Source organism: Malania oleifera, chromosome 2 (assembly GCF_029873635.1).
Source record: "Malania oleifera isolate guangnan ecotype guangnan chromosome 2, ASM2987363v1, whole genome shotgun sequence".
Classification (NCBI taxonomy): Eukaryota; Viridiplantae; Streptophyta; class Magnoliopsida; order Santalales; family Ximeniaceae; genus Malania; species Malania oleifera.
Window position 1 is genome coordinate 126,835,988 of NC_080418.1, and position 72,089 is coordinate 126,908,076.

A 72,089-nucleotide genomic window follows, 5' to 3' on the forward strand; every position below is an offset into this window, starting at 1 on the left:
GCATTTGATTAGTGCATTTTTCTTTTCTTTTTTAGGTTTCGGAATTTCGCTTTCAAACAGAAACAAGAGTACTTAGACAAAAACTAATCAGCAGACGAATTGATCACTGCGTAGTGGTTTTGGGAGTACGAATGGCACCTTAATAGATGCTGGGTAAGGAGGCAAGGGGTCGACGGCACGGACGTCCTCCGCCAAGACCTTGCCGAGGGCTTCAGGGAGAGGGACCGCGATGGGCAGCAGCCGCTGGGCTACTCCCAGGACTGTTCTGAGCGCCTCCTCCGCAGAGATCATCGCCGCCGTCAGCGTCGGTCCCCTTCTTCGAACTCCGCGTGGTAACGAAGGGTGCGAGTTTTTTACAGGACTACAAAGAAAAATAAAAGAAAAAACACAAATATGTACTTCTCGGGAAAAATCTACGGAAATAAAACGAATCGACTTTTGGAAAGTAGATTCGATATTTTTATAATAAAAAAAAGCAAAGAAAAACACATAATCGACTTTTGGAAATTTGATTCTCAGCGCGTGGCAAGATAGGATACTGGCACTCTACCGGTCAGCACGAAAAAAGAAAGACGACAAAATGGAAAGTCGGGTCTCTAGTAGTGAGCCTGGGCACCCATCTGTCCCAGTGCCGGTTGCTCCTCAAGAGGAAGGGCTTCTCTTTCCAAGAGTTCGCTCGAAAGATTACCACATCTTCGGATGTGTTGGTCGATATGGTTACAAGGATGTGCGGAAGGAGGATCACCATACATTTGATTTGAGCAGCTTTTGGTTGAAAGCCTGGAGAAGGTTTTGAGAAGAGAGGCCCAAGATCTTGCTTTAGAGAGTACTCTAAACGAGTCGGAGCTTGATGACGGTGTTTCGGTGAGGTCAAGGGAACCTGCTGCCCCAGGTGAGGATGGGAATTTTGAACTCAGGACTCCGTTGATGTATGATGAGATCGAGATTGGAAGAAGCAGGAGCTTCCACATGATCAGATGTGGTCATAGTGTTGCCATCAAGTGTCATATATGTCGTCAGATGAAGATCCCAGCCTCGAATTAATACGAGCTTTCAGATCTCCGGGAAGCCATGGATTCAGGATTTACTTATTCGCCTGCTCATGGGGACGTGAGGGCGAGGAAAAATTCTTGGTTCTTCAAGAAACAGGTTATGAATTACTTCTATGCATTTCTGGGAAGGAATTCAAGGGCAGGTACTGCAAACATGAGTGTTCCTCCCATGAATATCATGCAAGTTGGTATGACCTACGTGGTTTGATTTATTTGCCATGTGTTAGAATCTTTGTTTTCTGTGTGGGCAGGCTCAGATGAGTCTAACCTGCGGAGAATCAACAAAAGTTGGTTCTCTCACTTTCTTTTCCTTTTTTTTTTTTTTTGGCGCTCATCTGAAGTGTCGGTGACCTATCCCATCACGCTTGGAACCGACTTTTCAATAGTAGATTCTATGTTTTTCTTTATTTTAAAAAAAAAATATCAAACTGACTTTTCAATTGGATTTATTTCCGTAAATTTTTCTCCATCCATATATTTTTGAATTTTTTTTCCTAATAATTTAATAAAAAACTCAAAAAAAATTCATAGTTTTTCCGCAAATAATATTAATTTAATCATTATATCAAAATGAGGACGCCCATGCACTCTGGTTTGACACATGCCTCTCTTTTATAATGATTTTATAATATTGTTTTTATATTTTTAATTATTTTTTTAGTAGCACACTGTAGCGTGCTGCATGAAAAAATTTGAAGTGTTAAAAGACAATTGCTTCAAGCATTATTCAAAATCAAATTGAAAATGTCAAAATTAATTTTTAATCTTTATTAACAAGAAGCGGAAGTGTAGGTCAATCTTCAAGATCAAACGTAATAGAAGACTTGGAAAGAAAAAGTATTTCAAGTGTTTATACTAAACCCAATAGATTTTATAAGCTTAAAGGAATAAATTTCGAACCAGAAGTTCCTCAAAGATATTACTCTGAAGAATCAAATTCACCAACAATGTCTTTGTTAAAAATAAAAATAAAAAATTATAATCTAAATGTTATTTATGGTTCTTAACAAAATTTGTATATTCGGACAGTATTAAACGTTTGAGTTTGTCTCCTTAATTCATTAGTTTCCTTTAAAGTTTTTTTTTTAATATAAAAGGTTTGATTCATATGTAAACTATTTTATATTTTATTTATACTTAATACTAGTACTATTTGTATTATGAATCAAATATGAACCAAACTGACTTTAATTAATAAAATTTATCTTTCATTTTATGTATCTCCCTTCTCGTTTGCAACATGGGCAAGCAACTAGTGTGTTTTGAAATCTTGTGTGATGATTCAATCCAAATGGAATCGAAATTTTGATTAACCAATTTGTTAAATTTGGTTTTAGTTCATGCTTTTCACATTTTTCGATTTTCAATTTGATTTTGGTTTTTATGTTTATATTATACATTATTATATAATAATTTATATAATATATCTTAAAGTTAAAAAATAATATGCACTAAATATCTTTTGGGTAATTAATTTATATAAATATAGTGTATATGCACACACTAAATCAAAATGCAAGAAACATATATAATTTTTCTTTTAAAAAATCGTTTTGAATATGATAATCGAATTGAACTGAACAGTTGGTTAATTAGACCATTGGTTAACCAAAAGGTTCAAATTAGTTTCAAGTTGACAAAAACACCGAAACTAAAACTTTCGATTCGGTTCAGTTTCTAAAGGTTCGATTCTATGAACACCCCTATACAATAAGTAAGCCCAATAAGTCATGCCCTCGTGGGAGCTAGAACCTTTATTTTTATCAACAATCTTACCTTTGAAAGATTTCTTGAATTTTCTTTTCAAAGCATGAAACTTTGTCTATATGACCATGGCAATCTATCCCTTAGGGAATTTTTTAGGACATTCTAAGTTTCTCCGTCAAATTTCTTTCGAAGTTGATAGGACCTTCCCATTTTAAATGTTGTAGCAAATGCTCTCTCTCTCTCTCTCTCTCTCTCTCTCTCTCTCTCTCTCACGCGCACACACACAAACAACAATGTCATCCATATTATCATAGCCAAGTTAACAAATAATTTTAACGTGTATCAAGTAATGCTTGATACATGATACATGTTTTAATATATAATTTATATTTCTTGTGAAGTTAAGGAGGAGTAAGATCATTTATATTAATTAAATTTGCATTACAACCTTGGATCTCGAAATAGGAGCGCATGGTGTCACTTTATGCATGTATTCTTTGTCTAGTGTCTTCTTAATTTTGTAATAAAAGTAAATGAGATGAAGAAATTGTGAGATATGAAATTGAAATGTTTTATTGAACTTCATAATGAATTTTATTATTTCGCTCCATTTAAGATTGTCTTTGGTGTCTGAATTCAACCATATTCGTTCATAGTTTCACAATAGTTTCCGAATGTAAATTGGTTTGCTTCCATAAGAGTCTATAAATTATAGCCCAATGCATCCATAGTTTGTAATTGTTGTGCATGGATTTCGAAATTCGGATTTGGATTTGAACAGATTTTAATATAATTTTATATTACATTAAATTCAAATCCAAGGTATAAGGTTATGACACTCTTTTCGAAGGCCATCGTATTGACTAAGAAAATATAACATTTATTTTATATCAATAGAAGTAAAAAAATTAAAGTAAGAATTTAAATTGCTTATATTTTTTGTGCTAAACGATCAAAAACACTTTCCATCCTAATGTTTATTGAGGCAAATCATCTTCGAAGATAAAGATGCCACAATAGATGCAATCAACTTATTGTCGCACATGTATCTCGATAAAAAAAATTAATTTTCACAATATCTTTACCAAAATATGAACTAAAGTTGAATGTTCAATCACCAAATATTAAAGAGAGAAATAATATGCTTACACGCATTGTATCAATTCACAAAATCACCTTGCCCTAATACCTACAGCACATGAAGTGGTTGAGCGTGATTAGATTTTTGTACCAATAATAAGTGAACCATAATAATTTTCGTCACAAAGCTCCTTCAAGTGATTTTCAAGTGACCCAAAGCACTCTCCATTGAGTGAATTTTGGATGAAAAAGAAGGAGAGAGAAGCAAGCGATTGGAGAAAAGGAGACAATAGGATTGGTATCAACGTGATTTAAGATTTGTTTAATTGACAATATTTGAGTTACATAGTGTGAAGATAATTTTAGGTAATAGCAAGTAAAAACATTAGAAATCAATTAATAAAAAAGTTAGTAATCAATTAAAAATTAAAAAGTTAGAAAAATTAGGACAAGCACTTATAGGTTTATGAGAATTGAGGAGTGGTTGATCTCTTTTAATATTATTGTATGTTAATTTTAATTCTTAATGTCAATATTGATATATTTAATTTTTAAAATATTTACTAGCCATGGGCATGTGAGATGCCTGTGATTCATGACTTTTGAATGATAATTATAACAAAATAAAATTTTAAAAAAGTAATAAATAAATATGTTTTAAAAAATATTATTTTAGGAAGGCTAGTGATGATTATGAATATATTTTTTTTAATATAGATCATAGAAATATGTCTAAATAACAAAAAAATTATTATGAATATATATAGAAAATGTTTTGAAGTGTTATAAAAGTTGCAAAAAAATAAATAGAAAATTAAATAAGATGAGATAGAAATTTACGTGTTTCGGATATACTAGCTCCACAGGTGGATGAAATCAAAACTTCATTATTTTGAGGAAGAATTACAAAGTAATATGGAACTGGCATTGTACAAAATATCTCTCTGTTGGGCTTTGTGAAGTCTAATTGTGTTCGATCTGGACGATGACCCGACTTTTCTTTAATGAGAGATTTCTATCTTAAGGCTTAGTCCATGAAGCAAAGGATTGGGTCGTAAGGCCAAAGCCGCAGCGCTCATGGACTAAGCGGTCCAAGCCGTATTTGTGGGGGTCCGAGGAAATTTTTTGGGCCCGTTTTGTAGCCCATTTGGAACCATGTGCGCAGCATATAAAACGATTGTTTTTTTGGTGATTAGGTTAAGCCATCACACTTCACAAGAGAGCAAGAGAGAGAGAGAGAGAGAGAGTATTGTACTGCTGCACTCTCTATATTTTCTTCATGATAATAGTGTGTTAACCTCATCGGTCATACCGGGTTTTAATAATGACAAATACTCAAATATTTGATGGTTATCGAGTTTATGTGCAGGTATATATTAGCAGATCAATTGATGACACATAAAGACTCAAAGTATAAAGACCCTAGAACTTTCTTTTGTTGTAATTTATATTATTGCTCAATTTAGGTCTGTAATAGTAAATATAGAAAAATGTCTGTACTAATCTCTACATATCATGCATGTTGGTAATTGTAAACTCATAGATCTTAGAAAGTCCTTAGGTCCCCACACAAACACATAAAATAAGTCCCTATAATCATTTGCATTATCAAGGGAATCAATTAAAATGAATAGGACTTAATAGGCAAAAATTGTGAGTCGGGCAACCGAACCCTTAGTGTTCAAAACACTTCGGTCGACCAAACCATTGACCGGTCAGAATGTTGAATTGGTTTCGGGCGGTTGAACTTAAATGACTACATCGTCCTCGGGCGACCGAACCATAACTCTAACCTTTCCTACCAACTCGGCTGCCCGAACTTCACATTCAAAATAGCCTCGGGCAACCGAACACATGAGTTCGGTTAACTGAACTCTTGACCAGGCAACCGAAAGGCGGACATAATGGAAATCGCCTTGGTTAAGCAAACCGAGCCTATACTTAAGCACCCGAATGTCCAAAAATAAATTTTTGAACTAAGTCTGTTCGACCGACCGAACCGTGGATCGGGCATTCGAAAACTCCCGAGTTGTTTTATTTTTATCGCTGTTAAGCACGGTTAAACAGGGTTAATTTTGTTAAATAATTTTAGAACAATTTTAATAATACCCTACATGTTCTTAACAGTTATAATTTGCCCTACTTCTATATATAGGGGCTTATTTGTGAAAATTAGCATAAAATTAGCAAGATCATTAGTGAAAAATCCTCTCAAATTCAAATAGCCTATTTTGCCTATACTGCATCAAATACTCTCCTACACTCCTTCCTTTGATCAATCCAAGTATTGTGAGATTGTGCTAGTCCTTTATTGTCAATTGCTTAATACTCTCATTTGTGCTATTGTTGATTGTTATTGATTTCGAAGAGTTAAGCAAGAATTTACCCACATATTTAACTTGATAAATCTTGTGTTGGGAAAAACTCATTAGCTTGAGGATCTTAGCATTGATATTACAAGATTCCTTTAAGTAATAGTTTTTGTGTGCAAAGTTTTTACGAGCTATATTTCAAACAACCCTTGTGATTATTTTATTGAGGAAAATATTTTTTTAGTATTGTTTGAATATTGTTACCAGCATCTTTAAAACTTTAATCTAATATTGAGATTTGTTATATCTTGTTTCAAAGAAATAGCTTGTTTGTACACTCTTGAGCATATTTGAGATTATATATTATTGAGTGTTGTTTGCACAAATCACATCACCGAGCTTACAATTCCTATACTATTGATGTGTGATTGATTGATTATCATTAGTACATATATGCTTGATTGAGAAGCATAATCATTGTACCCAGTTTGTATTGTGAAATAATGTTGTATTCCAAGTGTGGCCTGAGGGGGCGTTAATCTAGCCCGAAAGGATTGTGTAGATTGAGGTCAGCCCCGCTAATTGATCTGATTGTATTAGGTGTCACTCCACCCGTTAAGTGAGCTTATAGTGTAATCATTGTGCTTGTTAGCTAAGGCAGGGACGTAGGCAGTTTACTGAACCTCAATAACATTTTTGGTGTCATCTCCATTTACTGCTTTATTGTGCATGCCTAGTTAAAATACTTGTGCAATTAATTTCCACTGAATATTCATATTGATTTATTTAACATGCATTAGATTGACCTTAGGTTTGCGTAATACTGTTGTTAGTGGATTGACCTAGGGGATTAAATTTTTAAAATACCAATTCACCCTCCCTCTTAGGATTACAGTAAAGCTAACAATTGGTATTAGAGCCACGTTGCTTAGACTTAGTAGTTATTTTACAAAAGATCTAAGATGGCTCATAACACTGTAACCCCTTTCCCTAAAGGATCCTCGTCCACACGACCTACGGTTTTCAATGGTGTTAATTACACCTTCTGAAAATAGAGGATGCGCATCTACCTTCAAAATATTGACTAGAAGGTGTGGAGAGTTGTCTCTAGGGGAAATTGCGTTCTTATGAAAACTGAGGGTACAACTAAAGTTTCTAAAACTGAGGAAGAATATAATGATGATGATATGAAAGCTGTTAATTTGAATGCCACTGCTATGAATAATTTGTATTGTGGTCTTGATGTAAATGAGTTTAATAGAGTGCTGGCATGTACTACTGCGAAGGAAATCTGGGATAAGTTTAGAAGTCACATATGAAGGTACTAGAGATGTAAAAGATAGTAGGATAGATATGTTGACTAGTGAATACAAAGCATTTAGGATGAACACCGGTGAGTTTATCCAAAGTATGTACACTAGGTTTACACACATCATAAATTCACTGCATGCATTAGAAAATACCTATCCCACATATGAGATGATTAGGAAATTCCTTAGAAGTTTGCCTCGTGTTTAGGAAGCAAAGGCTATGACCATTTCTGAGGGTAGAGACCTTAAGGCCATGACATTAGATGAGTTGATAGGTTCACTGATTACCTATAAATTAGCTATAAATGAGAGACTTAATGAACATAATAGGTTGAGAAAAGTGACTGCATTGAAAACTTCCACTAATACATTTAGTGAGTGCAGCGAACCTGATTTTAAAGATGATATGGCAATGCTAACTAGGAATTTCAGTAGATTCTTCAGGAAGAATAGTAAACCATACAAAAGGTATAGGGAGTTTGCATCTGAGAAGGGAGAGTCGAGTAAAGGAAAGGAGAAATTAAACGCTCCTACATGCTATAATTGCAACAAGGTTGGGCATATCATGTTGGATTGCCCCTTACTGAAAAAGGAAGCTAAGAAAAAGATGAAAACCATGAAAGCAGGCACTTCACAGGTGCAAGTTTGAAACTGCAGGGTTAAGTAGACGCTGATTTTGCTGGTGATAATGATAGTAGAAAGAGTACTACTGGTTTGTATTTACTCTGGGTGGTACAACGATATCTTGGGCTTCAAGTATGCAAAAGATTGTTACTTTGTCTACCACAAAAGCTGAGTATGTTGCAACAACTCAAGCTAGAAAGGAGATGATTTGGTTACATGGTTTCTTAGATGAATTGGGTAAAAAATAGAAGATGGACATTCTACACAGTGACAGTCAGAGTGCAATTTTTCTTGCTAAAAATTCAGCTTTTCATTTAAATTCGAAGCATATATAGACAAATTACCACTTTATCCATTACCTTGTTGAAGATAAGCTGGTAATACTTAAGAAAATCTGTAGATCTAAGAACCCGGCAGACATGTTGACTAAGGGTGTCACTATTGAGAAGCTGAAGTTGTGTGCAACTTCAGCTGGTCTTTTAGCTTGAGGACATGAGGATAAGTTGCAGGGATGAGTGATTATTCATTTGGAGGATTATGGTTAATATTGGTGATTGAACTAGTCTCCAAGTGGGAGATTTGTTGGCTTTGTGGAGTCTAGTTGCGTTCAATCTGAATAATGACCCGACTTTTCTTTAATGAGAGAATTTTATCCTAAGGCTTATTCCATGGAGCGAAGGATTGGGCCGTCTTGTAGCCCATTCAAAACCCCGTGTGCAACATATAAAATGATTGTTTTTTGGGTGATTAGGTTAAGTCATCACACTTTGCGAGAGAGAGAGAGAGAGAGAGAGAGAGAGAGAGAGAGAGAGAGAGAGTATTGTACTGCTACACTCTCTATGTTTTCTTCTTGATAATAGTGAAATCTCTGCAACTCTGTGGACGTAGGCAAAATTGCCGAACCACATAAATACTATCTTGTGCATGTGATTGATTTTTCTTTGGCGTGTATTCTTTCTCTATTTTGTTTCTCACATGTTTCGGGAATTTATTGTTAATTCCCAACACTCTCCCACTTTCTTTTATATGTCTTATCTTTCTTTCCACTTCTTTCCTTCTTTTTCTTTTTTTCCCTACTCCACTAGTTATCTGGGAGAAGACTTTTATAGCCTTCATAAACTAGCTAATACTGACTTTATTAGTGCAAACATTTGGGGTAGGTTCACATGGGGACATAATTAGTGCAGAAATATGGGTCAGGTTCATGGGCACATTAATTAGTGCAGACATATGGGGCAAGTTCATGGGGACATGAAGAGGTGGACAACATATGGATGAATGATAGCCACCCTCAACCATTCATAAATCTCTCCCTTGACTATCACTCATATATTAACTTCTTTTGTTAAAATCTTTAAGATGTTTCATTCTGATGAAATGAACTAATTTCTTGAATGTTGTAGTAGGCAAAACTTTGGTGAACAAATATGCTAGATTATCACTTCATCGAATCTGCTGAACATCTATATCACCATTTCCTTGTGGAGTTTATATGTATAGAAGAATTTTGGAGAGATATGCTTTGTTCTATCACCCTTTATATATCATCCTATTAGTTGAATTATACATGCAGCGTTGTCTTCATATAAAATTGTTGGAATATCCTTGATTGATTGAAGATCACAATTTGTTTGGATATGAGAAATCATTTATATGAGCCATACACATTCTTTACTAGCTTCATGGATAGCTAGTATTTTAGAATGATTAAAGAATGTTGCTGTAATCGTCTACTTTATTGATTTCCAATATATAGCCGTTTTTCTGTAAAAAAATACATATCCAGTTTGAGATTTAGCATTGTGAGGATTAGATAGATATTCAGTATTTGTATATCATACTAGTTGAGATTTGGAATCAAATGAGTATAATAGACCCAAATCATATGTACCTCTCAAATAGCATAGAATGAGCTTAATTCCATTATAGGGTTGTCGAGTAGGAGTAAAACTATATCTTGCTAGTAGATTTACAGCAAATGCAATTTCAGGTCTTGTACAATTGGCCAGATACATTAGAGAACCGATAATACTTAAATATGGTACTTCAGGATCAAGTAATTCCTCCCCCTCGTCATGAGGTTAAAATTGATCATTTTTAACATCTAGTAATCACACTATCATTTGAGATCCAAATGATGAATTGTAACGACCCGACCCTTTACACAGACCCAGGTGGCTACCGAACATACGGAATACCTGTATCTGATAAACATGCACGAACAACCTACCCTAAACAAGGACAAATGGGTGTAACACATACATAACTGGGATATAAATGTTACAGAAAAACATAAACATCCATCAGGATTTCTTATTAGACATATACCAGAATTTACTAACTGTAACGTCAAATACAAACGTCCATACTTAGAACATCACTGGTTCTTACAATCTCCCAAAAAGGTACTCCGAATAAGTCTATTACACAAATAAAATACTTATGTAATCAAAACTCAAAACAAACTCCCCAGTCCCTCCAAGCAACTAGGACCGACGTCCAGAAAGACCTGAAAATTATGGTTGTATAATGGGGTGAGACACCTCTTAGTAAAGAAGAAAGTGTTACAACAGTGTGTGACTGTATATATGCACATTTTCATACAAACTCATATATTTGAAACATATGTTTATAATACTGTATCATATAACATTTATTTGCACATTAAGTATTTAAATCATGCATATGATTATTGAAACAACTATCAGCTTGTCATACATGTTTTGCCTATTTACCCCATGGCACGGGTTGTGCACTAATATCTCCAACAATGCCCTGTTCGTGCAGGCATATGTCAAGTATCTATATATAGTTCGACTGCCCCCATCTGGTTTATTATTTCACCAGTGGTTTTATTAGTCCTACTAGCCGACCATCTATGCACCCACACTGATTTTAAACATGAGTGGTTGCACTGTACCCTTCTAGCTAAGGAATATTCCCTGCCATTGGGGGTTATCTTTCAACCTCATAACTGAAGCTTTTTCAACTTCTAACTGGAGTATCTTTCAACTCCTATTATTGGAGTATCTTTCAACTCCTTTAGTAGCAAGTTGTGGTTCCATTTATCATATATACAATTTATAACAAAATATAATAACCTGTGCAATTCCAGTATTTTCACAAATTCAAATAATCACATCGGGTTCAAACTAGCGCCTATCCACTCGGTTTACCCCTTTTCACAAATACAGCTCGGTGTATCACCGGCCTCTGTCTTCCACATACTCAGTATAACAAATTGGAACTCCATTCCCATAATCTATATCAATAGTATAGAAAATTCATACATTTCCATTTCAACATATATCACACGAGTTTAGTCTAAAAATCCGCTAAATGATATAAATCCAGTAAACATCATTTGAAAGGAAAAGTAAAGGATTCAAGCATCCCCTATTACAATATAAATGCAAATAAGTGATTTTCGTAAGATTTGGAGATCATACGCCAAAATCCTCGTTTTTACCAAAAATCGTAAAATCGTTAAACCGACATTTCTACTTGGTAGAATTTAGCAAATAAGAAGTTAAATCATACATATAAATATAAACTAGCTTTTTAGCGGTTTAGTTTTCCAAAAATGCTGTTGTAATCAAATTCCCCTTACCGTAAACCTGGAAATGAAGACATGAATGGTTTGGTCCAAAACAACGATCTTGAATCCTTGAAACCTAAAAACCACAGAATATTACCTCACTGCAATCCCGACTACTATACAAATACCTAATCGAAATCGGAATCAGATCCTTACCTTGATTTTTTAGGGAAAACCTGAAAATCTCTGAAACGACGATATGATCTGCTATAGTTGTAGAGTTTCTCCTTTTGATCCACACAGGAACTTTCGATCATTGAAACTGACGATGAATGGCGAAGGATCTTAGAGAGAGAGAAAGAGTAAAAATGAGAGAGAGAGAGAGAGAGAGAGAGAGAGAGAGAGAGAGAGAGAGAGAGAGAGTAAGAGAATTTATAGAATAAAACTTAACTTAACCTTTAAGTAATCTAAATAAATATCTCCTCCAAAATATTTATATACAAATATCTCAAATTATCTCCTTTCAAAATATCTTCTCCAAAATATCTCCTCCAAAATATCTCTTTATTTATTTATTTATTTATTATTTATTATTATTGTTATTTTTTTTTCGGGGTGGGGTTACTACATGAACTTTGTCCATATAGAATTGCCTTATACCTTTTTCGGTATATTTAGATTGATGAACAAAAAATTCGCTATTTACATGTTTAATCTATAGGCCAAGACAATATTTTGTCTTTATTAAATCTTTCATCTCAAATTCCGCAATTAAATAATTAGTAGCTTTAGTGAGCTCTTCAGGAGTTCCAACTAAACTCAAATTATTAACATAAATAGAAATTATAGCAAATCTGAATTTTGATCTTTCAATTAAAATGTATGAACAAATTAGATCATTTATGAATCTATCTTTCACAAATGTACTTACTTAATCAATTGTACTACATGTGTCAAGATTACCTTAATCTATATAAAGAACATTGAAGTTTAATTGAATATAAATTTTTAGGTTTTGCTTCCGACAATTTAAATCCTTTAGAGATTTTCGTATAAATTTCATCATCCAACGATCCATATAGGTATGCTGTTACTACCCATAAGACATATGCTCAGTCATTTAGCGATTGCTAGCGTAATTAAGAATTTGAAAATGATTCCACCTATTACTGGAGAATATGTCTTCTCATAATCAATTCAAAGTTTTTGCGAGAAATCTTATGCCACAAGCCTTACTTTATATCAAATAATTTCATTATTTTCATTTTACTTGTGCACAAATACCCATTTGTATCTAACGGGTTAGACATCTTCTGGTGTCTGGACTACAGGTTCAAAAACTTATCTTTTTGCTGCCGCAGGAGCACATTAGTGGGATGGAAAGTAATAAAAGTTTTTTCTAACATGTCTTCATCAGTAATATTTTCACCACATAATTTTAGTTTCGAACTAATCTTATACAAAGCTGAGTTATATTCACCGATTGTTTTAAAGTTTTGCAACCTTAGGTGCAACAATTCATATTGAACTTTTGGTAAAATCACAATTTTTTGGTTGTCAAATCTATCATTTAAATTTTTCAATAGGATAAGTGGATCTTTAATAGTGAAGTATTCAGTCTTTATCTTTAATTCTTTATCTAAATGATGACAAAGAAAGATCATAATTTTTACGCGAACCTGTAGGGATGCAATATTTCTATCTAAAATAGTGTTTCTCAAGTTCATTGCATTTAGATGGATATCAACATCAAGATTCTATGATAAATAATTGTTGCCTTTGATATCAAGAGGACCAAATTTAACTTTTCTTATCTTTGACATCTGAATAAATTAATAACAATAAGATAATTTAGAAAACAAAATGTAAAAATTGAAATAAAACTGAGATTATAATATAATATTATTTCCACTATTATGGGGTACTTAAATATGTTTCTTTATGAACATTATTTTATTTTTCTCAATTTGCACTTTTTAGGAGTATAAATTCAATTTATAATATTAAATTGGGTAATAATTTACCACATCTTTCGGAGGTTAAATATACCACCTCTTTCGGAGGTCGATTTTAACATCTCTTTGGAAGGTTAAAAATATACCCTTTTTAAGAGATAAATATTTACCATTGCTTCTGGAGATTAGATATATAATCTCTTTAAGAGGTCTATCTCTTCGAGAGATTAAATATGTAGACGAGAGATTAAATATATTACCTCTTCAGAAGGTCTATCTCTTTAAAAGATTTAAATATATATAGCATTTTCAAGAAAACTATCTTACCATCTCTTATGAAGATTGATACTCTTTAAACTTAAAAAAAAAAAACATATTCTTTTATGGAGAATATTATATTATTGTGGAGTATAATATATAAGAAATGAATAAATTAAATAAGAATTAAAGAAATAACTCATTTGGTTAGAATCTCGTACTGATAACGTGTTATAAAAGATACAAAAAAATAAATAGAAAGTTAAATAAGTCAAGACATAAATTTTATGTTATTCGGATATATCTACTTTACAAATGGATGAGATCAGAACTTCATTATTTAAGAATTAGAAAGTAACATGCCTCCTATAAAATATATCTTTCACTTTCTTTTATATGTCTCATCTATTTTTCCACTTCTTTCTTTCTCTCTCTCTTTTTTTCCTACTCCACTAGCTATATGTTTACAAGTTAGGACTTTATTAGTGCAAATATTTGGACATGTTCATAATAGTAGAGGTTTGATATGACATGCCTATTATTTTTCTGCACGTACTTCCTCACTAGTACTTTAAAATTCCCGGAGGCGGCCGCATGTGGCCATTTCGCCGTTAGCCGTGACGCGGCCGGCTTTTTGAGTCCCACAGAGAAAACCCAAGACGGAGAGGCATAACAAATAAACCCTAAATCGTCCCACTAACTTCAAAATTCCCCTCCCAATTTCCAATTCTTCATTGCTTCCCCAATAATTCACCCCCATATATCGTTCAATTTGTGGAAATCACTCCATTTCTCCTCCTGATTCGCGCTTTTCCAAGCAATTCCTTGCGGAATTCCCATGCAATCCTTTGATTAGAGAGATGGCGGACTCCACGGCGGCCGAGAAGAGCATCTTGATCTCGCCGACGAGCTCGCGATCGGTGACGGAGACTGTCAATGGCTCGCACAAGTTCGTGATCCAGGGCTACTCGCTGGCGAAGGGTATGGGGATCGGAAAGCACATCGCCAGCGACAATTTCACCGTCGGAGGATACCAGTGGGCGATATACTTCTACCCGGACGGCAAGAACCCGGAGGACAATTCCACGTACGTGTCAGTGTTCATTGCGTTGGCCAGCGAGGGCACTGACGTGAGGGCGCTGTTCGAGTTGACGCTCGTGGACCAGAGCGGGAAGGGCAAGCATAAAGTCCACAGCCATTTTGATCGATCGCTGGAGAGTGGCCCGTATACACTTAAGTATCGGGGAAGCATGTGGTATGTTTTTGGTATTACGCATCTGTGTGTTGCCGATGGGCTTATATTTGTTTCATGGAAAATGTACATATAGTTCCATAAAGAAAAATAAAAGAGATCTATATGCAATTTTTTTTTACATTTATGCTTACCCGTCCAAATTCATTGCTGAGTACTTTATTCACGACATAAGGTATGAATTTGGAATGTTTAATTAATTAAAGCGGGTGATGTTTTGATCAATATGAGTCCTCGTTTCTATTGTGATAAGGATAAAAGTGATAAAGTGCTTTGAGTTTTTGAGGTTGGTTGGGAAGATATTTAGTAGCGAAGGGTAGTTCTACATTTGGTTTATTTCTCTGGAGTCTGAATATTTTGTTTTTTGGTGTACTTTAACTCTGCAAAGGGGTTATGAATTATGATCTTCTCGATTTTGGTTCATCTGTAAGATGGGGTAATGGGGTAATGGAGTATATACAAATGAATAGCAGGGAGGAAAATCTGCGGCAGATTGTGATGTGCATGCGTTTGCAAAGGCAATGAAAGCCATCCAAGCAGTAGATATTGCATTACAACCCATTTCAGATGGGATTTGATCTCTTATTTGACGCTAGTTGTAGAGGTTATTGACACATGTTGAAGTTGAGTTAGGGTCATGAATTTATCATGCAGCTACTTACTAAGATGAGAGTGGAGCACATGTTATGTTTTGATCAGGTGTTGTAGAGTTTGTCATTAACACATTCACTAAAATGCGTAAATGGAGTTTCTTTAAACCCCAATTTGATCTTAAGGATAATGACCTTTGCGAGCAAGGAATGGACGTCTTACCATAGAGGTTCTTAAAAGATGTGCCTTAAGGAGAGTGTTGAGGATCTTTAGCAACAATTTTTGGGTTCGAATGCATTGTTTGGATCCCTTCATAAAGCATGTACAGGTTTTGGAGTTGGAGCTATGTGAAGAATCTATGATCTTTTTGTATAGCATGATATCACCACATGTGAGTTTGCAATTGAAGAGTTTGGAGGCCAGATGGGCTGGTTCAATAGATGGTTGCCAACAGAACCTGATTAGTATCTTAGCAAATAGGCAGATAATTTACTCTATCAGTGTGGAAAAGCCTTTTATTTTTCTGCCTCTTGAAATTATGTTGTAGATGAAAGGAGAGAGGACAATGTTTCTTTTGGTAATGCAAATGATTGAAATAATGTTTTGGTTAACAATGAAGATTGTGAACATGCTACAAAAAGTAAATATAATTAAAGGTTGATAATGAAGATCAAAATAAGGATTTACAAACCTACAATAAGTTTGAACTTTGAAGATATAAATATTGATCTTGAGATTCTTCATGATATGCAAAGGTTTTTTACGGTATATGTGTAGGGTTAACAAGGAGGATTAGGAGAAGAAGTGGCTTTTTGGTCTTATAGTTGGTTGTCTCAAACTTTAAAAGATCTTCTCTCTTTTTTTAGGCTGAGATATGTTTGGGTTAAGTTATTTGAAGTCCATGGAGAGTGCCGCTGAACTTGAATTGCATTTGAACCCATTTTTCATTTTAACCTATGTTAGAAAAGTCGTATTTTGTTGAAAAGTAATATTGTCTTCTCAAGGGGTAACCTTGTGATGTAGATATTAGAATTTATATATAGAGATAGAATTGAGAGAATTAGAAGAAGAAGAAGAGAAGAAGAAGAGAAGCAGCAGCAGCAGGAGGAGGAGTACAGAACAGAGAGAAGAATAGAGAAGAGAGGGAACAGAATAGGGGTGAGAGGCAGAATGAGAAGAGAGATAAGAGAAGGAAGAAGGAGAAGAGAGGAGGAAGAAGAAGAACAGAACACACAGGAGAGAGATAGATGCAATCTGATTCAAACAATAACTGTACGGCCAGCATTTACCACTAATACAACTAACGCATGTTTACAAATAGGACCAATTAAACACATTATAACACAACTAAAATAAGTCTCTAAAAAAATTTCAAAAAGTGGTTCTCCATACCATCTTTCCTAAACTTTTCTAAACCTACGCCTAAAATAAGTGTGCTGAGTGGGCGGCCTAGGGGGTATAGGTGGTCCTCCATCACCTTGCTTTTATGGTTACCTTTTGGAACAAAAAACCACATGGGTTCTCCACTTTCAAGTAGTGGTAAAGTCATTTCTATGTAATTCTTTTTACGTTCCTTAGATTTTTTTTTTTTTTTTTTTCCTTTTGTCTCCAAAAGTAATTCCTTTTTATTTTTTGTTTTGCATTTTTTTGAATGTTCTTAGACCAACTTCTCCAACAACTGTTCTTGATTGGGGCAGGTTTTTATCTTTTGCCCGTTATTCGTTTCACCATTATTTTTTAAAACTAGATGTGGGAGAATATCCTGTAGCAATCATCTTCATGCTATTGGTTAAGGTGGACATATGTTTATTTTCTCTTTCTTCATTTCATTCTAAAATGATTTCAAGAAGAAACTATCTGCACCCTTGTCTGGATCCTGCAATTGAGCTAAAGAAGCTCCATTGAGCTAGAAATTATGACATCGGTGGGTTTAGTTGCCTTGGGTTCCTATGAATATTAGAAAATCAAAGCAAAATATTTTGTTTGGTTGCCTTTCTAGAATTGAACTCATTCCATGATTCGATTTTGAATATAAAACCTAAATTGAAGGGGAAGGAGGAGGTTTTGAAAGGGAAACATATTCCTAACATGCAGTACATACAAGGGAAGATCAGGGCAAAAAATTAAAGAACTAGAAAGTTTTTAATCTTTTATTGTAGATTCTTTTGTTGGAAAATTAAAAGCTGATCTGATGGCCCAACGGCAGTTCAAGGAAAATAAAAAAGGAAGTGGGGGAGGGTGGTTGAACTGGTTCCTTTTTCATCTAAAGAACAACTAACTCAGTTGTAAAACTGTAGATAAGTATCATGCATGCAAACTCAAACTTTTTGTAGTGGTTCAGTTCATCTCTATCGTTGTGCTCACTTCCCAATGTGTTTTCTTGAGAATTCTTCTGCCAATATTTAAAGGGTGAAGATTAAATCTTGTTACTTGCAATAGGGATTGCCATTATATCTTCAAATATTTTATATGCTTACACTGTGTAAGGAGTCAAAATCCTCAACAAGTTTCTCATCTGCAGAAAATGACAGATAATGATAAAAAATCTTTTAAAAACAAAATACGACTCAGCTCACCAAGCTCTCAAAGCTTTAGTAGACTCTAAATGTTACAATGCGATTTTATAGCTCAATTTCTTGCTCTCTCCAATTAGCTCAAGAGATTATGAGAGATGAAATGCACCTGCTGCAGTTCATTAAGTGTTCTCTATCTTCCAAGTTTTCAACATAATTGTAAAATAAAAACTTCTAGTAATGTTGCTTTTCTAGTTGGAAGCAAATTACTTGAAGTGGTTGAAAGAAAGGGATTTTAATACTACACTGTCTGGTGATAGGAAGTGCTAGTTTATTAAAAAATTGGTTAAGGATTTCATAGAGGTGATTAGAGATCCAAATGTGGTTGTGATAAAAAATGTCGTTACAATCTAAACCACTTACTACAATTTGTCAGCCATTTTGGAATCAAAACAAGAATAGGATTGAAGCAAGAATGGAATTGAAGTAGGAGCCGAATTGTGGTAGGAATGGAATGAGGCTGGAATGTGTTACTATGTTAGCATACTCATATGAAATAATTTTCAGATTAAAATGAAGAACATATCTTTTTTTGCCAAAATTACTCAAAAAAATAAGTTATCAAAATAATATAAATACTATTCTAATGTAAAGAATTATTTATTAACAAAGGGTTGCTCTAGTGGTGTTAGGCAAATTGTCTCCTCTATTCATTCTTCTTGTTGATGTCTTGTGCAAAATGACCTGTGGTTGTGTGGATAGGGGTTTTTGAATGGTCTTAAGCTGACTTTTGAGGATATTGCTTCTTATGTACAGGTTGCTAATGATACTATCCTCTTTTAGATGACCTGGTTTGTTCTTTTGATGTTCTTACTTTGCTGCATGTGTTTGAAAGGGCATCTAGGTGAACAATTAATTTGTCTAAAAGTGGGTTGGCTGGTATTAGCTTTACACATTGCTCATTGGCATTTTTGTCTAATTTGTCGATATGACAGGGTTTGTTGTCTACAGGTGGCCTTTTACCCCACTTCGAAGTTACTTTAGGGGGTAATTCTAGAGCCACTTTCTAGGGTCTGGTTGCATAGGTCTCTAATGGATTCACTGGTTAGAGGGTTGTATTGTTAACAGTAAGGGGTCGTTATGTGATGTGAGCTTGTATATCTTCTTTCCATTTGTATTCCTTCTTATCTTTATCTAAGATCCCTATGAGTATGGCTATAAAAAGTTGGAGAAGTTGATGAAAGTTTTTTTATGATCAAGGGTGGTTGATACCAAGAGAGATCATTTTATTAGTTATGACAAGGTTTGTGGGCCAAAGTGTGAGGGTGGGTTAGATTAAGGAAACTTGGTGTCGAAGAACACGTCTTAGTGTGTAAATGGTTATGGCATTTTCCTTTCAAGCTCGACTCCCTTTGGGATAAGGTGATAGGCAGTAAGTTGAAATCTGCCTTAATTAGATGCTAAAGTAGGTATTAACAACACTTATGCAATCCCTTGAAAATAATATATCAAGTTTATCATTTTTTTTCCCTTTTTTCCTTTTTTAAGTCTCATGTTGGCAATGGGGAAAAGTTCGGGGTGCCAATGGATGGGGGAGGCAGCTTTTGTTTTGCCCTTATTTGTGCCTTCATCACCTTCCCAACACCTTTAATAGGTCATGCTTGAGAAGGCTCCAGTTAGGCTGAAAGAAAGCCAAGGAGAAACCATTCAATCCAGGTGCTTTATCCCCGTTGCAATTTTTAATAGCCTAGAGGACTTCTCTTTCATCAAAGGGTCTCTCAGGCCACCTCGCCGTGATTGAACTAAGAGATCTGAAATTGATGCCATCCACCATAGGTCTTCAAGACTCAAGTTTTGTGTAAAGGTCTTTATAAAATTCACCCAAATACCTTTCGTAAAGTCCTCTTCCCTAGTTAAGGTGATTTCCCCAATTTCAATGCTGGATAAGGTGTTATTTCTACGATGGGCATGTGCTGTTTGATGAAAAAATTCTGTATTACGGTCCCCTTCCTTGAGCCATAAAGCTCTAGATTTTTGTCTCCAAGATGTTTCATCATGATTAGTAACCTCACCTAATTCCTTCTTAAGCATAGTTCTTTTGGCTCTCTGATCATCATCAAGACCCTGTATTATCTGATGCTTATCAAGTTCTTTTCTGCCATTAAGGATAACAGTCTTCTTCGCTTGGACATTCACAAAGGTGTTTCTGTTCCATGTCTTTAGCTTTTCCTTTTATACCTTTCAACTTTAAGGCATGCACAAAACTAGCTTCCTTGTGACCTGAATAGAGGACCAAGTTTTCAGTAACTCCTCGAAACCATCATGCTTTAACCACATATTCTCGAAGTGAAAGGGGGTTGGCCCCCATTTAACTCCCACAATGTCAAGGGTGACAGGGAAGTGATTTGAGATGCGCCTAGGAAGCAGACTCTAAAGCAGTGAGGAAAGTGAAGTTCCAACTCAAATGAAATTAGGAACCTATCAATCATTGAAAATGAAGTGGTTATGGAGGTTCATGAAGGAGAAAGACCACTTTTGGTGGGTTATTATTTTCTCTAAATATGGGTTTGAGCATAATGGTTGGAAAATGCACAATAGAGGGGACCCTATGGAGTGGGAGTTTGGAAATTCATTTGGAAAGGATGGGATGATTTTTTCCAATTTTTGACATTTTTTCAAGTGGGAAAAGGGGCCAATGTTTACTTCTGGCGTGATGTGTCATGTGAGAACAGGAATCTTAGAGCTGTCTTTCCTTCCATCTATAGCTTGGCTTGCGACAAAAATACTGTTTCAGTCATCATATCCAAATCACTGACCAGGGAATTTTCTGGAACATTCCTTTTATTAGGAATGTGGTAGATTGGGAACTTCATGCCCTCTATGACTTTTACAGAATTCTATATAAATTCCGTTACCAAAACATCCCCAACGAACCAAAATGGGCTTTGGACAAAAATCGGTTTTTCATTGTTAAATCTTTCTAAAGTAGCTGTCTTTGATGGGAACTAATTGCATCAACTCCCCTTGGATTCACATTTGGAGGACAGCAGCCCCTTCAAAGGTTGTCTTTTTTGTTTGGGAGTCTGCTCATGGAAATATTTATATCCTTGACAATCTGCAGAAAAGAGGGCTTATGGTCACAAATAGGTGTTTCTTTGTATGACTGATGTAGAATCAGTCAACTACATTCTTCTCCACTGCTCCTGGACAAGGAACTTGTGGAATCTGGTTATCTCCTTGACTGGACAGCAATGGGTTAAGGAATTCAGTTGGAGGGGAGATTTGGGCTTGGAAAGGCATTAGAGTCACCAAGGAGAAGTGAAAGGCTTTGAACCTCATCCCTCTCGCCATCTTTTGATGTGCTTGGAAAGAAAGAAATAAGAGAGCCTTCAAAGATTCAACTACTTTGCTTCAGATTTGCAAAGGCTAGTGGATTGCTGCTGTTTCCAGCTGGTTTAGTGGACAAATTGTTAATGATCATAATGTCATCCTTGATGTTTGCGACACTCTATAGAGTGGTTGATGCTTTGTTCCATGGGTTGGCTTCCCCCTGATGCCTTGCTAATATATTTTCTCTTTACTGATTAAAAAAAAAAAAATTGGGAGGAATTTGAATATAAAGAGAGATTAATGACCTTGCCTAGTTGTTAAGTGTTCCCGACTTTGTTCATTTTTTCTCCTAGGATGCTTCCATGGAATTCCTTGCAAAATTTTTTTTGATCATTTAATCATGGGCCCAATGATGATAATTTTTTTGTTGTGTTTTTCTTATTTGGAAAGCTAAGATGCCTTCTAATGTCAAGGCCTTTGGCTAGTTTGTGGTCCTTAATGTCTTAATGGGATTAAGGCTAATAACTTGACATATGTGACGTGGACAAATAAAACTGTCTCCAAATATGCTTGTGTTTTGCTTTCAAAATAGTAAGGTGAATGCTCTATTGTTTTGCATTATATTTTCTCTTGTTGCGCTTGGTACAATTTTTTTGGAGCTTTTGGTAGTAATTGGTGTGGCTTGCCTCCATAGGAGACTTCCTTTTTTTTTTTTTTTTTGGGAAGTTCTAAGGTTTTGGTTGTGCTAAGTCGATGAAGGTTCTTTGAAAATCTACTAATTTTGCAATTGTTTCGTATATTTGGTTGGAGTGTAATGTTAGGATCTCTATGGGAAGGTGTTTTGTTTTGAGATGGTTTGGAGTAGAGGTGCCCTTTTGTCCTTATTATGATGTGTTGCTTTTTTTCTTTGATTGACTTGCTAAGGGATTGGTGGGCTTTGTTTAATTAGTAGTTTATTTTTTTTTTAATTTTATATTTTAATAATCTACTTTTGATTGATGGAGGGAGCTTTGGCCCTATGGTATGGGTGTTGCCTCAAACCTGAAGGTTACAAGTTGAGTCTTAGAAGCATCCTTCCCGAATTTAGAGATGGGGCTTAGTGCATCATGCATTACTTATAGTGTGAGAGGACTATTTCTATGATGTGGGAGCCTTGTGCATTGGGTGTTGAATTTTAGATTGATGGAGGAGGATATCATCCTCCCTTTTGTACTCTTTTCTTTTTTTTTTTACCAAAATAAAGTTCTTTTTACCTCTAAATAAAGTAGATATATGCATCATGGTGTGGAGCACTCTCTATGACATATATCCAAACTATTCTTCAGATCCTAAAAAATAGAACAATTTGGACACAAAATACAAGAACTTCCAAAAAAGGTTTGAAAAAGTGGAATGTAGAAGTTTTGGAGATCATAGTGTTATGAAATCTAACTTCTTAGCAGAGATTGATTCATTGATTAAAAAAGAGGGCGATGGAATTCTAATAGAGATGGATAAGGCAAAGTGGGTTTCATTGAAAAATGAGTTGGAGCAAGTGATTTTAGGGAGATGAGGAGTTGGAGGGAAAACACTAAATTTAAATTGGTTGGAGAGGGTAGTTGTAATATTAAATTTTTCCATAAAAAATATAAGATGAGGGAAAATTTAGTGAGGTGATTTGAGTTGAGAGGAGTAGTCTCTTTTGATTCTTTATTGGTTGCAAGTGAGATCATTGATTTTTGTTTTCCAATTTATTTACCGAGTACAGTTAGAGTAGACCTATGATTGAGGGGTTGGAGTGGAGTGGAGCCCTATTTCTAATGATTGGATGAGATGGTCTGGAAGGCTTTTTTTGGAGAGGGAAGTTGGGGATGCAGTATTTGGGATGGATAGGGATAGGCTTCAGGTTTAGATGGTACTATGGCCTTGTTTCAGGATTAAGGGATGTGGTTAAGGTTGATCTCTTGAAGGTCTTTAATGAATTCTACTTTAATGGAGTCATGGGTGAACACATTAATTCTATTTTGATTACTTTAGTGTGCATTTGATTTGATGTCCAAGCTAGGCTAAGGATTCTTAGCCCATGTGAGATAGAAATGGTTGGCGTAACACATAAATAGGATATATCTTGGCATAGAAAGGGTGGGGGAGGGAGCTTAGCCCTTTTGTGCGAGATAGAAAGGGTTTGTCCCTCTCTCCCAGACTCCCAGTCTCAACTAAGCAAGAAAATGACGAGGATGCCTGCTTGTTTCTTTGGCACCCAGCACTCATATTCGCAATATATCAATCTTAATCCTTGCCCTAGTGTTTGATAATTGCAAGCTGGGCCATTGCAAAGATACCAAGATCTTTGAGGAGTGAGATTATACCCTATCCCATTCATTTGGAAATCTTAGTTCAAATTCTTCTCTACTGAGTGAAAGGTACCTCTTCTTTGCATTTTTACGATTTTTTCTCCACGAGTATCGTAATTGGAATAGTATTATTTCTCCCAAAAAATCCATTTCCATCCTTTCAAAAAGGAATCAAAGATTGTTCTTTCTCCTATATAATTCTCATGTATGTGAATATGAATCCATCTTCGTTTTGCCCCGTAACCAATTTTCTCATTTACGATCAACATCTTCTGAAACCCTTCTTGAGCAAATATATTTCTATGGAAAAATAAAGCATCTTGTTGTTGCAAAAGATCTAGAGGTCGATAGTGGTGCCACCATGACGACTTCCGAACTTAGGTTTGGCTCCAATGGCTACTATGCGTCGAGATAAAGGGTCTAGTAGAACTTCATGAAGGATTCATGCGCCATCAATTTCTTCGAGAGCTTCAGCACTACATTGACCATGGAAAATTGGGACTCAACACTTGTACATTAACAAGGATGTCCAAGTTTCTTGAATGAAATTGCTTAGTTTTGTATTGCATCAATTGAAGCTAGAGATTCGTTGATTTGGATTTGATTTGGGGGGCTTTGATCCGACTTGCACCCTTTATTTTCTTCCTTCACTCCCCTCCCTTTTTGAAAAGTACACTTCTTCAAATTTTTTGTTTTTTTGTTTTTTGTTTTAATTTACTGAACGGTGTAGTTGGATGCATGCGATTTTACGAGTAGTTTAGTTTAGGTATATGCTCTTTGATGGGGAAATCTAGATTCCATGTATGTGGTTTTTGTATCTCGATTTTTGTGTTTACTTGTTGTGTTGTTGATTTGCTGGAAAGAATATTGCTTTTTATGTTGAGGAATCTCATAATTGTTCTAAGTTTGATTATGATAAAGGAGGCAAATCAATTTCAGGAGGGAAAAAATGGGGCGATATCTCAGGCGAGGACAGTGAGTACGATAGTGATTTTGCTTGTGATAGTGGTCTTTTGTTGGATGAGATTTGTGGAAAAATGGGTTACGTTTTTGACTCCTCTGACGTACTTGTGGATCTTTCCTATGTGCCTCCTTCGTTAGAAGATTCAGAGGATACTGCCATCTCTGAGGAAGGGGTTTGGGTTTAGATTTGTTTGGGGCTAATCTACATTATTACCTACTCCTGTGAAGGAGGTTAGTGCGCAGGATGCAGGTGCTCAAAACTTCTGAATGAAATGGGCTTGTGGCTGAAGGATCCTGGAGGGAATGAGATTTGGTTCGATGGGGCTAAGAGAAATAGCAAATAAAAGTCGGTGCAAACTGGCAAGACTTGTAAATCCATTTTTCATTTTTTGACCTGTTCTAATTTTTCTTTTCCGCTCCATAAAAAAATTTGAAAGGACAAAGTTCCCCCCAAAATTAAGGCTTTTATCTGGCTGGTTGTGCTTAATAGAGTCAATACCGATAACTTGCTTCAGAGTAGGAAACTGTTGGTGGCACTTTCTCTGAAAAGTTTGTGTTCTTTGCTATAACAGTTCAGAAACAGTGTTCCATTTGTTTCTGCTGTGATTTTTCTTGGGAAAAATGTGGAATAAGCTATTTGTTTTATTTGGAGAGAGCTGGGTTTGCCTGGAAACAGTGCAGTTTTTTTTTGGGAAGAGAAAGGATTTGGCAGCACTTTGGGGATGTGCCTATTTTGCAGCGATGGGGGGTTTATGGTCGGAATGCAATGCGCATTTTTTTGGGGGAAGAAGCTGAACTCTTTGCTGGTTTGGGAGAAGATTCATTGCTTGGCTTCACTTTGGTGTGTTGGACATGGTTGCTTTAAAGGAGTGAGATTCTCAGATATTCAATGGGATTGGCTCCATTTTCTGGCTTGATTTGTGTATTCTGTTATTTCCCACCACCCCCCGCCCCCTTTCTATCTTTTTTTTTCCCTTTGTTTTTTTTGTTGTCATTTTTTTCTTTCTGGTTCTTTTCTAGGAGGATGTCTTATTCTCCTCTTTGTATGTTCCTGATCCTTTTATGAAATATTCCTCTTTTCATATATAAAAAAAATTGACAAGACTTCGGAGCTTTATTGTTTATGCAGGGGAAGGGTTTAAAGAAGGGTTTTCTTAATTTGAGTTGGCTCTTTTTTGTTTTTTTTATTAGTTTTTTTCCCCTACCTTTTTGCTTTGAGGATCTCTTGTCCTTGTCTAGCTTGTAATTCTTTCTTTTTTCTATCTTTATATATATCTTTTGCTATATGTATTTTTCGAATGATTAGCCTGTAGTTACCCTGCCCTTTATAGATGGCACCAAATACAGGACATGATGACTTTTATAGTCAGGCCAGTCGGGTTCAATAGAGTCCTGTCAACCCTAGCCACCAAACCAAACAGGGGCATCAAAAGTTATTGATTTTCATCCTATTAATCTAGTAATTTTTGTTCACAAAGTTGTTGCAAAAGTGCTTGCATATAGGTCAAGTAAAGTGATTGGAGATACTATTTCTAAGGCCCGAAATGCTTTTGACAGATTGTGGATGCTATTTTGGTGGCTTATATGATTATAATCTTTTTTTGAATGTTCTGACAATTCTATAGGTTTTTGAGATGGTTTCAAGCTCAAGAATAAATTTGGGTATGAGTGGGACTGCTACTATTAATCTTAGTAGTGTTAGGTCTTTGGAGTTAGCTTGTTTAGCTGGGTGTGGTATTCTTGAGTGGCTGTTGTCCTCTTGTGGAGTTCCTTTGTGGTGCTAATCCTTGGTCTGGTTTTGGGATCCTGTAGTGGAGAGGGTGTCTAAAGCATTTGGACAGGTGGAACGGTGCTTTATTTTTGCTAGGTGGTTGTATTACTCTTACAGTCTTACCTAGGCTTGTCTCTATAGTGCCTTTCTTTATTTTTTGTCCATTTTTAGAAATCTGGTTGGGGTAGCTAGGAAAATTGATAAAGTAATGAGAGATCAAGTGTAGGGAGAAGTGAGATCATTTGATTAGTTGGAAGGATGTGTGTAGATCTAAGTTGGAGGGTGGTTTGGGTCTTGGAAATTTGGTGTCTAAAAACACTGCCTGTGACAGTTTTCCTTTAGAGGAGAACTCTCTTTAGCATAAAGCTATAAAAAGTTAATTTGGCTACATGTATGATCTACTGTAGAGAAGAGGGCCTTATAGGGGTCTCAGTCCTGATATGTGCATAATGTGTTTTGAACAGTGTTTAAAAGGCAAGGCATAAGGCGAGGTGTTTTACCTCTGTCAAGGTGAGGCATAAGACTTTTGGGAATTTAACTTTTTATATTTAAAAATAATAAAAAAATATATATGCTAAAAATATGATGAGTTTTATTAGATATTTAAAGTAAAACATGTTCTTTAAACTTTACCATTAAAAAATAGCTCAAGGAGTCTGCCTGTGGAGCTATTTGCCCATGAATTACCGTGCCACTGCCACGTGCCCGTCATTGATCTTAAATATTTATTCCAAGTCCCACGAACTGCTTTACTGGTTAAAAAAAAAACATTCTATCTCTTGGTTCTCTCTCTCTCTAATAACTCCCAAATAGAATTGAAGAGAGATCATCTCATGATCGTTGTGGCTTGCAAAGTGATGGAAGTTGTATGCAAGGAGAGAGGGTTGCTGGAGAGGTCTGTTGAGAAGACAGAGTCGCAGATCTAGAGAATATCTGCAGTTTGATGATCTGAAGTGGTGTTGAAGATCTGAAGGAGTTTGCAAGCGAGGGGAGAGAGTCGACGGTTGGGCAATAGTGCAAATTTCAGTGGAAGAGCTCGTTGGGAGAGGTGAATGGCAAAAGGAGAGGGTTTGATGTCAAAATTTGTTGAATGGAGGGAAGGATCTTCATTCGTTGAAGGGATGCACACTATTCTGCCTTGATAATTTTTTTTTCCCTGTTTTATTTAAAATTATTTTATATTATTAAAATAAGATAAATGTTGGTCCCAAGGGCGTACGCTTTTCATTTTGAGGTGTAAAAATTGCGCCTTTTCATCTTAGGGGTATGCCCCAACCCCAAAGGAGTACGCCTTTCAGAATTTATGCATTTTAAAATACGCCTTAGTGCATTTTGGTCTCAAGAATGCCTTTAAAAACACTGTTTGTGCATTGCAAGATGGCGTAGCTGCTTTGGAGCACTCTTTTCTTGTGTTGGGGAAGAGTGGGTGGCACTGGGAAAGGGTGGAGTGCTGTTATTGGTTAACTTCAATTTCTATATTAAAAAGAGGTTAGGACCTAAATATGAGTTGACAGTCCCTAAACTTCTGCTTTTCCTCAGTGTAGTTCATCTTTTTGGATTGGGATTGAAAGTGGGATGTTGCAATCTTGTGGTGGTTGAGGTTGGGAAGAAAGCATTCTTGCCCTTGTCTTCCCCATTTGCCTCCTAAGTTTAGAATAAGGAAGGATCAAGCAGCCTGGAGTTAGGTGTCGTGTAGCTCCTTCTTAGATGTTGCTGCTGTTTCTCTGCCAGTAAGGAAGTAGGGATTGTTAGATTTCTAATAACTAGGCCATAGTTATATTGGAACTAAAAAAAATTGGTGAAGATAAGGAATTGTTGAGAAATCATTCATCCTTGGGGCATCCTTCTTACACTAATCCAAATGTGATATTTTCTTAGCGAAGAGGTTTCTTTTCCGTCTTCTATAGATACAATAAATATTTCTTTTTAGTCAAAGAAGGGCAACCATAGCACATCGATTGTGAAATTCTGCTGGTGATTTTTTACTGGCTGTTCCTTATGCTAGAATGAATCAATTTAGAGCTTGCACGCATGATCTTGTTTGGCATTCAGGTTAGCAGCTCCTAAAATCTCGAGCTTGTGCTGTTTTTTGGCTTGTATTTTATCTTTGATTTTTCCCAATCTGGCCACTGTAGTTGACAATTCATATTGATCTTGTCCCATTGTTAATGGTGTCTACTGAAATGTTTAAAAATAGCGGAACTTTGTCTATTTGACACTTAATTTTTTATGTGGCTGTGTAATGGTCTCAGACCAACATTGGTGAGGTGTCGTCTGCTTTTGCCCATTGTTTTTGCCCCGTGAAGGGTGCATCATTAGGTTAATACCAGCTCCATCCTTGTATGCCCATAATCTCTCTAGTACATGCTTGATGTGGGATCTTGATAGGCTCCCTTGCTTGACTGCTGAAGCTCTCATTAGTTTAACCCATGCCTCTATGCACATGGCAGTATGCCGCCGTGATACCAAATGTATTGATCTTGGCCCAACTCAGTGAGATATTGATTGCTTTAGCTCATTAGGCCTCACAGTTTTGCCCCATAAAAGATGCCTCACAAAGTTGAAATCTAAGGTCCTTATATGACCAAGATTTCCTTAATATGTGCATGTGGGATTGGGATAAACTCTCGCCTCTCATTTCTAAAGCACCTATCAAGTTATCATAGTGGCCCACACCTTTACATGAGATCCACCCACATGGCAGTGCCTCCAGGGTGGCTATACCAAATGTAATGGTTTCACACCAACTCTAATGCGGCATTGCTTGCTTTGGCTCGTTGATTTCTTAGTTTTGTCCCATAAAAGGTGGCTCCCAAGGTTGAGACATAGTCCATCCTAACATGGCCAGTATCTTTCTAGTACACAAATGATGTGGGATTGTTAAACTTAAATCAATATGTGACAACTTTTGTTGACTGACAAACTCATGTGACTTGCATATGAGGTCTTTGATTATTACTTCAAACTTACTCCATATCTTGATTTGAACTTTTCTTGGTTTCCTTTCTAGCATTTTTATTGTTTTGTTGGTTTGTCAAATGTGTAAATTTTACCTGGGTTGGATACATACTGTTCATATCTTTGTTCTTGTTTGTCATATAGGCTGCTTGAGATGTTCTCCATGCATGCAGTGGTGCATTTTATTATCAAGCATCTGATAGATTGGGTCTGTCATGTTGCTTGGAATATAATAATCATTTGATTTTGCTAAAAAATATCTCTAAAATGAGTAATTTTGGTTGATTCTTGTTTGATGTCAATTTGCTAACAATGTGGAAGACTCTTATTAATTTATGCAACGGCTTAATATTTAGACGCTGGATATTTTCTTCTCACTTTCTATGGAATCAACTGATACTGTGTTATTTATCAGGTTGTGGAATATCTTGATTTCATATGCTTGTCTTTTTGATTTTTCTTTCTTCCTTTTAGTTGTGAATGTGATTTATTTTGAGTGTTGAGTTTATTTTTGAGATATTTTTGATTACTTTTTTTCCATCTAGGAAATAAAACAAGAAATAAAACAAGCTTTTAGCTTTTTTTCATCATTGCCATTGTTTTTTCCCCTCTCACTATGTATAAAAATTCCTGTCATTTGATATGGAAGATGCTGATAAGAGGCTACTAAATGAAGACAAGAATATGTAATGTTTCTTGATTGTATGTTGTTCTGAAGCTTGATTGCATGGTAATTCATTGATAGGTAATTTTTGGCTTGGTATAATTTAAGAGTGATTTTGTAATTTGTGCTTTTATTCAGGGGATACAAGCGTTTTTTCAGACGAGCTCTGCTGGAAACGTCGGATTTTCTCAAGGATGATTGTTTGAAAATCAATTGTACAGTTGGAGTTGTGGTTTCAGCCATAGATTGCTCAAGATTGCATTCAATTCAGGTCCCTGATTCTGATATTGGAGCGCATTTTGGTACATTACTAGAAAATATGGAAGGGTCAGATGTTACTTTTGATGTGAGCGGGGAAAAAATTCATGCCCATAAGTTGGTATTGGCTGCTCGATCCCCTGTATTTAGATCTGAATTCTTTGATGGGTTAGAGGAAGATAAGAAAGAAATTATAGTTTCAGATTTGGAACCTAAGGTCTTTAAGGTAAAATACTTCCTCAATCCTTCTAACTATTTATTTACTTGTTTATTTAGTTTAGTTTAGTTTTGTTCTGGCTGCAGCTCATGATGTGTTCTTAAGATAGTGTTCTATTTTTCGTTACTGCCCGATTTTGTTTCACATCTTAAGGTTATTGTTTACTTTGCAGGCTATGCTGCATTTCATATACCGAGACACACTTATGGAAGATGTGGAGTTGGCAGCATCTAGTTCATTGTCTTCTGAATCTTCTGTATCTGACACACTGACGGCAAAATTGTTGGCAGCGGCAGACAAGTATGATTTGGTCAGACTTAGACGGATGTGCGAATCTTATCTTTGCAAAGATATATCCGTGAACTCTGTTGCTAAAATTCTGGCCTTGGCCGACCATTATCATGCCACGGAATTGAAAACTGTTTGCCTAAGATTTGCTGCTGAAAACCTTGCTGGTATGTAGTCTATTTTAAGTTTCCTATTTAATTTTTGTGATGAAAATTGAAGACGAGTTGTATAACTTAATAAAAGATACTGTGAGAAGTGGTACCATTGTGTAGCCATTGCACAACATGGATACAAAAATCTCACCTCAACAGACAGAAAAAGGAAACAAACCATATGAGGATCTACAATTCTATGCTGCAATAAACTCCAAAAGGCACCCAAGAAAAGAAGAGAGGGGGTGAATGAATATCCAATTGGAACAAAGTTTGAAGAACTAATTTATCCTTTCCCAAGAATTCTCCATTGGCATTAGGGAATGCACATCAAAAGAAGAACATCGACTCCCACATTTTTCTTGCCCCAAGGCAGTGAAGCAATTACTAGTCCATCATTTTTCTGCCATTCTTAAACAACAAAACCTCACTGGCTAGGAACATGCAACCCCCTTATTTTGGAGCGAATCATACCAGCCCCCATTGCAAGTTATCTGCTGTCAAGATGCAGTTGTGGGCAGCTGTACAGATGAATGCGGCAAATAGTCCTCCAAGGATACTTTCTCATTTCTACACTGTTTCCAATGACAACTAACACCATACATCCCCACGATTCCCATCCTTATTTAAGGACCCAACACATAAAATTGTTTCCTGCCCTACGCCTCCCAAAACTTGCTGTATTGAAGAGAAACATCTAGAAATGACGACTCCTAGTCTTTTATAGAAAATGACTAAATAGACATTTAATGTATAGATGGAAATAGACCTGCTCACCTCCATATAACGAGATATCATAGCTTGCTTTATTTTGTGCAAGTGAATACAAATCCCGAAAGCAAAGCTTTGAGTTACATATGTAGTTCTTTGCACCACAAATATTCCCGCAACAGGGCCTTCTTCCCATTACTCACTTTGGATCTCAGGCAATGACAAAAAGGTATCCCATGCTGTCCCCAATTGCATTGCAGAGACTTGATTTGTCATAAATTTCAAGAGTTTACTGGAGAAAGAAGTCCACAACCATCCTTATGAACCTTATGCTTAAAACCCACAACCCTCCTCCCTAAGCTCTCCCGTTCATTGCCAACCTTCATAATCAGTTCCTCAGATGTGCTGAATTAAGTACTTTCAAGCACTGAATGTCCAGACCCTTTTCTTAATTAGCTTGCAAATATCCTCCTATTTCACTCAATGGATATTAGTTTCACCTTTCTTGCCATTCAAAAGGAACTCATGAGTTATTTTAATAGGGAATTAGATACAAATAAATCGATAAGGGTGCTTTTGATGAGACTTTGTTTACCCCTTCTGAAAAAATAGACGCTTTCAGCCTAACGGCCTCCTTTCCGTTATTTCAATGTTAAATCCCCTACCTGAAATTGCTCTGATAAGACTATTCCAAACATAAGTCATAAGCCCAAATATATGGAGTGACATATTTTACATCCCAAAATAGCTGCAAACCCATAATATTACCCAGTCCCTGTACTGGTTCTAAATGAATGCTCTTCCTTACTGGTGTATCTGATGCTGTCTGCTGCATGTTTCCTGATGGAATAACAGTTCTTTTTTCATCTATTGGTTTTACAATGATACTCAACTCTCCTGTATGCAGTCATTTGAATGACAAGGCGACTTATCCATCTTAATATCCTCATTTTGGCTAGTTCACTCTTTGAACATGTTTTTGTTTACTGCTCAGGAGTCCTGAGTTCTGATAGCCGTAGTGAAGAGGAAAAAGGAGAATGTCCGAGAGGAGAGAATAAATTACTGGATGATTGCTCAGTGTTGTTATTTCTAGTTGTAATTCTGATACAAATAGTTCTTCATTTCCAGGTGGCTTAGTTGTACTGATCCTAATTTATCCTAATAAGGGCTCATAGGAGGTTGAATAAACATGGTTTTCTGCTTGTGGTTAAGGAGATGGATTCAGTGTTGCTTTCGGCAACCCATCCATGAAATTTTTTTTCTCTATTTCATGCATGCGTACATCTTGCAGTGATACTAATGTTTACATTATTTGTACTGCTGCAGTTCATGTAGCATTCATACTGGTCTATTTTCACACTTTTTTTTTATGCAATCCCAAAATAGACACTGCAATGTTATAATTATTATTGATATTATTATTAATTTATGAGAGAATCCATGATTTTTCTTGAAAATTAAGGAATCAACAGGAGAGCCTATAATTTTTCTTGATTGAGTTGATTGTCATTAGTCATCCCTCTGCTAACTTCTTGATTTCTCTTTTGTGTACATAATCATTATTGCAGCTGTTATGCGATCAGATGGATTTGAATACCTAAAAGAAAACTGTCCTTCACTGCAATCAGAGCTCCTGAAAACAGTGGCAGGTTGTGAGGAGGATTGTAGCAGTGGTGGTGGGAAAAGTAGAAGCGTGTGGGCACAACTTTCTGATGGTGGTGATACCAATGGCAGAAGGGTAAGGCAAAGGACATGATATTTGTGTAAAGAAGGTGGTGATGTCAAAAAATAGGGCAAGATGAGAAGGGACTAAACATTCCTCCATTGTTTTCTGCAACGTGTTTCACAGAATATGGTTGTATAGCAGCTGTAAACTGGTGGTTTAATTGTAGATTTCAACTGAGAATTGACTTCAAGCGATCTTTCAGTTTTTGAGCAAGACGTCGTTCTGTAAACTCTGTACAATGCAATACTAACTGACATTTGTAATTCTCCAAATTGAGGGTATTGGCCTCTTCATCAAATCATTATGCATTTTTAATTCTCCTAATGGAGCTGCATTGATGGTAGATGGGGCTGGCAAAGTTGTGTCTTGAGGTCAAGAATATGCTGGTATCTACCAGGTATGGTTTTGAATCTGGCAATTAGCGCCTAGTTGCTTATGCATTTAAATATGTTTATATTATTTTGTTGAATTTAATTTGCTGGGCCTATTTCCAGAGACAAATCGAATCCAGATTCTCCTGCGAGTGATGGGGATCAGGCCCTCCCTCCCTTGCACAAGGGGCTGTAGAAATAGAAATTTCCATTTTAATTCCTAGTGCAGTGTCCTGGTTCCGTGGTTGGGTGACAGAAAATGATGCTGATTTCTGGCTTTCACTGGATTTTGGGGTTCATTCATTTTTGAGTTGTCCTTTTTGTTTGTGTTTGTGTTTGTGTGTTTGTCTTTGTTCATCTTTTTTTTTTTTTTTTTTAATGTTTTTATGACATGGCATGGGATTTTTGAAGCTGAATTTGTGTAAAATTTAACAAAACAGTGTAATTTTATATTGCATTTTGCCTAAACATTCACACGCTTCTAAACCAAAGTTTAAACTCTATGATCATTGATCTCTCCACTCTCAAACAGTACAATAGAGTGCAGAAGTCGAAAATAGTTCATCTTGTTAGATCCATTGTTGTGGGCATTTTGGGGACCCAGTTGAATACTTTGTATTTCTATGATGTTTTTGGGTGCTGAATGCAACACAACAGCAGGTGTAACAATGCTTGGTTGCTATTTGTTGGATAAATTAAGTGAAAGGGGGACAAACATTCTCTATGCTTAATCTGTTTTTCATCAAACCATTGGACCAAAATTCGACCTGTTGGCTGTGGGGAGATTTAATATTCAGATGAAGAATAATATTTTAGCTCTACGGTTCAAGATCAGAGCTACACGGGAAGGCCTGGCCTGTTTTCCCTTGCCTATTACTCGTGTTTGGAACAACTAACGAAAATTGACCTGTGTTATTTATGTATCAAATGATTATTGCTAGTCATGAATTATTTATGTTATCTTTTTGAACACTTAGCTCATAGCATGGCGAAGCCCGAAGCATCATCCATGTGGGAAATGGAGGGAAGTTGAACTGGGGGAGTAGAGGTTCCTAAGTGCATTATTCATGTGGGTTACTAGTCAGTTTTGTGTCATGTCAATTCTCTTTTTCATAAATTGTTTTTTCCCGTCTGATGTATCTTCTGCAAGAGATTTGTGCCTTCACCTTCTGCATTGTGGCAAGTCTTATTTTATAGGCCATAACTTTCTTCGTCAGTACATGCAGTTTGCAGCATGGGCCTTTTGTTTTCTGTTAATTGTTTTGTTTTGTTTGGTTTATTCTTCTTCTTCTTCTTCTTTTAAATAAATTTTGTCCAAAATAATTAAATTCTCAATCGGCCCAACCCTTATAAATGCTGTCCCCTGCCTCATTTGGCATTTCGTATGTACACGCACCTCTGGGAAGCTCATGAACAAGCAAGGGACTAAGTCAAATTGTTAACCCTGCAATGGAAGATGGGTTATTGGCCTAATTAAATATGAGATATGGGGAATCGTATCTTGGTTTTCCACATGGGAAGAGATTTTGATATCACGTGTATCCTGAATCAAATCAGTCGGTTATTTACAGCATCTTATTTTTTCCTTTTATTTGAAGCCCTAGCCGTAATGCTTTCCAGCAGCATCTACACATATTCTCCCATTATTGTATTGAGCAAAATATTTTCAGCATCTGATTTATGAAGATTCTTTCTTAGACAAAGAAAGGTGGTTGAGCTCCATTATGAGGCTGCTTTGGTGGTTTCCTGATGCTGTGGAAGTACCATCATAAAATCTTCAAAGTCACCCATCCAGAGGTCAGTAGTTGGCAGAGCGAGAATAAATCAAATTTAAATCTTTAATAGGTCCAGACCTGCTGATGAGAGATGACTTGTCATGCTTTGTGTAATCGTCTTGACCTAATTTTAGCAAGATATTGTTTGCATTAATTTATTGAGCCTCATTGTTTTGCCTAGTAAATGAATGCTCACATGATAAAGGCCTTAATTTGCCCACCTCCTGCTGTGATGTTTCCAGTGCCTGCGCCAATAAGGAATTATGACCAATTCCAATTGTTCGACTTTTTACGCCCTATTAGCTCGCAGCAGTATTCATGGATTGGTAAGATTGCAGAAAGTCTTTTATTTAAGGCTCAAATTTAAAAGATCACAACTTTTGATCTTGGAGGAGTTGCAGGATCCATACGTACGCATAGAAAATTCTGAAATGATCTTTAACATCATGATTAATCCATTTTGAGTCAAATCTGAACTAATTCAATAACTTCATCAAAATTTTTTTATTTTTAAAATTTTAAAATGTCATTTTTAGAAGGGATATGGATAAATCTAAAATAATCTAGAATGAGATAGCGAGGAAGGATGAGGAAGGACTTAATAGCTCTTAAGCTAATGAAGAAAAGTAACATTGATTGGGTGAATTGGTGGAAAATGATTCATACGTTTGATTTCACCTAGTGTGACTCAAGGCTTGCTTTAGCAATTCTTGCTATAAATTTATTAGAAATTTTAGATCAATCATGATCTCAATTATTTAATAATTAAAAGTTCCAAAATGGGACGAGAGAAATGATTTGAAATGATAAGAAAAGCTATCAGCTGGGCCAAGTCTTGTATTGCCACACTTTGAGAAGGTGTTTGAGCTAGAATGTGATGCTTCAATTGTTCAATTGTGATGATCGTGTAATTCTTTCCTAAAAAGGCTAAGCATTCTACATTGGGAAGAAGTGTGAAACCATATGTAAGTAATTGATAAATGAGTTGGAATTTTAGGCAATCTTCAAAGTAATCAAGCATGGGGGGTAGTAGTTGCTCTAGCGGGAGTTTGTGCTCTACATTGATCACTAGATTTTGAAATATTTCAATAGCTAGAAAAATTTGAGTAGGGTGCAAGCTTATTTATTGGATCTTCAATCTCCTACTAATGGCAGTCAACTTTATTTTTAAATAAGGCCAGGACAGCAGATCAGTGCACAAGGATCCTTGTTGATTTTATGGACTTCTAAGTATTGCATTTGATTATTTAAAGGTCTTGTATGCAAAACGTGAACATTTTAGTCAAACCAAAGAATGACTTTTGGTCTTTGAAAGCAGGCTATGCATCTTTGTTAGTCATTGAAATTTAGAATTACATGAAAGTGGCCTTGGCACCTGGCTCCATTATACCGTGGCCTTCGTGGATGAGCGATACTTTTGTCCTCAATTGAAGTGATTCGTATGGGAAGTGTGCGATTTGTTAGAATTCCAAGGCATGCTCCCAAATGTAGGATTCTACATGCTGCGACCTATCAGTGTTGCTAATTTCTTCGAGCATCATTCGTGAGATGTTTCTCTTAAGCCGTCTAGTTAGAATTAGTGTTTTAGGTCCAACTTTAAAATGATCATAACTTTGGATTATGGGTTATATAACCCAAAACATATGCATATGTGTTGAGACTAGATTTAATTTTGGTCCCAACATTGGCTATGTCAACATGGTGCTAGTAGTTTTTGTTAATTCTAGTAATCTTTTTTTTTGAGTCATTTTCCACTTACTACCGCAAACTCATCACGAATATCCATCCTTACTACTGCCGCAAATTCATGACGAATATCCATCCTAACAAATGCTGTAAATCCATTTAGGAAACTACTAAATCTACCCCTATGAGGATGAATTGGATGAGGTATATCCGAACACGATCTATCGATCCTAACTTCTGTTCAAATGGGTGCTTGTGGTTGTGGGTGAAAATGGGATATCCTATTCCTACCTTCCGTTCAAATGGGTGCTTGTGGTTGTGGGTGAAAATGGCTATCAATGTGGATAAGGCTGGCTGGCTTTTGTAGATGAATGAGTGTCAATGAGGAAGAGCACATGTTTGGAGTGCGAGAAAGCGATAGAGAGACAGCAAGTTAACTGATTGATAATGGGTTGATGCAAGTCTATGTCGGCTGTATCATATGAAGCCATAGCCGTCATGCTTTACAGCCTGGCTCAAAACAGAACCTTTCGCTCAATTGTGATACATGAATTGTGCAGTTAAAACTGCTCTGCATGACTAGTAATTCTTACTTTTAATTATACATAATTAGAAATTATTTTTTTAAGAACATCCTGGAGAAGTTTAATCTGTCAAGTGAATTGATATTACAGTTCATTTACACTAATATTTCTTTAACATTTTAGAGTATTTTAACTGCAACTTTTGTATTACATCTTGTACTTGTAGACACCCTGTTATGTCAAGGGCTCGTAGAGCACAAATTGGGCAAAATTCATCAATTCCATAAATTGAGAACATATAGAAAAATTTCTGAATACAGGGAAAATGAATTTTTACAATGGAAAAAAAAAAGAAAAGGAAAAATGAAATAAAAATGACGAGCCAGCATATTCAGCTTCAAGCCTAGAAGCACAAAAGGAAAAAGAAATTAGACGTGGGAATTTGCACAAGTAACACATGGGTAAATTCATAGTTTAATGCAAGCATAATTTGAGCTATCAATTTCAATTAGGTTGATCAGTTTAGAAAGAATTGCTGAGAGTTTTGAGTGTTTGAAATTTTGAGAAGGTGAGGGGAAATAGGAGATCAAGAAGCTTAAATTACAGAAGGAGTGGGAAATTGGCAGAAGGAGATTAAGGTAAAGTTCAATCAAAGAAAGAAGTAGGACAACATTTTGAAATAAGAGGTTGGTTCCTTAAAATTCTATGTTATTTAGTTTAATTTTAGGCATGTTTAAAGATTGAATTCTGGAATTTGAGTTTTTAACCAAATAAATTTGAGAAAACATTACAAAATCATCTAAATAGGTTGGGGGATTTGAAAGGGAAGATTCAGATTTGGATCAAAATACCCTCATTTGATTACCTGAGATCTAATGCAAAAATCCGAGTTAACTTGACCCAAGTCTAGGTCAACTAATTGAATACCCAGACACTTGGACCTAAGTCAATATTGACTTGAGTCGACTTAGCCCAATTAGCCCGTTTCTTCTCTCTCAGCCCAAATGGGCCTAATAAGCCTGATCCAATTAAACCCAAACCCATTTTAGGCCCAACACCCTAAGACCTAGTTGGGCCTGACCTAATTGAGCCCTGTTAGCCCAATTGAGTTTAAAACCCTAACCAAAACTAAACCTCGTTAGCTTAACCTAGCTTAAGCCCCTCCTAAACTTGTTTGGTTCCCTAAGCCTAAGAAAATTTTTGCCCAATTAGCCCGTTTCTTCTCTCTCAGCCCAAATGGGCCTAATAAGCCTGATCCAATTAAACCCAAACCCATTTTAAGCCCAACACCCTAAGACCTAGTTGGGCCTGACCCAATTGAGCCCTGTTAGCCCAATTGAGTTTAAAATCCTAACCAAAACTAAACCTCGTTAGCTTAACCTAGCTTAAGCCCCTCCTAAACTTGTTTGGTTCCCTAAGCCTAAGAAAATTTTTCAAGGAAAAATCAAATTGAAGTAAAAAAAAGAAAATTAGAAGCAGGTGCAAACCCAAGAAACTCGACATATCCAAAAAAAAAGAAGAAGAAAGAAACAAGAAAATTAGAAGCAGGGAGAAAGGGAATTCACCTTAGGGTTCAAGTCAGTGCTTAGAAAAGTAGGATCGATTGGCAGAGAGCATGAAAATCTTTGCCATTGAACTTCATTCGAGGATCTGTAAAAGAAAAAGGGAAAAAGATTAGTTAGAGATTTGAGAAGAAGAGAGAAAAAGAAAATAGAAATTAAAATAGGGGGGAAGATCTTACCCTGGCTCCATTGTGCGTGGTAGGGGCCACTGGAGGAGATGACGACCATGTAGGCTGGGGAGATCAAGAGAGAAAACCAAAGGAGTTGGGGAAAACATATAGGAGAGAGAGACAGTGCCATGCGAGGGAAAGAGAAAGGGAACAGAGACATTCGGGGAAAGTAGAAAGAAGAGGAGGGAAGAGAGAAGGAGAGAGAAATAGTAGAAGCGGATAGAAAGAGAAGAGAAGAGAGAGAGGGAGAAAAAAAAAGTTTATACATATATATTAGTGGGACATGTATCACAGAACAGATGGTAGCATGTGGCACGCTCAGGACTGTGCTTTTGGGGAGCGATGTTGCGCAATCCTTGCCATCTAATATGTGTTTTCTCTGAATGACCAGATTACTGCCATGTTAGTGATTCGTATCAAATCCTCAAAACGAATCATGTTGTGCCACATGATGGGTGATATCATGTTGACGTCACCCTACTATAGAAATTTTTTTAAAAAATAATAAATAAAAAATGAAAAAAGCAATGCCATGTGTTACCACCACTGGTTGACATGTGGCCACTCTTCCCAACCGAGTCAAACTTGGTTTAGACCAGCTCACTCGGTTTGACTTTTCTAAACCGTTGATTCATTTATTTAATTTTTAAATTTTAAATATTAGAAAAAAATAGTAAAAAAATGTAGGGAAAAAATAAAGAAAATTATTTGAGTTATTTTGACTTGAATAAAAAAATGGAAAATAAAATATCAAAAATGAAGGAAATGGTTTTTTAAAAAGTCCATAAAATTATAAAAAATAGCTGGAAAATTTTGAAAAAATTGAATGTTTTAAATATTTTTTTTGATCAAATTTGATGAATTTTTTTATACACACACACACACACACACACACACACACACACACATATATATATATATATATATATATATATATTATAGTTTTGTGTGTGCGTCCCAATGATTAGATAAAGGGTAAAGAGGTTTTTCAGACCTCACCTATATTAGTTATGAGGGGGGAGGGGGGTGGGGTTTATCTAATACGATCCCCTCCTTTGGAGGTCTTATTAGAAATTCCTAAATCGTACCTTATTTTATATTTCATTTTAAAATTTTAAAATATATTTATTTTTTAAAGTAGTTAATTAAAGACCATTAAGTTTAGTTTATGAATAATTCATGGTTAATTAAGTACCGTTCGTAGAATGGGTGTGTAGGGGGTGCTAATACCTTCTTCTTGTATAATTGAATTCTCAATCCTAATTTAGGTAAATGCTAACTGAGATTACTAGTTCCTTAACCTAGGATTAGTCTAAAGACTAATCAACAAGTAGTAATTAGGTGAGCTAACCGCGCCTAGGTAAATAATAGGTTAGTGGCGACTTTATCAAACTTTAATTTTATTATTCCTCACCATTTTGGACCCTTCTTAAGGATTTTGCGATAGCTTGGTGACTTTGTTGGGGTCTTAAAGTTCGAGCAATTAATTAATTACGAACTATCCAAAATATGAATTTAATGGTCCTTTTGATCACTCCATGATATTTTACTTGTATATATGAATAATTGTTGTGTACTTATGAATATTTTACTAGTGTATATAACTTTTATATGTATGTTGTGAATGAATGGATAAATATGTACCAGATGTGATGATGTGTTGGGATTAGGGGATAGGCTTTTAAATCTATTTGAGTACACACACTTTCACGAGCTCTATACCCGGGTTTTACCCTTTTAGGAATAAATAGGGGTGTAATACCATTAGCTTCCATAAGATAAGGTCTTTGAGGGCGCGTGAACCACTTTGCTTAGTCTGTACTTTGTCCACACTTATTGGAAAGGATATGAGACATTATGGGAACCTATTTTTGATAGGGAATAGAGCTTGGACCACACATATCTGACTATAGTTTCCTCCCTTTGGATAGAGCCTGAGAGAAAACTTGTAAACAATAAATCCACCTGGGGTTGGGACATGAGCTTCATCCTTCTTCACATGACTTAGTCTAGTATTTTGTTGTATATAGTTTTGAGTTCATTTGTGTTGTTTTCTGTATTCAGTATCCAATTTAGACATACACACTACTTAGCCAAGATTCCAGATTAGCCCCAAATCACCCCATAGATAGCTCAGTAGTGGTATACAATGAATAAGAAATAGAAGTTCAGTAGTATTTTGGAGTCCGAAAAAATCATCAGAAAAGTAGTTGGATTGAAAGAATTGATGTGATTGAAGAAGGAGTTGAGGGGCAACATGGCCAAGTTACTGCATAAATCGAATTTATCCTCATAGATCTCCAAACATTGTGCCCTCAGGTAGTTCCTAGTCTTCAGATGGAACTTTTAGTTGCTAGGTCTTACCTCAGTTTTAAAGAGGAATAAAAGTTCAAAGATATAGTATGGCTACAGGAAAAGGTAAGGATGCATGAAATATTTCTTAGTTGAGGAAATAGCATTCATGCATTTCATGCATAGTCATGCGTACATTAGCATTGTCTATGGGTCCTTGCTTATATTCCAGTTGCTTGCAAAATTAGTGTGTTAGAGTGCTAGAGCTAGAAATATAACAAAATCCTAAGATTCCAACATTGAGCAAAACAAGGCAATATCACTGCATCCTTATAACACTAGGCAGAAGGTTAGAATTGTAGAAACTCGAACTCAGAAAATAAAAGAAGAAGGAAAATAAATTAAGGAAAGAAAAAAAATAAGAAAAAAAAGGAAAAAGGATTTGACCAGGACCAAACCGTCGGTGGTTTCGTGGGACTTAGAAAAATCATCGACGATTTTCCTATAGGGTAAACTACCGAGAGCGTTTAAGTGCCAAACCGTCGACGATTTCGTCAAGCACAGAAAAACCATCGACGGTTTCCTGTGGGAGCTGAGAACCTATAAATAGGTTTAAGTTCATTTTTTTAGAAAACTCATTTCTCCTCTCTCTCACCTCCAAACTTCTCTCCCTCTCTCATCCCTTACATGATTTTCTCTCACTTCTATGCTCACCCAAAACTACTCTCATTCTATAATCATCTTTCTCTCCTCTCTCGGGTTGCCAGATTAGCCTCGGTGGCGAATTCGTAGAGCCAAGGTTTTCATCTTCTGCTCGTTTTAGGCTTTTTTCAGGATCAAGTAAGGGGAATAAATTATGTCAGCTTTTTATTAAGTTTGGACTAGTTATTTTCGAGTATATGAGCCGTCTATATATGTATGATTTTCTGAGCATATTAGGCATTTGAAAACAATGGTTTTTGATTATAATTCATATTTTGGGGAAAAACCAATGTGAGTAGGGTATATTATTTAATTATAGTATATAAAAATATGGTTGACACTTAAACCGTGTGGCATAAGATTAACTCTTCATAATAAATTCGTTGTGTGTGATTACTGTGGTAAATGCATTGATGTGTCTGAATGATTTGTTTTGTGTGGTTATTAGTGTATTTCACAATATAACATTGGAAAGCCTGAGGAGTTCGTTATATTGCCCTGGATATAAATCACCATATAACGTTGGTAGACCTGAGGAGTTCATTATATTGTCATTTATATAAACGAGGGTAAAATGTTGGCAGACCCGAGGAGTTCGTTTTACTGATTTACTATGGATAGGTTATGGTGAAAGTGTAACAGTGGATGTCAGTTGGGAAGTACTGGTGTAGTATTTTGTGTGGATGTGTATCCTATGCGGATGTGAGCGAAATGTATTGTATATGTGGATGTGCTGTGGTGTATAGGTATGTAGATTCTGTAGTATGATTGATATTGAATGTATGTGAATACATATATGTGAATTTAAATGCATAAATGATCATGACGAAGTAAAACTCTCCGCCTGAGGGTTTACTGAGTAAGGTGAGTGCCTTGATAAGTATCAGTTGTAGCCTCACCCAAATTAAAAAGGGCAAAGTTACTAACGATTTCAGAGTAAAGAGGCGTTACATGTATGGGCATGTAATGTCCCAAATCCTTTGGAACTTTCGCTTATAAATGTTTATGTATGTGTGAGTGTAGTCTACACGTGTCTCCTTAGTTGATGTTGATCAACAAACGACTATATTTTGTATTTACTAAAACTCATCTGCCACACACTATTATAATTTATTCCATCCTTACCGAGAAGTGTCTCATCCCAGCGAATTATTAACTTTTCAGGTCCTTCTGGTGATCGAGCCTAGTAAGCTTCAGGGCAGGGTTAGTTTTTGTAACTATGAGTAGTTGTAGGAACTAGAATTCGTAAACTTATGTTTTATATTTCCCTGGTGATGTAATATGGATATATGAATATACTATTTTTTTTGGTTGTATAGTATAGAACTGTGGTATTTTATTTGAGGTAGTTTAATTATTTTTTAGTGCGTGAATGGTATTTAAAGTATCAGAGATGGATGAATGGTCACATAATTCCCCGGGCCCGACTTGGTGGGTTCGGGGCATTACAAGTGGTATCGGAGCTTTAGGTTGTTAAGTTCTACAAACTTTAGGGTAGATTAATACCAGAGTATTGGTTTGAGTTAGGATGAGGATAGGAACGGGTAGATTAAGATACTAGTAGGAAATTTTGATTTTTTGTTTCGTGGTCTTGAGGTAGAAACCCCTTGATGGTTTTCTGTGATTTTTTGAATCAGTTGCGAGTTTCAAAAAATCATGGTAAATCCATCAACGGTGATGTTTTCGAGCAGAGAGACTAGAACTTGAAATTGGAACTCGAAGGTTAGGATGATTGATTTATAGGGATAAGCTTAAGAAAGAGAATTTTGGTAATTTAGGCGTTGTGATTTGATGATTGAGGTCAATTGAGTGTTTGATGTTTACATTGAGGATTTGAATGTTAAAGTGGTTTCTTTGCTTTATAATTGTACCAGTTATGTTAAGATATTGAAATTCTAAACTCACCTCTATCCTATCTTTAGGATGGAGCCTATAGGTAAAGACATGGGTGCTGGAGGGGATAATGATTTAGGGGCTTCCAGCGGGGATGGGATTGAAACCTCTAGATTGCTGCAAGGGTTAGCTCGAAAGGTCAAGGAATAGATTAGGCAGGACCCCGAGGGATATAACTGCTCACCTGTGAGCCAGGGCAATTCGATTGAGCAATTTACTCGTCTGAAACCCTCTACTTTTGTGGGTGGCACTGACCCAATCATAACTGAAAATTGGGTGTAAGAGATGGGGAAAATACTGGCAGTGCTGAGTTGCACTGAGGAGCAGAAGGTCCTCTTTGCGACCTTCAAGCTGACAGAAGAGGCCAAGCGACGGTGGCTATCGGTGAAGCTATTGGAAGAGCAGCGGGTAGTACTCACAATTATGACCTGGGGTCATTTCAAGGAGGTCTTCTACGATTGGTACTTCCCTGCCACCACCAGGGACGTGAAGGCGGAGGAATTTTTTAACCTGACTCAGGGGAATCTCACCATTCAATAGTATGCTGTTAGGTTCATGGAGCTTTCTCGCTTCACCCCCTTTATGGTCCCAGATGATTACCAAAAGGCAAGGAGGTCTGAAAGGGGCTTCAAATAGAGGATCCAAGAGCAGGTGGCAGTCTTGCAGGTACAAAACTTGTTAGAGCTGGTGGATAAAGCCACCATAGCAGAGTTAAGCCTGCAGAGAGGTACAGAAATGTTAGAGTAGAGGAAGAGACCCATGCCTCCTAGCTCCTATGTAGATGTTAGATAAGGTTCATGGAAGGGAGATAGAGATACTGCAGGTCAGAGGTCAGATAGGGCTGATCGTGACTATTGGGAAAATTCATCACGCCCCTACTATGCTAGATGTAATCGAAGGCATTGGGGAGAATGTCGGGGTCGGAGTATTGTGTGCTATCGGTGCAACAGAAATGGCCATATAGCCCGATATTGTCATGGACTGCTGAACAACACACCCACTCCTGGTCCGAACCGAAGGAACAACCTAGTGCCTCGTGGCGGTCCGGCGCACGTCTACATACTTACTCGACTGAGGTGGACATTGCTAGAGGCACAAGTAATGTGTTTATGTTTGGGATAAGCGATAATTTCATTTGATTCTAAGTGATGCAATTATTCACATGTTAGAGTATATTGAAATGTGATTAGTTAATAAATTTCTAAGTTCATGAAAAATAATTGGTTAGCAAATTTCAAGGATGAAATTTCTATAAGAAGGGGAGATTGTAGAGACCCAAACTCAGAAAATAAAAGAAAATAAATAAAATAAGAAGAAAAACAAATTAAGGAAAGAAAAAAAAAGGAAAAAGGGTTTGGCTAGGACCAAATCGTCGGCGATTTCGTGGGACTCAGAAAAATCGTTGACGATTTTCTTATAGGGCAAACTACCAAGAGCGTTTAAGTGCCAAACCGTCAACAGTTTCGTCAAGCACAGAAAAACCGTTGATGGTTTCTTGTGGGGGCTGAGAACCTATAAATAGGTTTAAGTTCATTTTTTTTAAAAACACATTTCTCCTCTCTCTCAGCTCCGAACTTCTCTCCCTCTCTCATCCCACACGTGATTTTCTCTCACTTCTACGCTCTCTTGAAACTACTCTCATTCTCCAATCATCTTTCTCTCCTCTCTCGGGTTGCCGGATCAGCTTCGGTGGTGAGTTCTTAAAGATAGGGTTTTCATCTTCCGCTCGTTTTAGGCATTTTTCAGGATCAGGTAAGGGGAATAGATTATGCCATTTTTTTATTAAATTTGAACCAGTTAATTTTGAGTATATGAATCGTCTATATATGTATGATTTTCTGAATAGATTAGGCATTTGAAAACAATGGTTTTTGATTATAATTCATATTTTGGGGAAAAACCAATGTGAATAGGGTATATTATTTAATTACAGTATATAACAGTATGGTTGACACTCAAACTGTGTGGCATATGATTAACTCTTCATAATAAATTGGTTGTGATTACTTTGGTAAATGCATTGATGTGCCTGGATGATTTGTTTTGTGTAGTTATTCGTGTATTTCACAATATAACATTGGCAGTCCTGAGGAGTTCGTTATATTGCCCTGGATATAAATCACCATATAACGTTGGCAGGCCTGAGGAGTTCGTTATATTCTCATTTATATAAACGGGGGTAAAACTTTGGTAGACCTAAGGAGTTCGTTTTACTGATTTACTATGGATAGGTCATGGTGAAGGTGTAACAGTGGATGTCAATTGGGAAGTACTGGTGTAGTATCCTATGTGGATGTGTATCCTGTGTGGATACAAATGAAATGTATTGTATATGTGAATGTGCTGTGCTGTATGGGTATGTAGATTCTGTAGTATGATTGATGTTGAATGTGTGTGAATACATGTATGTGAATTTAAATGCATAAATGATCATGGCAAAGTAAAACTCTACGCTCGAGGGCTTACTAAGTAAGGTGAGTGTCCTGATAAGTATCAATTGTAGTCTCACCCAAATTAAAAAGGGTAAAGTTACAAATGATTTCAGAGCAAAGGGGCGTTACATGTATAGGCATGTAATCTCCCCAATTCTCGGGAACTTTCGCTTATAAATGCTTATGTATGTGTGAGTGTAGTCTGCATGTGTCTCCTTAGTTGATGTTGATTAACAAATGACTATATTTTGTATTTACTAAAACTCATCTGCCACACATTGTTATAATTTATTCCATCCTGACCGAGAAGTGTCTCACCTTAGCGAATTATTAACTTTTTTGGTCCTTCTGGTGATTGAGCTTAGTAAGCTTTAAGGCAGGGTTAGTTTTTGTAACTACGAGTAGTCGTCGGAACTAGAATTTGTAGACTTATGTTTTATATTTCCCTAGTGATGTAATATGGAGATATGGATATACCGTTTTTTTTGGTTGTATAGTAACTCTGGTATTTTATTTGAGGTAGTTTAATTATTTTCCACTGGGGGAATGGTATTTATGATATCAAAGACAGATGAACAGTCACATAACACCTCGGGCCCCACTTGGCGGGTTCGGGGCACTACAAGAATCATGGGAGAGCATTTGAAAATCGCATAAGGGTACTTGAGCAAAGCCATAAAGGGATCAGCCAGGATGTTCATGAGATCAAGGATCAAATAAATAAGTTGATGGAGATACTTTCTATTAAAAGCAAGGGGAAAACTGTGCAATCTCTAGAACCTGTGATTGAAGAGGATCCCTTATTTCCACCAGGATTCACACCTGTTAGTGGACATCCACCGTCACAACCAGTGAATGCGACAATAGGTTTGGGTCCAAGCAAGCACTCGTTTATTCCAATGACACCAGTCCTAAGGTTCCAACCAATTGGAATACACAAGCACCACCAATCATAATTCTTGATTCTGAAGAAAAGGGAATAGCTAGGGAAACAATTAAAGAACATAACTCTGGCTTGGAGGTGAATTGTAGGTATGAATTATTGGAAAAATGCTTATGAGTCGTGGAGGGTACAAACATGTTTGGATCAGTGGACGTGTTTGACCTATGTTTAGTGCCTAATGTGATTCTACCCTTGAAGTTCAAAGTTTAGGATTTTCAGAAGTTTAGTGGGTCCCAGTGTCCACTAACTCATCTAAAGATGTATTGTCAAAAAATGACTATGTATTCTAGTAATGATGAGTTGTTAATCCATTGTTTTTAGAATAACTTGATTGGGGTAGCCGTGAGAAGGTATATCCAACAGGACTATACAAAGGTCCACACCTAGAAGGATCTAGCTCATGCTTTTATTACCCAATATAGCCATATGATTGAGATGACTCGCAACAGGTTGACTTTGCATTATATGGAGAAGAATATGAATGAAACATTTAAAGAATATACTTACCGATGGAGAGAAATGGTAGCACATATTCATCCTCTAGTTGAGGATAAGGAAGCAATTTCTTTATTTATCAACACCCTAAAAAATTTGTATTTTGGTCATCTTATTGGAAGTACTCCTTAGAATTTTGTAGATTTGGTCACTATCGGAGAAAGAATTGAAGGGACATTTAAGATGGGAAGGATGGACAACTTTAGTACTGGGAAATGGGCTGTGAAGAAAGGAATAGATAGAAATAAATATGGGGAGGTTCAAGCAATACAAGGTCACCCTTATGGAGGAAGTAATGCCAGATAGGAAAGAATGCTCATTTAATAGAATTCCATGTTGGTTTGGAAGATTGACTGGTTGTCAACTTCAATAGTAGATCGATTCAACACAGAAGTGATAGTGGAAAAATGGATTATATAAATGGCATATGCTTGAATACCCAGTGGTGATGAAATCAATGAAATTATGAATTCCTTCACCGTTGTCAATAAGACGACAATGCCTCATAATTTTTTTTGTTCAAATTATTTTGAATATAAATGAAATAAAATGTACTTCAGTCTCATCTCATTACATCAATTTTGATTGCCACCTTTTGCCAAATTTTGTCTGGTTTTAGTTGTGTTTCATGTAAGGATACCGGAAATAGTTTTGAAAGACTTAGAGTCGGTAATTAGTTTTAAGAATCCATTCAATGGGGTAGGAAAAAAAAAAGATAAAAAAATAAAAAAAATGAAAAAAAGAGAAAAAAGAAAAAGAAAAAAAACCCTAATGATTGGTGCTGAGTAGGAATCCCACTCCAACAGTGCGTCCTTGATAGTTTTAAAAGGATAAACTAGTCTAGAAGAAGATTTTGACAATATGGGTCCCTACTGGAAATGACTTTCAAACTATAAATGTCTTATCAGGAGGAGCTTTATTGTTAGCCGATATAGATGGAGATGACTTACGAACCTTCATTAACTTAGATGTTGCAATATATATATATATATATATATATATATATATATATATATATATATATTCTTGGTGACATATGTGCCCTTTACATGAGATCAATGAGTAAGGTTTCTTAACATTTTATTCTAAATTGTGGTTAGTGTTTTATGGGTGAAATGATTATGTTCTGATCAAATGATGGGTGCCCATCTTTGGCCGACCAGTATACTCAAAAGAACCAAACAATGCATTGAATTACCATTTGGTAACCCATTTGAGCCTTAATTTTTAAACAAAATTTTTTTTTTCTTAAAGTTAGTTTACCAAAACTTTTAACTTGGGTTTGGGGTCCCTAGTGTAGTAACCCGGAAAATTTCGTTTAAATTTCTCTGATACCACATGTAATAACCTGAATATTTCATATTATAATAATCACTAATAAAGACAGCGAAAGTCCTCAAATTGTTAATTTCTAGAGTACTAAACTATCCCAATATCATATTAAAGATCTATATTTATCAAACAATGGATATCACAATAAAGCTCTGAACTCATCACAACACAAATAAAATATTAAAAATTCTAAACAAGACTTTCTATCCCACCCACGCGTCCACTGCGCTACTCTGATTACTTGCTCCTCATGGCATCTGAAAAATATTAGATAATGATGGGGTGAGATACTTCTCAGTAAGATGGAATAGATTATTATCAGTGTGTAGCATATGAGATTTTACATAAGAAAAACATAGCCTTTAATTTAACTTTAACTGAAAAGGCATCTATATATATCATAACTCACACCTCTAACATTTAAAATACACATTTTCTACTCAAACATACTTTTAGCTAAATAATTAATTCGGTTTTCGCAAATCTACATATATACATAGAAGAATTTGCCCTGATTGGACCATCATATATTATCATGTATAATCCCCCATGATTGGGTTGTGCGGCCCGAATTCTAGACTTAGCCATGGCTGGCCTACCAGGCTAAGTCAAAACTGTTACGTATGTAGTACGATTGCCCACCCAACCTGGTCCGGACCCATTGGGTAACCTGCTCCTCCAATACTAATACTCCAAGGGCCAATCGACTGCCATCTGCCTACACTTTCCTGATAGTGTGGCTGCACTGCATGTAATACTAGCTACGGTATCGTGCTCTGAATCATAACTAGTCCATCAGGGTTCTGATACCATATAATACAATTTATATAATAAAACTGTAACATAATCTCATTTTCATAAGTCTAGATAAAACCTAACATGTTCATGATTCTGTATAAAATCTATCAAATCATATCTCTATATAAAACTGTCATTTCATAACTTGGCATAAAACCATTTGAACTTGGCATAAATCCGGTTGAACTGTCATTTCATAATGAACTCGGTATGAAGCTAACTGAACTGTCATTTCATACTGACTTCGCCATAAAGCTGGCTGAACTCGGCATAAAGCCGGGTGAACTAGTGCCTACAACGTCCCAATGACGAATCTACTATGGTTAAAACATTCAGGAGTAGAACTGGGACCTGGAAATAGTGTTCGTTTTTCGATTTCGCGGAGAGGCAGAGAGAAATTGAAGAGAGAGAGAGAGAGAGAAAGCCGTGAGGGGGGGGGTTGATGCCTGGAGAGCTCATGATGCTTTGAGAAGCATTCTGAGGTTTACATACAAATGTATAGTATATTATATTATAATAATATTATATATATATATATATATATATATATATATATCTTATTCGAATAAGTTTTTATTATCATTATTATACTATTCATTTTATTTTTTTATTTAATTAATTTATTTAATATAATATTAATTTTTTTAACACTTCTATCCATATTATTTTTGGGGTTGTTACATTCTCCTCTCCTTATAGAAATTTTGTCCTCGAAATTTGTTGAATATAACCCCAAATAAAATCCATTGTTAACCCAACAAGTTTTGAATTAATCTCATAAACAACTCTATTAAAAACTGATAACTAACACAAACTGAGGGTTCGACATCTTGGTCTAACACCCCTTGCTTCAGCACCAACACTTAATAACTTTAATTCTCATTCCCACTTCCCAAAGATCTAACACTGACATAACCTTTCTCTTTCTCAACAGATAATATATTTTGAATCCTTCTTTAAAAATGGTACCTACAAAATTCAGTAACCAAATTACAATACGGTTAGGATCCCTACTAACCACCCTCTTATCATCCTCTAGCTCCAAAATAAAATTCCTTCTGAATAAAGAGGTATTTAAGGCTTTTATCATTTGAATACAACTCAAATTTGTTTCCATATAACTATGAATAATGCAAATATAATAGCAGCTAATTCCAAGTCATAGGGTCAAATAATTGCACTTGTGAGGCTTTAAGTGTCTTGATCCCTAGGCAACCACCTTTTCCTTGTCAACTTGAATAGTGGCACAGACATTCTAGAAAAAATTCTGCACAAACCTGCAATAATACCCTACCAAACTTAGGAAGCTATGAATTTAAGCCACATTTTTTAGGGGTTCCCCAACTCAATACAATGTCAACCTTAGAAGAATCAATAGATAACCATTCTTTGATTATGACATGACCCAAAAATTTTGCACTAGTTGTCCAGAACTCACATTTCCTGTTTAGCATATAATTGATGTTCCCATAATGTTTGTAAAGTTAATCACCAATGTTGTTCATGCTCTTCTTAAGTCTTTAAATATATCAAAAATCATCTATAAAAACTATAATAAATTGATCATAGTATGATTGAATAACTTGATTCATCATATCCAAAAAAATCCAAGGTGCATTGGTAACCCCAAATGGTAACACAAGAAACTTATAGTGATCATATTGTGTACTAAATTCCGTATTTGGGATGTTTAATTCCCAAATCTCAATTGGTGGTAATTTGATTGTAAGCCAATCTTCAGAAATTTTGGGATTTTTCCAATTGATCAAATAGTCCACCAATTCTTGGAATTCAATACCAATTCTCAATGTAATCCGATTCAACTTCCAATAATTATTGCATAGCCTCAAGGACCCATTATGTTTCTTAGAAAATAATACAGGTGCAACCCATAGTGATACACTAGATCGAATAAATTCCTTGTCAAGGAGATCTTCTAGTTGCACTTTAGGTTGCCTTAGTTCAGCTAATGCCATTCTATATGAAGCAACCAACATTGGCTCCATTCCTAGTACCAGATCAATATTAAATTCAATCTCCTTTTGGAGGCAGCCCTGATAAATCATCTGGAAAAATATCTATAAATTCATCACCTATGGGTAAAGAAGTTTGAGTTTCATTAACTTGTGTATTTTCTTTCATTGCTATTACAAACCCCAGACATGTGCCCAAATTCTATCCTTTCACAAGCACTCAAGATATCAAACATGAGAGCTTGTTAGTTGGAAGGAAACCATCACTCCATTTGGATCTTCGAGTACTACTTTCTTTTTGAAACAATCAACTAAGTGTATGATAAATAGATAACCACTCCATTTATAGGATTACACCATAATCCACAATATCCATGTTAATAAGTCAACTGGGAAGTCATACCCACCAATGTTTAAAATGCATGTTTGCACATTCTGTCCACATTTGTAGTCTTCCCCATAGGTGAAGCAACTCGTAAGACAACACTCTAAATGTTCAAATTATAAACTCAACATATTAGCAAGGGATGCAACAATGTAGGAGTGGGTATGACTAAAATCAAATAAAACTCTTGCCCAAGTGTTGTGTAAAAGAATCATACCTTTAATTCCTCAATGTTGACTAGTTCTTGGCAAAACCATGATAATTCAATGAATTTGCTTTTATATTATTAGCTAAGAAAAAAATTCCTTTGACCCAACTACATAAATTCCTATAATTTGGATTCTTGGAGTGCTTTTCGAAAATACTTCCCATTGAAAACTATTTTAAGGTCAGTCCTAACTCATAGCCTCAGCCCTCAACATCTCTTACCTGTTGCATAAATTCCCACCAATGGTTAGTCTCACCTTTAAACAGAGAACTTGCAATGATGACTTTATACTCATCAAGTACCATACCTGTTGAGATATCTCAAACTGGGATGTGTAATCATTTTTTTGTTAGATTAAATGTATAAAAGACACTTCAAAACTCTCATCATAGTTTTGTAATTCGTTTGAGCAAAAATTATATAGGTTTCTAAGCATTCCTAGGAATTCTAATCACCCAATTTCTTTTCAATGCCAAATTAATGAATAGGCTTACACTTTTCAATCAACTTTTTGTTTTTGTTTTGTTTTTTTTGTTGATTTTTTTAGAATCCTACAATCATATAAAGTACAAGTATAAACACAAGCATGAACATGTCTAACAGCTTCAAAATACAAAATGGCATTGTTTTAGATGCCACGTAATGGAACACAATGTCTAAAGAGTTTTGGGAGGTACCGCTTCAACATCGTCTCAGGAAGAAGGCTACAATAATACACTAGCTCAAACTTCAAAGACTTGGCAAAAGGTACTCTCCAGACATTTTTACAATGTAACTGATCACACATGCGAACACGTTTCCTAGTTTCTTCTTAATCGTTAAACCATGTCATGTCTATCCTAGTAAGCTGACATGTAATCTTCATAGACATTCATTGGAGATAAATTTTCGATCATGTTTAAAAAATTGGAAGAAAAATATCGCTTTTAGAATATCCACAAAGGGTTGAATGCAACTTTCAACTTGTTCACTTCTCGCATCATGCCTTGGCTAAAGGGCCAAGTCCATTATCGGATGCTTGTGCTGCTAAACATTCCACCAAAAGACACTAGAAATATCAGATATATGGAACATCCAAACAACATAATGCCTATGTTCCTAGCTGTTATGGATAAGTGATTAGGCTTTCTCAGAATCTATACATCTTAGTACTGCCAAGATGGATATTGTATCTAGAACAAAGTGCTTCTAGCAAGAATTCATCTTTCAAATCATGTGGAACACAAAACCTACCAAAATAACAAAGTCCCCCATGAAAAGATTTTGTCCACCCTTCAGAGTGTGTACTCACTTCAATACTTCTCAATTATTATTATTATTATTATTATTATTATTATTATTATTATTATTATTATTATTATTATTATTATTATTATTATATATTTAAAACTAAGGGTCCTACTCTTGTCCTTTGTTAATTCACACCAATAAAGTTGGTTGTGCCTTTAAGTTATATATACAAACTTTATCTCCTTTATGGGCCATTTGATGGTTAAAAGAATCTATTGTCTCCAACATTTTCCACCTTCAAATTTTTAAATTTGCCATTGTATATCGAGATTTCTTTCTTAGAGCATCTACCACATCATTCACCTTGGATGATAATGGAGTTCAAAATCCTAATCTTCCAAATACTCCACCCACCACCTATGCCTTAAATTCAATTCCTTCCAAACTAGGAAAGCACTCCAATGTGCAAAGGTGCGCACATTCTAAAAATACACAAAATTTATTTCAAATATTCCAGTATTGCAAATGGTAGCTCATTCCTTGCAGTGACTATTTACACAAGACAAGATCATAGTGTAGCATTTCGGAAGAAAAACGCCAATGGTTTGCTGTGACTTTTTTGAAACTACTGATTGTTTCAGAAAAAGTCATAGGAAACCCTCGATGAATTTCTGCTTTTGGTTGCGAGTCAAAACTCCAAAATTCCAATTTGCTTGTTGTAATTTACTCTGCTATGCATCCTATATTCGATCACTCTTACAACACCCAGCCTACCCATTCTTATCCTCACCCTACTTCATGCCTATACTCTGATAATAATCATCCCTAGAGTCTACATAACCTATTTCCTAGGCTCTGATACCAACTGTAGTAACCTGGAAAATTTCACTTAAATTTCTCTAATACCACTTATAATAACTTGAATATTTCATATTATAATAATCACTAATAAAGACAGCTGAAGTCCTCAAATTGCTAATTACCAGAGTACTAAACTATCCCAATATCATATTAAAGATCCAAACTTATGAAACAATGGATATCACAATAAAGCTCTGAACTCATCACAACACAGATAAAATATTAACATTTCTAAACAAGACCTTCTATCCCACCCACGCTTCCACTGTGTTACTTTAATTACTTGCTCCTCATGGCATCTGAAAAGTATTAGATAATGATGAGGTAAGACACTTCTCAATAAGATAGAATAGATTATTATCAGTGTGTAGCATATTAAATTTTACATAAGCAAAACATAGCCTTTAATTTAACTTTCGCTAAAAAGACATCTGTATATATCATAACTCACACCTCTAACATTTAAAATACACATTTTATGCTCAAACATACTTTTAGCTAAATAATTAATTCTGTTTTCGTAAATCTACATATATACATAGAAGAATTTTCTCTGATTGGACTCTCATATATTATCATGTATAATCCCCCATGATTGGGTTGTGCGGCCCATAGGCTGGACTTAGCCATGACTGGCCTTCCAGGCTAAGTTAAAATTGTTATGTCTATAGTACGATTGCCCACTCAACTTGATCTGGACCTAGTGGGTAACCTGCTCCTCCAATACTGATACTCCAAGGGCCAATCGACTGCCATCCGCCTACACTTTCCTGATAGTGTGGCTGCACTGCATGTAATACTAGCTACGATACCGTGCTCTGAATCATAACTAGTCCATCAGGGTTCTGATACTATATAATATAATATAATTTATATAATAAAACTGTAACATGATCTCATTTTCATAAGTCTATATAAACCTGACATGTTCATGATTCTGTATAAAATCTGTCATATCATATTTTTTTATAAAACTGTCATTTCATAACTTGGCATAAAGCCGTCTAAACTCGACATAAAGTTGGCTGAACTGTCATTTCATACCGAACTCGACATAAAACCAATTGAACTGTCATTTCATACTGACTTCGGCATAAAGCCGACTGAACTGTCATTTCAAAATTATATAAAAACCATCATGTTTAATCATACAATAATAACTGTTCTCATGCCACACGATTTGACTGATAAATAATACTATAATAAACTATTTGCGAAAAATATATATTTTTCTGAAAACTAGGGTATGATTAATTTCACCTATTTAATTTAATTCCATTATATTCCAAGAAAACTCGATATACTCAAATCCCTGCAGATTAATTTATTTTCAAAATATTCCCAAAAATAGAATATAATCAAATCCCTGAGGTTTAATTTAATTCAGACATATTTTTAAAATGAAATATGAACATAGATATAATTAATTTCATATGCTTAATTTAAATTGGGCATATTTTAATTAACATACATCTAATTAAATTCACATATTCAAATTTAATCAGGAATATTTTAAAATAAACTTGACATAATCTATTCCCCGTACCTTAGCCCTAGAGTGGTGCCTACGATGTCCCAATGACGAATCCACTTTGGTTAAAACGTTCAGGAGTGAAACTGGGACCTGAAAATGGTGTTAGTTTTTTGATTTGACGGAGAGACAGAGAGAAATTAAAGAGAGAGAGAGAGAGAGAGAGAGAGAGAGAGAGAGAGAGAGAGAGTCGTGGTGGGGGGGGGGGTTTGATTCCTGGAGAGCTCAGGATGCTTTGACATCCTGAGGTTTACATATAAATGTATAGTATATTATATCATATTAATATTATATATATATAGACACACACACACACACATATTACTTGTCATCAATATTGTTGGGACCTGAACTAAGAAAAGAAAAGAAAACTAAATAAAAGAAAAGGACAATAAATAAAATGAAAAAGGAAAGAAGAAAATAGGTTTGGTACAGGCCAAACCGTTGATGGTTTCAATAGGGTATGATTTGGTAAAGTCAAACCGTCAACGATTTCAGAAATCTTAGGAAAATTGTTGATGGTTACAACAATCGAGAGCTTTTATAAAGGGGTCATAAGACCAAACCATCGACGGTTTCAGGAAAACCATTAACGGTTTCATGCGAGTCAACATTCTTATAAATAGACAAGAGCTTATTTTTTTAGGAAATCTCTCTCTCTCTCTCTCTCTCTCTCTCTCTCTCTCTCTCTCTCTCTTCATTTTCTCGTGTTCTTTCCTCCCTAAAGCCTTCCTGAGCTCTCTCTCGCTTTTCGGTCGTCTCTCTCTCCTCTCCACTTTTCGGTTTACCTCTCGGCTGCATGGTGGAAGAACCCTAGGGTTTCGTTTTCTAAATGTTTCAGGCTTATCTTAAGAAACAGGTAAGGGGAATAGATTATGTCAGGTTGTTTTATAAATCAAACCAATTAAACTGCAGTGATGGGTATATGAATATTATGATAGTTGTATTCTAAAATCCAACCGGTTAAAATTGAGTATTAGTAAAGGGATTTGATTACGTCAGCTATTTTTGAAATGTCAACCATTTAAATTGAGGTATATTATTACAGAAATACTATATATGATTTTCTGAATGGATTAAGCATACTGAATATAATATGATATGATTCCTCAAGGTAATTAGTATATTAAGATATAACATTCCAAATGTGTGGCATGTGTAACGCCTCGACCCTCTAGGTGGCCCCGGAGTGCTACTAACATACATAATATGCATATCTCTGATAATAAACACAAACTACCCACCCTAATAAGGGACATATGAGTGTATCATACTGATCTGTATTCTCATGCACAACAAAAAACATAAAAGTTCATACATCTTCTGATAGACTACTAGAGTATCTAATTGTTTCTTACATACATTCATACGTACTAAAACATAATTTGCTATTACAATCCCCAAAAGATATCCTGGCCAAAAATCCAGTACATAGACAAAGCTTACATAAACTAAAATAGCACTACGCTCCAACATCCCTCTAGAAATCTTGGACCAGTTTCCTGTACGACCTGAAACAAAGGTTGTATATTGGGGTGAGACACTTCTTAGTAAGGTAGATCATATTATATCAGTGTGTGACAACATAAGTTTATTTTAGTAGAAGCAGTTAAACATTTAAAATATTCTCAATCCCATAATATAGGATATATATATATATATATATATATATATATATATACATATAAAATTCTTGCAATAAATAATTCAGCATCATTACAAGCCAGAGTTCCCGAGGTTAAGGTAGGGTACAGGTCTATACACTATACAATCCATCCGCTCGGTACTCAACCCTGTGACTTTACCCATTTTAGTTTTTAAATCATGTATATGTATATAGAACTCATCCCAGCTTTGAAACATCATAACTAAGCCATCAACTACCCCCATAGCAAGGGTTGTGCGATAATAAAGCTCTGATCTAGCCCTATTCGTGTAGGAATTGTCAAGCATCATGTTCTCTCCAATCCGACTTGGCCATCACCACCCTGGCCCTTAAGGCAACCAGTGGCCCTTCGTACCAATCAACTATCTCGAAACCCACACCAAAGAAACTTTCGTGTGGTTACACTGTACCTCATATTCTAGCAACGGTACCGGGCTTATTGATAATAACGAGCTTTTTAAGGCTCTCTGATAATAAGCTTATCTAAAGCTTTATTAGTAACAAGCTTTCTAAGGTGGTTCCAACATCATATATACAATTTATAATAAAATCATATTAACATGTTTCATTCCATAAATCATCTAAGCAATTCCATTATTTTTCACAAACTCATTCATACATTCTTTCATACATTCATTCTGTGGTATAAACCAACACATGCACTTTCGGTTTAACCCTTGCATACATAGCGCTCGGTATTTAATTGACATCTCTTTTCTGTATTTCCTAATAATCATTGGAACTCCAATTCCCATATTTCATAAACATGCTTTTCATTTCAATACATTCCTATTTCATATCATATGCCACACTCATTTGGTTAAGTATACAATACATAGTAAAATGGTTCGTAAAATATCATTTAAACTACAAACAAGGGTTTCAAACATCTCTTACTTTAAGTTTAATGCAAATAAAGGATTTTTGAGAAGTTTGGAGATTATACGCCAAAACCCTAGTTTTTACCAAAACTGTAAAATCGTAAAAATGACCATTTTACTCAATAGAATTTTCCAAATGAACTGTCATAATGTACATATAAACATAAGCTACAGTTCTACCAGTTTAGTTTGCTAAAATAACTTATGTAAAAAAATCCCCTTACTTATTTCCTAAAAAATAACTCGAGACGCTCGAAAACTAAACCCTAGCTTTTTCTTGAGTTTCTAAATCTACTCCGCTAGACTTGTAGATATTCACTCCTTGATCCTCGTGGTAACTTCCGATCGTTAAACTAGGCAACAATCGGTGAAAGATCGAAGAGAGAGAGAGAGAGAGTGGGCGTGGGTTCTATAGAGAGAGAGAGAGAGAGAGAGAGAGAGAGTTATATATAAAAAAAAGTACATGACTTAGCTCTTAAGTAACTAAAATATCTCCTCTAAGATATTTATATATAAAAATCTAAAAAAATATTTCCTCCAAGATATTTATTATATTTATTTATTAATTATTTTATTTTATTTTTCAAGTTCGGGTTTGGGTTCCTACAACATGAGACTAATTTATATTATTAAGTATGTTTTGATTTTCATGATGTTATACTGGAAATGTATAATAGTATACTCAATTTACTAGAATTGCTAAAAAGGAATCCACGAATATTGAATTGATAAATGATTATGGTGATGTCCAGGTCATGTGAAAGCTTGGTATCGTAGCTACTTAGAGGAAGTATAGTGCAACACACTAGTGTGAAAAGTATTGGTATGGGATAGTCGATTTGGCTTGAGAAGTGTAGAGTACCCTCTCGTATGGGCCAACATGGGGTTGTACCCTCTCGTACGGGCCATCATGGGGTAGGAAAATTGTACTCCAGTCTACGGACCGCACAACCCGATCATACGGGGTGAATTCATGATGTTACTAGATTGTTAAGTCAGGAAGGTTCTACTATGTATACGTATAGAATTATGTTATAAATGAAATGGAAAGTATGTATATCTACTTATATAGGCGTGAGTTACAGTTTCAAATGCTATTTCTTTAAAGTTAAAATGATGATTATATTTTGTCTACACTAAAACTCATGTTAGCCACACACTGATTGTAACGACCTGCTTATTTTAATATAAATTGAAACACAATAATTAAAATGATCAACCCAAACCCATGGGTATCGGGGACAACTGTCAAACACAGCGGAAACCTAAGCAGCAGTAAATTTGAATCACATTTTCATAACCATAAAATTCAAACACCAGAGTTAGCTACATTTCCAAATATCTGTGTTTATATACAATGTCCCAAAAATACCAAAATGAACCTAGGATCCTACAACAAAAATCTCCTGATCCTAGATTAGAACTTACCCTTCTAGCAGGGAAGCTCAACTCACTCAGCGACGGCCCTGACTCGCCGATCTCTTTGGGTTTCTTGAAAATCATTTAATGTTCGGGGGTGAGACACTTCTCAGTAAGGGAAAATAAACTAAATACAATTGTGTGACAACATGAATACTTAATGAAAATATAGATATACAGTACAAACTTCATACCAGAAAACATTCATCATTTCATAATTGCAAAAACATATACTTTCATATTTCTAATACATCATACTAATCATAACTGTTTGGTTTATCTAATAATACTAAAAAACATACCCAGGATAAATAGCTAGCTGATTTCATGTATTACCCCCCATGACGGGTTGTGCAGCCCGAAGGTGGGACCCAACAATGGCTGGCTGACCATTGCTGAGTCAAAAATGTCTGTAAGTACGATGGGCCCACCACAACCTAGTCTGAACTGCCAGGTGGACGTCAACAGTTTACACTCAAAGCCACATCGACTATCCATCTCCAACCCCCTCGTGGGTTGGTTAGCACCAATCTGATCATAGATATCTGATCTATAAGCTATGGTACCGTGCTCCTAAACTGAATTAAACTAACATTTGGGTTTTGATAACATATAATACATGATAATATAACATTTAACATAAATAGATTGATAGCATTTTTATAATTTCATAAATACGGCATTGTGCCGAACATTTCATAAATACAGCCTCGTGCCAAAATCATACATAAAACACGGCCTCGCGTTGAATATCTCATACATATCATTCTGAATAATTAATCAATTATCATGTATTTTCAACATCATTTTGTACTATAATATATCATATTCCTAAAAACATGCTTCATTCATAACATAGTCATATCATAATACTTCTCACATAATATAATATTCATGCCACACATTTGCTGTATAAAACCATACTTTATATTCTAAAATCATAATTTCTGGCATCTCATACATATATACATTTCAACATAATGGTAGTATTTTCCCAAATGTGCATTTCCTTCGTAATATACAGATATAATACATGTTTTCCTGAAAATAAATTTACTGATAAATAATAATAATTTGGATGGAAAATAACTGCTTTAGTTTACTCTCTTACCTGACACTGAAAGAAATCCCCTAAAATTTCTGGTCCTACACACATAGGATTCCCCATTTAACTCCCTGAAAACAATAACTCGCAGAACTAAACATGGGTATTTTCATGTGAATATCATTTCCTATAACTACAGTAAGACCAAATTCGGCATAAAAAGCCTTACCTCAACTCAGGGATGAATTTCAACGGAGTTCCACATACAATCCGCTCCGGCAGTTATGCAGAGAGCTTCTCCAGGAGCGTCGTGGTGGCTTCGGATTCTCGAACCGGAGGAAATCCGACCCGAAATCGAAGAGAGAAGGGAGAGAGACCGAAGGGAGGGAGGGAGGGAGGGAGAGAGAGAGAGAGAGAGAGAGAGAGAGAGAGAGAGAGAGAGAGAGAGAGAGAGAGAGAGATTTTCTTAATTTTCTATATTTAAATACGAGTTTTTGCTATTTATAGGGTCAGATTCATCGACGAGACACGTCACCCCGTCGAAGAGTCTTGTAGAATGTTCGTCGATGAACTTGCACCTTCGTTGATGAATTTTAGATTTGCCCAAAATCCTCTTTTGATATCTTCTCGTCGACGAAACTTGGCTTCATCGACGAGGCCCTCTTGTACCCTTGTCGACGAATCCCCTGTGTTCGTCGACGAGGACCTAATAAAATTTCCTCAGTTATTTCTCCCAAAATGCAATGTCATTGATGAACACAAAGTGTTCGTCGACGAAGTCTGCTGCCTCCTTTTGTTTCTGTTTCCATTTCCCTTCCTTTTTATTATTTAAATACCATTATTATTCGGGTCATTACACTGATGATAATCTATTCCTTCTTACTGAGAGGTATCTCGCCATAAGGAATATTTAACTTTTCAGGTCCTAGAGGAGATCAAGCTTAGAAAGCTTTGGGAAGGGTTTAGTTATTGTGGCTATAGTAAGTGGCTATAAAATATGAAACTTTTATGTTTTTTTTTTTTAATCTTTGGGTTGTAATAACGCTATTTGGGATACTTATGTTTGTAATAGTATAGTGCTCTAGTAATGTATTCGAGGTGTTTTAAATTATTTCTATTGCTTTTATTATATAATTGTGGTATCAAAGATTATAGATATTTAAATAACACTCGGGACCCCACTTTCAGGTTCGGGGCGTTATAGGTGGTATAAGAGCTTTAGGTTGTTAGGTTCTGCAGACTTTAGGAATGATCATTACTAGAGTATAGGTATGAATGATAATGAGGGTAGGAATGGGTAGGTTAAGTTGGAATAATTTATGATTAATTAGGTATCGTTCGTAGAATGAGTGTGTAGGGGGTGCTACTATATTCTCCTTGGATAACTGTGTAGGGAAATAAACACGAAATTCTCAATCACTTGTGAGAAACAAAATAGAAGAAACCACATGGCAAAAGAAAACATAATCATACGCACAAGATAATATTTTCGTAGTTTGACAATTTTTCTTATGTCCATAGAGTTGCAAGGATTTCACTATTATTAGAAAAAAATACAGTGCGGTGTCTCTCAAAATTGCATAAAAAACATAAAAACCATAATCACAAAAAACAACGGTTTTTATATATCATGCGCACAGGATTCATAATGGGTTACAAAACGGGCAAAACATTTTTTCCTGGGAGGAGGTTCGTCCATAAGCATTACAGCTTAGTCTATTAGTGCTACGACTTGGGCCTCTCCCATTAAAAAACCACACAACATTATTTCGGGCCGGATCATCATCCGGATCAAACACAACTAGGCTCCATAAAGGCCGATAAACTGAACTTTAAATCCCAACTCTGGTAAATAGAGATCGAGACTACTGGTTCCTTGACTTAGGATTAGTCAATCAACATGTAGTGACTCAAAGAATAATAGCATTTTAATAATAAAGAGGGAGAGAAAATAGATACAGAAACAAAAGGAGGCCATAGACTTCGTCGACGAATGCGGACATTTTGGGGATAATTTTAATTTTAGGAAACTGCCAAGACTTGTTGACGAATACAGGGGTTCGTCGACGAGTGCAGAAGAAAATTCGTTGACGAATACAGGGCTTTGTCGACGAGAAAATACCGAGAGACGATTTTTGGTTGCTCTGAATTTCGTCAATGAATACAGGGTCTCGTTGACGAATTTAATGAAGGACTCATCGACGAGGTGACGTGTCTCGTCGACGAATCTGGCCCTATAAATAGCTAAAAACCAGATTTTTATTCATTTCTCACACCGCTCTCTCTCTCTCCTCTCTCTCTCACCTATGAATCCTCTCACTTCTCTCTTCGTTTCCGGTCCCGCCAGACGCCGTATTGACTATCTGAAGCCACCATGATGTTCTTGGCGAAGTTCTCTTCAAGTTTGCTAGGACGGATCGTTGGTGGGATCGAGTTGGATTTCATCTCAAATTCAGGGTAAGACCTTTTAGCCTATTTTTGGCTTTATGGTAGTTATAAGAAATAATGTAGGTAATGAAATACTGATATTTAGTTTTGACAAATATTGTTTTCAGGGTGTCTTGTAGGAGGCCCTGCGGGTATTAGGCTACTATTTCATAGGAGCTTTCTGATAGTTAGGTAAGGGAAATATGCTATGCTATGAACTTTTAAAATACTATACAGTTTATTAAATTACAAAAATTATGTATTAAAGTATCGTGTGGCTAGTGAATATGAATATAGTACTGAAATATGTTTTACGATATTTCAGCATCCTGATTTGACAATATTTTAGTACCATGATTTTATGGATTTTAGTACCATGATTTTATGAATCTCAGTACCATGATTACACGAATATCAGTATTATGATTATACAGTTTCAGTATTATGATTATGCAACTTCAGTATTATGATTATGCAGTTTCAATGTTATGATCATACAGTTTTCAGTATTACGACGTATGAATTACAGTACAGTTATGCAGCATCATGGTTATTAAGATTATTTCAGAATCATGGTAATTCAGATAATTGTATATAGAAAAATATTATATAGTATCAGATCTTGTTGGACTTGCAGCTACAGAGTATAGTACCGTTGCTACAGATACTATGTTACTTATGAGTGCAACCACCTATTTAGATAATACGTGGTAAGGTCAATCACCTAGGCCCTTGAAGAGGTTAGGCTCCCCATCCAGATATGGGTTGAGGTGGGCAGATTGACCAATGGAGTACAATGATTTATTCCTGGTTGGCTAGTTAGGGTAAATCCTGCCTACGGGCCGCACAACCCTATTATGAGGGGGTAAGTCATGACACACAGATAGCCACAGGAAACATTTTCAGTTATTATTACGAATGTATAGATTTGCAGAAACAGGGAACATACTTACTTATACTAGAAGTATTTTGAATAATAAACTCCAATACTGTCATGTTAAGCCATAGGGACAGGGGTGTTGAATTTTATTACTTATACCGTACTTACATATTCAGTTATACATGTTTACATGAAAACAGATTCCATGATATACAATAGCTCATTTGCCACACACTAGCAATAGCATATTTCGTCTTACTGAGCATTGACTCATCCCAGTGTTGAATTATTTTTCAGGTAATTTAGGTAGGCGAGCAGACCAGGCTCGCAGATAGAGGGGCTTCTATAGTGCCCTGTCAGAGAGTGAGTACATTTTTGGGAATGGTTTTGTATACCCTAACTAGTTGAGGGTGCTTTGGGAACAGAGATATGTGTGTATTTTTGGGAAACATGTAGCACTCTGGTATTGTATGGTATGGTGTTGTATATATTTATATATGAATATGTTTGTTCAGTTTCTGCTTCTTGCTGCTTAGGTTAATGAATGGGTTTACCCCCCAGTATGGTATCAGAGTATGTAGAGTATATATATAAATCAGTTTATTAAGCAGGTTGTTACAATCAACAAGTAGTAATTAGGTGAGCTAACCACATTTAGGTAAATAATAGGTTAGTGACGATTCCATCGAACATCAATATTATTATTCTTTGCCATTCCGGACTTTTCTTGGAGACGTTGTGACAATACTCTATCTTTTAGAAGTCCTGCAATGGCTGAATTAGGTTGATCACGTTAGATGGCTTTCAATCTTCTTGACCATCCAATCAGTGTTTTCTCTAGACGACCATATCGCTGTTGTGTTAGTGATCCATATCAAATCCTCGAAACGATTCACGTTCATTCATGTGGCGGGTGACGTTATGCTGATATCACCCTATTGCAGAAAATTTTAAAAATAAGAATAAAAAAAAAAGAGCAATGCCACGTGCTGCTGGCTGACACGTGGCAACTCTTCCCAAACGAGTCAACCCCTATTCAAACCAGTTGAGCTGGTTTGACTTTTTTGAACTGCCGATACATTTATTTAATTTTAATATTAATTTTTATTTTTAAAAAATTGGAAAAAATAGTAAAAAAATAAAGAAAAAATCAAGGAAAAATAATAAAAAATAAAAAAATAAATAAAATTATTTGAGTTATTTTGACTTAGATAAAAAAAAAAAGGAAAATAAGAATATAAAAATGAAGGAAAAAGTCTTAAAAAAACTTAGAAAATTATAGAGAAAAGTTGAAAAATTTTCAGAAAAATTCTATGAAATTTTGGAAAAATTTGGGAATGTTTTAAAGATTTTTTTTAATCAAATTTGATGAATTTGTTTGATTATTAATATTCTATTTGTGTATGTGTGTCCTAATAATTAAACAAAGGGTAAAAAGATATTTCGGATCTCACCTATATTAATTCTAAGGGAGGGTTTATCTAATAAGATCCCCTCATTTGGAGGTCTTATTAGACAATCTTAAATAGCATCTTATCTTATATTTTATTTTAAAATTTAAATTTTTTTTTAAAAAATAAGTTAATTAAAGGTCATTAAATTCAATTTAGGGATAATTCATGGTTCATTAAGTGCCATTCGTAAAATGGGTGTGTAGGGGTGCTAGTATTTTCTCCTTGCATAACTAAACTTTCGATCCCAACTCTGGTAAATGTAAACCAAGACTACTAGTTCTTTGGCTTAGAATTAGTCAATCAATAAGTAGTAAATAAGTGAGTTAATCACATTTAAGTAAATAACAGGTTAGTAACGATTCCATCAACCTTAAATATTATTATTGGTCATCATTCCGGGTCCTTTTTGGAGACGTCGTGACAATCCTCTATCTTCAGAAGTCCTGCAATGGCTGAATTGGGTCCATCATGTTAGGCGGCTTTCAATCTTCTTGACCAAGTTCAACCTGCTTTTTTAATTTGTTTTATTTATCAATTCATTTTCTTTTTCACTACCACACTATAAAACAATAGAAAATATCGATAATATACAAATTCATTTTAGTGTATCATTGCCAACTCAAAAAATGTCGCGTGTCAAATGTGATTAGCTTGACTTATATAAGAAAGTATTTCACTTCATCATGGACTTGTGTGGAATAGAGTCTCAACTCTTAAACGTCAGTTTTTTTTTTTAGGTTGTTGTTGTTGGGAAGTCTTTGCACATATCTCTCCATCCAGAAGTTTGAAACAGTCTTCTCTGTTTACATCTGATAAATTGTTCTCTCTTATCCTCTGTCCCTCTCTCATTGGGGGGGGTTGAGGGGTGTTTATCCAAGTCTCTTGGGTACTACTGGGGTAATTGCTTCTTCGTCATAACTGAGGCAGTTCTATTCTTAAAAAGGAAATGGAAGGTATAGCTGGACAAAGTGACAAAAGTGCTACATGTATAACATGACGAACTTCTTAGTGCCCACCATTACTTATAATTTCCATAAATCCAAGAAAGAAGTATCATCTTCCTCCTCCCCCCCCCCCCCCCTCACCCCCGCGGGTAACTTAGTAATTATTCTGAATGTATTTTTATATTTTTTCCTCATACTACATTCCTAAGCAAAGACTTTGTGGTTCATTCCTTCTTCGCTAAGATCAAATATTAAAACTATGGACTGCCTCTAGCTAGCTTCTTCCCACTTTCCTTATTCAATACCTGGCTAGATGGCAAGCTTATTCAGATCCCAAGGTCAATATCTCCCTCTCTTCCTCAACATATCCTTCCTTTTCCTCCTCTCCTTCTGCCTTACCGCCCATCTCCACACACCCAATTCTAATTTTCTCACTCATCATTACAGAGGACCCAAATCCAATACCATAGTCACCCCAGCCTCCATCTCCGATACTGATTCTGGATGCCAGGGACTTCACAAACACCACAATAATAAGGCCAAGTGTGCCTATATTAGATCCCACAGTGGATGCCAATCCACAGGCTACATATCCTATCTTCAAGTCTTCTATTGTAGCTGCGGCCCCATACTTGGCTACACCATATCCATACTATGGCTTATACTGCTATTCTACTTGCTGGGCAACACAGCTGCTGTCTACTTCTGTTCTTCACTGGAGGGCATGTCAAGAGTCTTGAAACTTTCTCCTGCCCTTGCAGGGGTCACCCTCCTTTCCCTGGGCAATGGTGCGCCGGACCTCTTCTCTAGTATTGTCTCCTTCATGGGCAACGACACCGAGGAAGTCGGCCTGAATAGCATTTTGGGAGGTGCATTCTTTGTGTCCACAATTGTTGTTGGAATTATAAGCATTTGTGTCGACCATCGCCAAGTATCGGTCGATAAGTCCAGCTTCAGAAGAGATGTTCTCTTCTTCCTCTTCTCCCTCTCTTGCCTACTCGTAATCATCATTCTTGGAAAGATCAATCTGTGGGGTGCCATCGGTTTCCTTTCCTTGTATTTCATATATGTCTTCATGGCTTCTGCCTCTGATTTATGCAGCAACCAGAGCAGAGGCAGCACTGGTGACATTGTTTTGCCTATAAGTAAGAACTTAAATGGGCATGATCATGAAGCACAAACATCGCTTACTTTGGAAGCTCCTTTGTTGGGTTATGCGCAAGATGGGAAGCTCATTTTAGTGGAAAGTGGAAATCTTCGAGTTGGCGAAGGGAAACCGAGAACATGGTGCTTCAATCCTGAATCTTCGACTGGGTACTTCCTCAGAAAATGCTTGTTCCTTTTAGAGCTGCCACTTTACTTGCCAAGAAGGTTGACCATACCAGTTGTTTCAGATGAGGAATGGTCCAAGCCGTTTGCAGTCATGTCTGTCACCTTGGGTCCTCTTCTACTGGCTGTTCTTTCCAATTCTTATTTTCCAAAGTCAAGCATGCTGATTTACGCAATTGGCAGTTCGGTTGGTGTTATACTCGGGGTTCTTGCATTTCTCACTACTGAAAGCCCCAACCCACCAAGGAGATGGTTGTTCCCTTGGCTTGCAGCAGGGTTTCTAATGAGTATCACTTGGACATATATTCTTGCTGAAGAATTGATTTCTCTGCTGGTTTCCTTGGGTCTGATATCAGGAATAAGTCCTTCCATACTAGGCCTGACTGTCCTTGCTTGGGGCAACTCTCTTGGGGACTTGGTTTCCAACATCACAATGGCTAAAACCGGTGGGTCTGAGGGAACCCAAGTGGCCATTTCAGGTTGCTATGCAGGGCCTCTGTTCAACACACTGGTTGGCTTGGGCTTGTCACTTGTTTTCTCAACTTGGTCTGTGTACCCATCCTCTTATGCCATCCCTAGGGACCCCTACATCTATGTGACTATGGGATTTCTAATGGGTGGCTTGCTTTTTGCATTTATCATCTTGCCTAAGAAAAATATGAGGCTTGATAGGTTCTTAGGATTGGGACTGCTGGCCATATATTTGTGCTTTCTGTCTCTGAGGATAACTAGGGCGGCTTCAGGCATGCTATCGTTTCCTGAGTCCCCTACTTTCTTTAGACACTAATGAAGAAGGGATAGTTATACAAGCACATCTGAGGGCGAGCCTAAGTGTGTTACATCCAAACTAGAAGGCCTGGGGTTCAAATCTCAAGAACAGTCTCCTCAAACGTTTAAGGTAAGCCTGCGTAATCATGCTCTTCTTAGACCTCCAGCGACAAAGGAGCCTCGTGCACCATATGTTACACAAACTTAATTAAGCACCTTATTTTTATGTGTATATGTAAATTTCAGATGCAGCTAGCCATCTACTTGATCCAATGTTAATGTTAAGGCATTGTTGAGGCATATCACAATTGAGGCATTGTCTCTTATTGTTGGTGTAGTTTCATTGTCAGTTGACTTTTACAAGGCCTTTGGTTCAGGCAAATTATTAAAAAAAAAAAAAAAATACATGGATTATATTAGATTTCAATGAAGTTGTTGAGGTTATGTTTGGATTAAGAATTTTTCTTGAAGAAAGAAAAGAACAAAAATTTAAAAACAGCAAGAAGAAAATCTATTTTTATCATATTTTCTCTCTACATCAAATATTAAACTTAAAAATAGAAAAATTCTAATACGATAAAAAATTAAAAAAAATCAAATGAAAATGATGTGAAAATTAGATTTTTTTTGATTGATTGATTTCATATTATATATATTTTTTCATTTTTTTTGTAATCAAACATGAAAATGTATATCTCTTTACATTTTCTTTTTCTTAAGCATGTTTGGTTTGGTTTACCAAATGGAATGGGATAGGAAACAAATGAAATGAAAATTGAATGGAGAGTGTTATCAAATTAAGTGATAAATTTGATTTTATTTTTCTCGATTTTAATCAATTCTATGATCCAAATATCAATGAGTTCTACTACACAAAATTTTAAAAGTATTTAAATTAATGGTTATGGTATATCTATCTTAAATGTTGTGTACAACAACCTTATTGTATATAATAATTGAAAAGTGGTCAAAAGTGGGTTTTATTTTTTTATTTTTTTAATGAACTTTGTTATTTTTTTCAGTTTTTATAAATTTTTATCTAATATTTTTATTTTGATTAATTTTAAATTCATAAATTCATTTTATTTTAATTTTAGAATTTTACATATAATAAAATGATTTCATTCTCAAGTTAATTTTCAATATTAAAGTATATAAGTTGTGACAATGACTAATAATTATAAATTTAGTTCTTAATTATTTTTCAAAAATTACAATAAAAATAAAAAATTAATAAAATAAATAAACCCATTATTACAACTTAATTTTCACTCTACAAGAAATATAAAGATAATACGAACCGACCATCGGAATGATAGACTTTCTTTAAAAAAGAAATAAAAAAAGTAAAGGGGTCTTTGTCACTTAAACTTTGATGGAAAGAGATCAAAGTTGCAGTGAGTGACATTGGAATGTGGAAGAGGTGAGGTGATTGATAGACTTTGGAGGAAGAATTCACACTCGCAACCTACAATGATAAAATGTAATTTTGTTTTTTGCTAAAGAGTCTTCACTTTAATTTATTTTAGATTAGATGCTTGGAATTTTGGGTCACTTGCTTTACAGGTCCTATGCATGGGTCCAACCCAACGACTACTGCCATGGAAAGCCACCCTTCTCACCTAATTCTCACAACTAATGTAAAGTAGAGATATTTAATTGAGTCAGGGCCGGAAGGGGCTGTGATATTTTTTTTTGACCTTTATTATTTTAAAAGAGGAGGTCATGCTGATTTAAAGTGCGACGACCTTCAGATGTGAGGATTTGACGGATGATGAGAAAAAAGTGTAAAAAATGTAATTTCTTTTAGAAAAAAAATGATTTGGGGTGGGGGGGGGGGGGGGGGGTGTAGGTTATTGTTTGGATAAGAGGAGCCTTTGGGTACGCTTGATATACATGGATGAATACCAACTTGACTCAATTATGTATATAAGTACTTATTATCTACTCAAATTTTCTAATGTGCGACAAACTCACGAAATGAAAATTTTAAAAGTCTCCCCTCACTTGTGAGTTCTAATTGATCCCCTTTGAATGAAAATCATCTCTCTTATGAGAATAAGCTCAATTTTCTAACAGTTGCTCAAATGAGACTTACCACTACGCCTTATATGTCTCGAATTGCATTCCATGTGCTTCCGAACTAATCATACTTCCCATGTTTTGACCCTATTCGGATCTATCTTCTAAGTCTAGATGATCCTTATTGGTCTTGACCACACACTTGGTCCTCAACTGTTAGCATGTTAAAAGAATTAGTTTGAGTTCCAACTCCTTTTTCTTGAACGGAAACCATCTCTCTTATGGGAGTAAGTTTAATTCCCCAACAGTTATTTAACTGGGCCTTACCACTGGCGCCTTACGTGCATCGGATTGCATTCCACGTGCCTCCGAACCAATCCTACCTCCCACGTCTTAACCCTATTCGGATCTATCTCAGACCTTGATGATCCTTATTGGTCTTGGTCATACACTTGGTCCTTTGACTATTATCACATCAGGAGAATTAGTTTCACGTTTCGACTTTTACGATATCCTTCACTCAAAATT

The 72,089-nt window shown here is 35.8% G+C and overlaps 3 protein-coding genes across 3 annotated transcripts in view; 2 read left to right on the forward strand and 1 right to left on the reverse strand.

Annotated features, from left to right (window-relative positions):
- The window catches only part of LOC131147833 (molybdopterin biosynthesis protein CNX1), a 45,892-nt gene extending 42,582 nt beyond the window's left edge, over nt 1–3,310 (reverse strand). The window contains exons 1-2 of the mRNA XM_058097437.1: nt 551–3,310; nt 139–361 (exon numbers count right to left, since the gene is read on the reverse strand). Of these exons, the coding sequence (XP_057953420.1) occupies nt 139–291 (153 nt within the window). The 5' untranslated portion in view covers nt 292–361; nt 551–3,310. The remainder of the gene's footprint in view (nt 1–138; nt 362–550) is intronic.
- A 10,897-nt stretch (nt 3,311–14,207) lies between these two features.
- On the forward strand, nt 14,208–33,887 carry LOC131148760 (BTB/POZ and MATH domain-containing protein 4). Its single transcript, XM_058098671.1, has 4 exons — nt 14,208–15,091; nt 30,350–30,695; nt 30,859–31,141; nt 33,406–33,887. The coding sequence occupies exons 1-4, from the start codon at nt 14,697–14,699 to the stop codon at nt 33,591–33,593; spliced, it is 1,212 nt and encodes a 403-aa protein (XP_057954654.1). The 5' UTR covers nt 14,208–14,696; the 3' UTR covers nt 33,594–33,887.
- A 33,302-nt stretch (nt 33,888–67,189) lies between these two features.
- On the forward strand, nt 67,190–69,966 carry LOC131147736 (cation/calcium exchanger 1-like). The gene has a single exon (XM_058097278.1). The coding sequence runs from the start codon at nt 67,756–67,758 to the stop codon at nt 69,556–69,558; it is 1,803 nt and encodes a 600-aa protein (XP_057953261.1). The 5' UTR covers nt 67,190–67,755; the 3' UTR covers nt 69,559–69,966.
- Nucleotides 69,967–72,089: the final 2,123 nt, after the last annotated feature.

Excerpts from the sequence above, each read along its gene's own strand:
- LOC131148760 (XM_058098671.1), top strand. The coding sequence starts at position 14,697 with ATGGCGGACTCCACGGCGGCCGAGAAGAGCATCTTGATCTCGCCGACG. Across the intron at positions 15,092-30,349 it reads AAGTATCGGGGAAGCATGTG|GGGATACAAGCGTTTTTTCA; the intron begins GTATGTTTTTGG and ends GCTTTTATTCAG. Across the intron at positions 30,696-30,858 it reads TGGAACCTAAGGTCTTTAAG|GCTATGCTGCATTTCATATA; the intron begins GTAAAATACTTC and ends TTTACTTTGCAG.
- LOC131147736 (XM_058097278.1), top strand. The coding sequence starts at position 67,756 with ATGGCAAGCTTATTCAGATCCCAAGGTCAATATCTCCCTCTCTTCCTC.